Source organism: Syzygium oleosum, unplaced genomic scaffold, assembly GCF_021117445.2.
Source record: "Syzygium oleosum isolate NSW1041296 unplaced genomic scaffold, Sole_v2.1 Sole_v2.13, whole genome shotgun sequence".
Classification (NCBI taxonomy): domain Eukaryota; kingdom Viridiplantae; phylum Streptophyta; class Magnoliopsida; order Myrtales; family Myrtaceae; genus Syzygium; species Syzygium oleosum.
In genome coordinates this window covers 8,716,978-8,781,631 of record NW_026607497.1, presented here as the reverse complement: position 1 = coordinate 8,781,631, position 64,654 = coordinate 8,716,978, and the positions used below count along the sequence as shown (strand labels likewise).

The 64,654-nt window shown below is 41.1% G+C and overlaps 2 protein-coding genes and 2 pseudogenes across 2 annotated transcripts; 1 reads left to right on the top strand and 3 right to left on the bottom strand.

The window, feature by feature from the left end:
• Positions 1-23,314: 23,314 nt before the first annotated feature.
• Positions 23,315-24,741, top strand: LOC130139787 (cytochrome P450 81Q32-like; annotated as a pseudogene).
• Positions 24,742-32,910: 8,169 nt separating this feature from the next.
• On the bottom strand, positions 32,911-35,946 carry LOC130139595 (putative receptor protein kinase ZmPK1). Its single transcript, XM_056316863.1, has one exon. The coding sequence runs from the start codon at positions 35,761-35,763 to the stop codon at positions 33,226-33,228; it is 2,538 nt and encodes an 845-aa protein (XP_056172838.1). The 5' UTR covers positions 35,764-35,946; the 3' UTR covers positions 32,911-33,225.
• A 7,708-nt stretch (positions 35,947-43,654) lies between these two features.
• On the bottom strand, positions 43,655-46,410 carry LOC130139613 (putative receptor protein kinase ZmPK1). The gene has a single exon (XM_056316936.1). It carries the CDS (start codon positions 46,401-46,403, stop codon positions 43,992-43,994), a length of 2,412 nt encoding a protein of 803 aa, XP_056172911.1. The 5' UTR covers positions 46,404-46,410; the 3' UTR covers positions 43,655-43,991.
• Positions 46,411-56,117: 9,707 nt separating this feature from the next.
• Positions 56,118-58,821, bottom strand: LOC130139625 (putative receptor protein kinase ZmPK1; annotated as a pseudogene).
• Positions 58,822-64,654: the final 5,833 nt, after the last annotated feature.

The window sequence follows — 64,654 nt, the reverse complement described above, 5'->3', positions numbered from 1 at the left end:
GGAGTTGCTGAGGTAGGACATAGGTGGAAGGCTATTAAAACGATCGATGGTTATAGGAAAGACTAGGGTTTGAGGAGGGGGGCTTGAGAATTTTCCAAAGAGATGGTAATTTGGCATATTCCTTGTGTGGTTGTCTCCAGGCTTGAAAGATATACTTCAAAAAATAGAGGTATACTTTTTCGTTATGGAATGAAAACTCAATTATGTTTTTGAATGAAAATTTGAGTTTGTTTTTTTTTTTTGTATTCTCTCTTAATGAAATTTTACGGGTCTCAATACATGGATTGTTTTCATGTTACGTATACTCATGGTTTTAGACAACACACTATTCCAAACTAATTATGCTTAACATGTATGCCTAGATCACCTATTGACATTTTCCCGAGAAATGTTGAGATCAATCACTAAGATTGCCACATCAAGTTTGAAATGGGTTTTCCATCTTTCTCATAATCAGATTTATTTGATCGAAAGAAGAGCTAAAGTTCTGAGAGATTTATAAGTTAAAAGGTTGACTGATATGCTTCTTGTTCAGGCAGCAAGTTGGGTAACAAAACAACCGCAATGTCTTATAGAAGGTCTGGGCATATGGGCCGAGGTAGATAAAGACCAGGGCAGCGTCAAGCAATGTGGCAGTCATCTGACATTGACGCTCTGCATACGATAAATCTTCATTTTGACAAGTGGCTACTTGTCCTAACGCGACTATTTGAGATTGGCCTGGTCTGGTTGGTTGCACTATGCATGCAATATCTAGGGCGCGTTTGGCAACCGGCCAAATAGTAACTTTTTGTTTCCAGAATCAGTTTTGAAACAGAAATTCGTTTGGTAAATTTTTTGTTTTCGAGCATAAATTTGCAAAAATTTGTTCCAAGAATCAATTTTGGAATAGAATCAAGAAGTAAAAAAAAAGTTACTTCTAGATTCTGGGAACAAGAATCAGAAATGGAAAAGAAATTTTCTTTTTCTTTTTCTTCTTCTTCTTCTTCCTTGGCTGTCGCTGGCCGCCGGCCACCGGCGACCGGCCACAGGCCAGGGCCGGTGAGGGCGTTGCGGCCCTCGCCGGATCTAGTGTGGGCGACCCTCGCCGGCCTTGGCCTATGGCTAGTCGCCAGCGCCAACGACCTAGCCATGGCCAAGGAAGGGGAAGGGGAAGGAAAAAAAAAGAAAGAAATATTAAAAATTTCAAAATATTATTAATAAAAATAAATTTTGTGCAGTTACCAAACATATTTTTGTTCTTTTTCTATTCCAAGAATAGAAATTTTGGGCAGTTACCAAATGCTTTCAAATGTATAGAAATTTTTTCCGAGCACGAAATAAAAAAGAATCATTTCTAAGTAGAATAAGTTTTCGGGAACAGAATGATTGCTAAACGCACCCCTAAAGTACCATTAGAGAAATGTCAAATTAGAGCCTATTCAGACATTTTCTTAAACTCGTCAAAGAGTGGACGGCCAAAAAGAGAAAAAAAAAAGTCTCATTAAACGGTGCCGTTAACTATTCAGGAAAAATATACTCGTTGAATATGATTTCGATATATAAATTTGCCCATTTGATGTAGACGGCATTCTCGAGTTGCGGGCATTTTGGAATTTTCTTATAGTTATAATCTAGCTAATTTGAAGTAACTTTTACTTTTTTTTACGTTTTAGGTTATAGTTTATTTAGGGCCTGTTTGTTGATACTGAGTTTTGAGCACCAAAAAATTCAAGTATGTGAAGGTTTAAGTGTCGAAACATACCACTGCCGAAACATATAAGTCAAATCTATTTGATATAATTCGATATTCGGATTTTAAAATTTTCATTCACTGCTTGATAACCAACGCAAGTAATCATTATGATAACAATGAACTTTTAACAACTGACATGGAATAGTAAAATGAATATGGAATTTTATGGTCGTACGCATATTTTATTAGGAAAATTGCGAGGCGTCAGCTATTTAAATTGAAGATCCAAAATCACAACCCAATTATTTCATAAAAAAATCAATCAAACTCAACATTATCAACCGATACGAGATGTCTTGGTCAACAACGTATAAAATTACAAGATAAATCATAGCATAAAGATATGAACAAAAAGCCTTTAGGAGAAGATAGTAGCTTAGATAGGGCTTCACTTGTACGATTTTGAAATATTGAATAAAGGTTAGGGACATGATGATCTCTGTGAATTCTAGTCGTTGTCACTAAGTAGGTTCGGCCCAATTAAAGTTTCGAATGATTATTAACCTAAACTGTTAAATTTTAGTCATGCTTTACTCTATGATTTACTTGAAATCTCAAAAGCAAATAGACTAAATAGTAGGTGTAAACTAAAATTTCTTGTCTAGCTCCCCAACAAGCTTCGTGGATTGCGGGTCAATTTAATTCGTCACATCACCAATATCTTCTATCATTTGTATCAAGTATAGTATGGAAAAAGAAATGAAAAGGACATGTACTTCAATCTGTACATATTATTCTGATCATTCAACTTTAAAAGACATATAGAATCTATTTTATTTTCATAAACAACTATATGAAAATAAAGTAATCCACAAATTAATATAAATCAGGACAAGAATTTCTGGAGACCAAAACGATGTCCAGGACTAGGCCCCATGCGCCCCACGTGGTTGACCACACGCGCGCACGTGCGAGCAAGCCATTTAGCCACTGGAGCAGCATTTGTGGCCACACACGTGATTTGATCATGCGATTAGCCCATGTCACACTTACATGGTGATCCTATCCCATGTCTCACGATGTCATTACCCGTGGTGACACACGTATTGCCACATACGCTGAGGCTGCCTATGCCAGCATCTTATTCTTCACTTACAGATTTGACCCAAACTTAGAGAATTTACAAAATATTCTGCGGACCTTCAAAAAAGATAATAATATGTCATCGGAAAGCTCGTTTTTAAAACATTTTAATGGTCCATAAGATTATAATATAAGTCTCGGCAATTCTGGCTTTTTTTTTAAGTTCGGGTAGAAATTTCTCATAAAAACAGCCAAAACTTTTCGAACACAATGAATGATTTATCGGCTACTATTGATACGAATATCGTGCAAACAGAAGATCGTTTTCGAAAAAGCATCGTATTTGCATCCGTAAGGTTTAACTCGTGGTACTTCACTCGAAACTTATTACACCATGCAAATTGTTGAATACGTGTGCACGAGAAACAATCATTGCTCGCACTAATATCAATGATGGATGTTGATGTTAACGGAGCCGCGCCTCTTGCTCCCACGATCAATCAAAGGCCAATTATGCCAACTTGATTAATCGGTGGAGATCTCAATTTGATGTATTTGTCCCTTTTGCTCATACCTGACTCCTTTTTTTCTTTTTCGTTATTTTATTCTATTAGCAAGCATTTTCTATTTATGACGGAATAACTTGATCGAAGTCTGCTCCGACTTTCATTTTCTATTTCTTTATGGAATAAGTCACGACACTCGGCCGAACGAAAGTTGTGGCACATGCAATCATCTTTATCTTAAAAAAAAAAAGTTGTCAATCTTTGATTGTATAATAAATATGATAAAAGTGCAAATTAGGTGTATCCAATTGTGAATAGAGAATCTATGTGACTCTGCGCTTTTTTTTTTGCCGTGTGAGGACGCTCTCTCCGGGTCGGTGCATTTGACCTTCAGGCCTCGTTAGACAGAAGGGGATCCTCGATCTGATCCGGTTGGCTTCTGTGTGATCGCAGTCTTCTTTCCACAATCGATGGCCACAAGGTGATAGGACATAATTGTAAGAATAATGTAGCCCACATGATGTTATGAATTAATGGTTTAACAAATATTTAAGTGCTAAAATATATTGGTTATGAAAAATAGATAAAAATGTGTAATTCTATTGAGAAGTTAAAGTTCCTCCGAAGAGGTGCAACTCTTGTGAAGTGAGATATGTTTTGATGGAAGGCACCACTTGAAGGGGTATATATAAATAGAGGCTGGTCATCTCTCCACCCACGATAACGTAAGAAAAGAACGTTGTATTTTTATCCTCCATCAATAAGATACATTAAGCGAAAAGTGGGTTAAGGGAGAGAAATCAGATTTCTTCATTTCTTTTGTTTTCTGAAATAATTATCTTCAAGGGAAACGCTATAGATAAAAGTATGTCTTCATCCCTCTTATTATGAAAATCATGAAGATCTAAAATCTTAGACTTCATAAATTTTTCGCATAAAAAAATTACGTTATTACTTACAGTTAGTATCAGAGTGTGGTGTGATGAAGAAGGCGCGTAGCACCCGCGCGCGCGCTGTGGTTGCAGGCGCATGATTATGCAACCACGTGATTCCACGCGCTGACGCGTGCGGCGAAGGAAAGGCGAGTGCATCACACGCGCCTTAGCGCGTGTGCATCGCACGCGCCCGCGCCCGCGCCCGCGTTGCGGATGGCACGTGCCTTCTCTCCCCTCCGCTAATTACATTTCTGCCTCTTATGTGTTTATTTACGATTCTGCCCTTGGCTGATTATTTATCATTCTGCCCTTGACCGAGTAATTTACCATTTTGCCCTGGCTGCTAAATTTCCGATTCTACCCCTTCGGAAATCTGACTTTATAGTTTTGCCCTTACGCCTTAATTTACAGTTTTGCCTGTACGTGCAATTTGGTGAATGTTTATGCATGAAACAATCATGGTATTTTACAATTTCAAGAATTCAATTATGAGTGGTTTGTTAGGGTGCGCATGGAATGCATTCCGGAATAAAAATTCTGTTCCGAAATGCATTCTGGAACAGAATGGCATTTGTTAAAAAATTTCCGGAATGCATTCTGGAGCGATTTTTGCATTCTGGAATAAAAATGCGTTTGTTAAAAATACTTGATTCCAGAATGCATTCTTGATTTCACAATGCATTTTTGATTTCGGAATGAGTTTTTGGCAAGAAAAAGAGAAGCTACGTTTTGTAGCTTTTTGATTCCGGAATGCATTCTCCCTATTTTTTCACAAATTTTTTTTTTCAGAAAATGCATAAAAATTGAAAAATTCTAGAAAAATTCATAAAAATTTCCAGAAAATAAAAAAAAGTCAGATTTCGGGAAAATATGAAATTTGGTGAATTTTTTTTAAAAAAATAAAAAAAATCAAAAATTTCAAAACTTCACAGAATAGCTTAAAACACATGTGGCCACCCACTTTGAGTGAAATTTAAATTTTTTGAGGTGCCCAAAAAAAATTAAAAATTTCAAAACTTCACAAAATGGCTTAAAATACCCGTGGTCGCCTACTTTTAGTGAAATTTAAATTTTTTGAGGTGCCCAAAAAAAAGAAAAATAATAAAAAAATAAAAATTTTCAAAACTTCACAAAATGGCTTAAAATACCTGTGGCCACCCACTTTGAGTGAAATTTAAATTTTTTGAGGTGCCCAAAAAAATAAAAAATTTCAAAACTTCACAGAATGGCTTAGAATATCTGTAGCCACCCACTTTGAGTAAAATTTAAATTTTTTGAGGTGCACAAAAAAATAAAAAAATAAAAAAATTCAAAACTGGACAAAATGGCTTAGAATACCTGTGGCCACCCACTTTGAGTGAAATTTAAAATTTTTTAGGTGCCCAAAAAAAATTAAAAAAAAAATCAAAAATTTCAAAACTTTACAGAATGGCTTATAATACATGTGGCCACCCACTTTGAGTAAAATTTAAATTTTTTTAGGTGAAAAAAAAATCAACAAATCAAAACAGATTGCTTCCGAGAAATCAATTTACGGAGCGAGAATTAGTCATGTTTTACCAAACAGATTTCTCCTCCAGAAATCAATTTCTGGCAAGAATTCCAGAAATCAATTTCTGGCAAAAATTTGATTTATGGAGCAGAATGGTTACCATTCTCACCCTTAGGGTGCGCATGGAATGCATTCCGGAATAAAAATTCTGTTCCGGAATGCATTCCGGAACAGAATGACGTTTGTTAAAAAATTTCCGAAATGCATTCTGGAGCGATTTTTGCATTCTGGAATAAAAATGCGTTTGTTAAAAATACTTGATTCCAGAATGCATTCTTGATTCCAGAATGCATTCTTGGCAAGAAAAAGAGAAGCTACTTTTTGTAGCTTCTTGATTCCGGAATGCATTCTCCCTATTTTCTCACAATTTTTTTTTTCAGAAAATGCATAAAAATTAAAAAATTCTAGAAAAATTCATAAAAATTTCCAAAAAATAAAAAAAGTTAGATTTCGGGAAAATATGAAATTTGGTGAATTTTTTTATAAAAAATATAAATAAAAAATAAAAAATTTCAAAACTTCACATAATAGCTTAAAACACATGTGGGCACCCACTTTGAGTGAAATTTAAATTTTTTGAGGTGCCAAAAAAAAATCAAAAATTTCAAAACTTCACAAAATGGCTTAAAATACCTGTGGCCACCTACTTTGAGTGAAATTTAAATTTTTTGAGGTGCCCAAAAAAAGAAAATAATAAAAAAATAAAAATTTTCAAAATTTTACAAAATGGCTTAAAATGCCTGTGGCCACCCACTTTGAGTGAAATTTAAATATTTTGAGGTGTCCAAAAAAAATAAAAAATAAATAAAAAAATTCAAAACTTCACAGAATGGCTTAGAATACCTGTAGCCACCCACTTTCAGTAAAATTTAAATTTTTTGAGGTGCCCAAAAAAATAAAATAAAATTCAAAACTTCACAAAATGGCTTAGAATACCTGTGGCCACCCACTTTGTGTGAAATTTAAATTTTTTTAGGTGCCCAAAAAAAAATTAAAAAAATAAAAAATTTCAAAACTTTACAGAATGGCTTATAATACCTGTGGCCATCCACTTTGAGTAAAATTTAAATTTTTTTAGGTGCAAAAAAATCAACAAATCAAAACAGATTTGCCCGAAAATCAATTTACGGAGCGAAATTAGTCATGTTTACCAAACGGATTTCTCCTCCAGAAATCAATTTCTGGCAAGAATTTAATTTCTGGAGCAGAATGGTTACCATTCGCACCGCTAGTCACCAAAGTGGCCTAACCATAATGTCTTGAATTTTTTAAATTGTATAATGTATCATTCAATTACCCATGACTAATTGATGCTATGACAGAAATTGATATATTACATATCCTTATTGGTGTCATGGGTATATTGAAGTTCATTTATTATAAGAACTTAGGGATTGACCCAAAGGTTAATCAATTTCTTATAATCCATGAACATAATAGTTGGTAATTAATATATCTTGTTAAATTTGTTTGTATATCCAAAGATATCAAATAAATTTTAATGAGGTGTATTTATAATTACCAAATTAAAGTTATTAACATCATTATGGTTTATTGTATGTTTGTATATCATAGGATCACCCAAAGGAGAACTATGATGTACATGTATAGTTTGATTTGAATCTGATTATGTGATATTCTCAAAGCATTAATGTATGAGTATATCATTGCATTTTTGTAGTATCTGTACCTGTTTCTCTTCATTCGCATGTTTCGTCTGTTCCTTTGTTCAACGAAATGAACTTCCCCGATTGGAATGAACACGTCCAGTTTCACTTAGGTGTCTTGGATCTTGATTTAACACTTCAAGTTGAGAAACCGGCTGCTATTACTAATAAGAGTAGCGACAATGAAAAGTCTTTCCATAAAGCTTGGGAAAGATTGAACATATTAAGCTTGATGTTTATGCGAATGACAGTTGCGAACAACTTGAAGACCACTCTTCCCAAAACTGACAGTGCTAAGGAATTTATGAAATTTGTGGAAGAGTGTTCTCAAACTATTGATAAGTCACTTGCTGGTACATTGATGAGCACGTTGACCACCATGAAATACGATGGTTCATGTACCATGCATGAACATGTACTAGAGATGACAAACTTAGCGGCAAAATTAAGGACTTTGGGAATGAACGTGGATGAGTATTTTTTAGTACAGTTCATACTTAATTCCTTGCCTCATGAATAATATGGGCCATTTCAAATGAATTACAATACTATAAAGGACAAGTCGAATGTAAATGAATTGGCCAGTATGCTTGTTCAAGAGGAAACAAGGATAAAGAATCAAAAGGCTCATTCTGTTCATCTCTTAAATCATCAAGAAGCTGAGAAGAATTCCAAGAGGAAAGGTGGAAGAAGCAAGAAGAAAGGTTTACACAACCTGGATGACTCTTCTAAGGCTTCTCAAATCCACAAGAATGAACACAATCTTATTAAGTATCACTTTTGTAAAAAAATTGGACACTTGAAGAAAGATTGTTTGAAGCGTAAAGCTTGGTTCGAAAAGAAAGGTAAGCCTTGTGCTTTAGTATGTTTTGAATCAAACTTTACTGAAGTTCTTCATAATACTTGGTGGATTGATTCTGATGCCACCACTCATGTTTCAAATACGATTAAAGGATTTCTTTCGATCCAAACCATAAAGCCAAATGAGAATTATGTGCTCACGGGGAACAGAAACAAAGCTCCAGTTGAAGGCATTGGCACTAATCGTTTGATCTTAGATACTGGGCATTATTTGGATTTGTTTCGAACCCTTTATGTACTTACTTTTTCCCGCAATTTAGTATCTTTGCCAAAACTTGATGTAGTGGGATTCTCTTTTAAGTTTGGTTGTGGATCTTTCAGTTTATATAAGAATAATAATCTTATTGGAACTGAAATTTTATGTGATGGTCTCTACAAGTTTAAACTTGATAATGCTTTTGCTGAGACCTTAATGACCTTGCATTATAATGTTGGCACTAAACACAGTTTAGTTGATGAGAATTCTGCTTACTTGTGGCATAAACGTTTGGGTCACATATCCAAAGAAAGAATGCAAAAATTAGTTAAGAATGAAATTCTTCCAAATTTGAATTTTATTGATCTTGGAGTGTGTATTGATTGTATTAAGGGTAAACAAACAAAGCACACTAAGAAAGGTGCCACAAGAAGCACAGAGCTTCTTGAAATTATACACACTGACATATGTGGTCCTTTTGATGTTTCATCTTTTGGTAGAGAAAGTTATTTTATCACCTTTATTGATGATTTTTCACGTTATGGTTATATTTATCTATTGTATGATAAATCTCAATCAGTGAAAGCACTTGAGGTGTATATTAAAGAGGTTGAAAGGCAATTAGATAAAAAAAAGTGAAAATAGTAAGGTCGGATAGAGGTGGTGAATATTATGGAAAGTATGATGAATCGGGACAATGTCCGGGTCCATTTGCTAAATTCTTTGAAAGACATGGTATTTGTGCTCAATACACAATGCCAGGTACACCACAACAAAATGGTGTAGCAAAAAGGCGTAATCGTACTTTAATGGAAATGGTTAGGAGTATGATGAGTTATTCATCTCTGCCCTTATCATTGTGGATGTATGCTTTTAAGACTTCTATGTATTTATTAAACAGTGTTCCTAGTAAGGCAGTTCCAAAGACTCCCTTTGAACTGTGGATGGGAATGAAACCTAGTTTACGACACCTGCATGTTTGGGGTTATCCAACAGAAGTAAGAATTTACAATCCACATTAAAAGAAATTTGATTTAAGAACAACTAGTGATTACTTCATTGGTTATGCAGAGAAATCCAAAGGGTATAGATCTTACTGTCCTAATCATAGTACAAGAATTGTTGAATCTGAAAATGCTAGGTTCATTGAAAATGATGACATTAGTAGGAGTGAAAGAATGCATGATGTTTGCATTCAAGAAGTTAGGGTGGAAGTTCCTCTACCCAAAAATTCCAAGGTTGTTGCTCCTGATATTATAGTTCAACCCAACAATAATCAAGAACAACAAATTAATGATCAAACACTCCATAATGAAAATGTTAATAATGAACCTACAGTAGTTGAGCCATAAGAAATAGCATTAAGAAGATCTCAAAAAGAAAGAAGGTCGGCTATTTCTAATGACTCCGTGGTTTATCTACAAGAGTCAGAAATTGACTTAGGAATTGGTAATGATCTAGGTTCATTTTCAAAAGCCATGGAATGTGATGATTCTACTGAATGGTTCAATGCCATGGAAGAAGAGTTAAAATCTATGGATCAAAATCAAGTCTGGAATCTCGTTGAATTACCTGAAAGATGCAAAAAGGTCGGGTGTAATGCGTCTTTAAGACCAAGCGCGACTCAAAAGGTAATATCGAACGATATAAGACCAGACTTGTAGCCAAAGGTTTTACTTAGAAAAAAGGCATTAACTATAAGGAGACCTTTTCACCAATCTCCAAGAAAGATTCACTTAGAATCACTATGGCTTTGGTGGCTCATTATGATTTAGAGTTACACCAAATGGATGTCAAAACTGCATTTCTTAATGGGAATTTAGATGAAAAGGTTTATATGGACCAACCCGAGAGCTTTTCAGTTAAAGAAAAGGAATACATGGTATGTAAGTTAAAGAAATCAATATATGGACTTAAACAAGCTTCCCGATAATGGTATCTTAAGTTTAATGATACCATAACTTCCTTTGGATTTAAGGAAAATACTGTTGATCGGTGTATATTTATGAAGTTCAGTGAGAGCAAGTTTATTTTTCTAGTTCCGTATGTTGATGACATTTTGCTTGCCACTAATGATCTTGGTTTGTTACATGAAACCAAGAAATTTCTTTCTAAGAATTTTGAAATGAAAGATATGAGAGAGGCAACCTATGTGATAGGAATAAAAGTATTCCGTGATAGATCACAAGGATTATAGGGTTGTCTCAGAAATCCTATATTGATAAAATTTTAGAGAGATTCAATATGGATAAATGTTCAATAGGAGCAGTTCCAATTCAGAAATGTGACAAATTTAGCCTTATGCAATGTCCGAAAAGTGAATTGAAACAAGAATGAATGAAAAGTATTCCTTATGCATCTGTTATTGAGAGCTTAATGTATGCTCAAACTTGCATCAGAACAGACATCAATTTTGCTGTCGAAATGCTAAGCTAGTGTCAAAGTAATCCAAGATTAGATCACTGGAAAGCTGCAAAGAAAGTTCTCAAATGCTTGCAAGGAATTAAGAATTATATACTCACTTATAAAAGATTTGGTCATCTTGAGATGATTGAATATTTAGATTCAAATTTAACTGGATGTGCAATCAATGATTGCTACATCAATTATGGAGGTTGAGTTTGTGGCATGCTTTGAGGCCACTATTCATGGATTATAGCTACAGAACTTTATTTAAGAGCTTGTGATTGTTGACAATATTGCCAAGCCGCTGAAAATTTATTGTGATAACTCTGCAGTAGTTTTCTTCTCTAAGAACAACAAGTACTCTAAGGGTGCTAAACATATGGAGATTAAATACTTGTCCGTTAAATAAGAAGTTCATAAACAAAGAGTGTCAATTGAGCACGTTAGCACCAACTTTATGATTGTAGATCTCTTAACAAAAGGACTGCCACCCAAAACATTTAATGAACATGTTGAAAGGATGGGCAATGTTGGACGTCATTAATGATTGTATTATGAGTGCATTAAGTTTTATTTGACACTCCGAGCTCAATTATGTGTTTCTGATATATCCTGTCATTTATTTAGTATACATGATGGAAATAGATAAATGTGTAACAGAATAGTCTCTAAACGAGACATTATAGTTGGACCATTATTGTACTTCTCATTTATGGATCATGTTAAGTAGAGAGCTATAGTTGTAGTACATAGAAGGGACTATGTCGATTAATGACATACAATCGCTCTGATTCGCATTAGTTTCTTTATTTAACTATGATCATTATGTGATAGCCAATTTAAGAAAGGTTTTAGCATAATGTTATTGTGCACATTATGGTCTTTATTAAACCATGAAACGAAGATCATATGGGCCAAGTGGGAGAATGTAAGAATAATGCGGCCCACATGATATTATGAATTAATGGTTTAATAAATATTTAAGTGCTAAAACGCATTGGCTATAAAAAATAAATGAAAATGTATAATTCTATTGAGAAGTTAAAGTTCCTCCGAAAAGGTGTAACTCTTATGAAGTGGGATATGTTTTGATGGAAGGCATCACTTGAAGGGGTATATATAAATAGAGTCTGATTCTCTCTCCACCCACGATAACGTCAGAAAAGAACATTGTATTTTTATCCTCCATCGATAAGATACATTAAGAGAAAAGTGGGTTAACGAAGAGAAATCAGATTTCTTCGTTTCTTCCGTTTTCTGAAACAATTATCTTCAAGGGAAATGCTATGGATAAATGTATATCTTCATCCTTCTTATTGTGAAAATCATGAAGATCTAAGATCCTAGATTTCATAAATTTTCCGCATAAAAGAATTACGTTATCACTTACAATAATCTTTGACCGTACCCTTCAATTTCACTTTTTTTTTTTATTATGAATGGCCTGGGAAACAACACAAATGATTCGCATATTTTCAGTTTTTTTGCGCAGTTCCGACCAAAGAAAAATTAAGTCGCGTGCACACATCTAGCGCAGGTCGAATTGCCACGGACTAGACGGCATGTGCATCCACAGATCTTATTTATAAAAAAAAAATCACATATTGATATGTTCGCTTTAACATGGAAAATTGGATCGACGGTTTGATCTAGCAGATCACATTTAATATCCAATAAAATGGTATCGTATTATTCAATATACGAATTTCCTAAAGGGGTCCAATTAAAAATTCCAGAAAGTGGCATCTACTTTTGCTTGTCCAAAAAGAAAGCAATCGACGATATACAAGAAAAAGAATCAACAATGAGAAAGAAGAAACAAACTCAAATCGCGTATAAAGTCGGAGTTGGGATTGTTGGGAAAATATCAACGTGAATCGGGAAGAACAATGAAGTCAGACTTTGAGGCGTGATATCACTTTCTTTAAGGAATTATTTGCCCCACGAAGTTGCTAATGGTCACTGGCAAATTTCCTCCAGGATACAACAAAGTCTCGATTGAGAATACCGAATAGCAATTTCGGTATATCTCCAGGGTCTATCTAGGAAACAATTAGAAAAGATGGCTGCAGTTTTCTGAATGAAAAAGTATCTCTGAATTCCGAATGAAGAGACTTGATATTCAACTATGCAAAAAACCGACTCACTAATCACACCATTTCGAACAAAAGCGTCCCTTCATTGAAAAGATGTATGGTGAATTGGTACGAAATCAAAAGTCACGTTAAAAAAGATATATGAAATTCGGAATTAAATTATTAAAAAATAACCGCCACTCTATTGTGAACAATCATATTGTTTCAATAGGACAAAACAGTTATTTTATAATAATAAATTCGAAATTTAATAAATAAATAAAAAATGATCGTTGATTAGTGCCAAATCTTGTCCACGTGCACACTCACATCCTTTCAATGTGGGACAAGGCACCTCATTGTTTGTTTTACAAACAAACTACCAACAATCCCCCACTTTGTTTGTAAAACAAAATTGGAATAAAACGTTAAAAATATACAGCCAAAATTTCCGTGAGATTAATATACATACATAAAGGTCTCTTTCGAGTTAAACCTTTACTTAGTGCAAGTATCTCAAAACTCTATCAAAGTGACAAGTAGCTCGGCTTTAAACTTGTACTTTTAAATAATAGAATCGGACATACCACACATATACTAACCTCTTGTTTCAGCGAGAAGTTCTATATTACTCAGCACTATTATGGCCTTGTGCTTGATTCTGTTTCATGAGCTCTCTAGAAAGCAACCCTAACTTTCGTAAGAAGCGGCACCACTTCTAAGCTCATATAGGTGAAGTATCTACCATGTGTTTCTGTTACTATTAACACATTACATATTTGTACAATACTTCATTAAGAATTCAATTCACCCTTCAAACCGTAACAGACGATACCGACTTCTCATATCAGGGCTAGCGTCGGTGTCAAACAATCACTTTTCAGTAACTTGTTTTTACCCATTAAACCTTATAACTAGTGATGTTCTAGAAAAAGGTCGGATTACCATTACTGGTGATTTTAATTAAAGGGTTTCAGCCCCATTTCTTGTGAGGTCATTTTTACCATATCTCTTGGTAATGCCTTTGTCAAAGGATCAGCCAAATTATTACTTGACCTCACGTAGACAATTGTTATGGTACCATCTTTAATCAATTGTCTCACAAACTCATGCCTTAGGCTAATATGTCTAGACTTCCCATTATAGGTGCTACTATAAGCTCTTACCAAAGTAGCCTGACTATCACAATGGATAGAAATAGGAGGCATAGGACTAGGCCATAATTTGATATCCAACAATAAATTGCTAATCCACTCAGCCTCTTTCCTAGTTGCTGCTAAAGTAATGATTCAAATTTCATAGTTGAGTGAGTTATACACATTTGTTTCTTGCTCGTCCAAGAAACAACGTAGCCATCAAATGTGAAAATCCATCTAATAGTGGATTGTTTATCACCCATGCTTGTAATCCAATTAGTATCGGTGTATCCTCCTAATACAACCAAATAATTATTATAGAACAATCCCAAATTTTTTTTTAGTTCTCTATAATAACAAAAAATTCATGTAATAGTTTTCCAATGTTCTATACTTGGATTACACATATATTTACTCAACTTACACACGGAATAAGCAATATCAGGTCCAATACAATGCATCGCATACATTAAAGACCTTATAGCACTTGCATATTCAAGTTGTGCCACTGCTCTACTGGTATTATAATTTAATTTAATACTGGAATCAAATGGAGTATTCATCTCTTTGTAACCAAGATGTTGAATTTTATTCAACATTTTTCAATGTAATCACATTGGCTCAAAGAATAACCCCCACTATGTTTTTAACTTTAATATCCAAGATAGTATCCACTTCACCCAAATCTTTCGCTTTAAAAATGAAAGTCAGATACTTATTAATCTCAATGACTCCAGTCATATTGGTTCCAAAGATAAGCATATCACCAAGATATAAGCACACTAAGACACCATAATCGTTAGTGAATTTAGAATACATACACTTATCAACACTATTGTGTTTGAAACCATTAGACAATATGACTAAATCAATTTTTTTTTATGTCACTGCTTAGCTGCTTGCTTAAGCCCATAAAGAGATTTAATCGATTTACATACTTTCCTTTCATTTCCAGGAAGAACAAAGCACTATGATTGTTCCATATAAATTTTCTCATTTAAATCTCCATTCAATAAAACAGTTTTGACTTCCATTTGATAAATGCAAAGATCATAAATGGAATCAACTAATAAGTTCAAACAGCTCCACAATTGCCCAAGAGCAATTGCATCATATCCGCTCGTTTCTATCTCATAGCAGAAAAATGCACTAAAAATCTAATCCAAAATCATAATTCCAGAATTTACACATGCCACAAGCATATTTATAAATGTGACTTAATATGGTTCAAAACCACAGTACTGCATTCTCTGCATATATCATATGGCCTTCTAGTAGCATATTTTGCAATTGTGGTCACCTTTGATAGTTTAGTTCTAGCAATTTATACACCACTAACAATCAAAAAGTCTATGCGAACAGAAGCTTATCGCAAATAATTTTCCAATAGCTTCACCAAGACAAACCAACGCTTGAACGAAAAATTGTCCCATGATTAGGACGACTCATAAGCGCTTTCGATTGTGTGCATCCGAATTCGTCAGCAACAAAACTATAATATATATCAAATCACTGAGAGGAGAGTCAATGGAATTCTCAAATTTTCTCATTCTCAGAAAGATCAAACAATAGTAAAAAACTATCTTAACGGGTCAACCACACCGATAGACAGAATGCAATGATCCATTTCTCAATCAAACAATTACCTCGCACAAATCAGGAACCCAGAGAGAGAATCACCAACTAACCTGCAACACGACGACGGAGACGAACAACATGACTGACCAGACATGCGTTGGGTCCTTGTCCTCGGGCAAGTACTCGTTCAGATGCTCCAATCTCGCGAATGCCCTCGCGCATGGTCCCCGGAGCCTGCCCACGACGTACGAGTCCCTCCCGAAGTACTTGGCGAGGAAGGAGTTCTTGTTGCCGACGGTCAGCCTCATTGTTCCCTACAAACCCCTGGCCAACTCCACGCTCATCTCCGCCGCTCCTTCATGTGGTCCACCTAGTTTACCCGAACTCGCCCATCTCATGCCATGTTTCATATGCTCCTTCAGGATCACCCATCCGAAAGAACATTGAGATCAACATATTGTAGGTTTGCACGCTGGTCATGCACTGGACCTCGATCATTTTCATATAAAGCCTAATTGCTTCATCCACCTTTTGTTGTCACAAAGAACCCTTAAGAAGCGGTTATAGGTGACAATGTCGGGGATAACCATTGTTTCCCATCTCTTCCAGAACCTTCATTCCTCTAGTCGGATTTCTTACTCTACACCACCCAAAGAACAATATATTGTAGGTATAGGCGCTCCACTGAGCCTTATTCAATTCTGTCTCCTCACATATCTTGTTGCCAAATTGGATCTTATTGTTAATGGTGACGCATTTTTTCCCTCATCTACTCTTGGCCTCTCCAAGAGATTGTTCGCGGGAGATGAGCGAGATCCAGTCTAAGATGGTGCATAAAGTAAATAGAGAATCTTATTTGACAGAATGGAAAGTCGTTCATATCTCTCATTTCCATTGAATTCCTTTCACTTCTCTCTGCTTCATTGAATCCAAACGCAACCCCCATTCTTTCCGTGCCACGGTTTGGACTGCCTCACAATAACCGCCAGCGTCATCTTCTACTCCGGGAGATTAGCCTTGCAATTCGAGATTCCACCGTCCTCATCTTCTTCTCCATCGCAAAATATGCTGTCAAGATTATCTCGAGCAGCAAATTGTTTGGGAGCCATCGACATGCACAGAGTGTGTAATTGACTTTGACTCCATTGTTGCAAAATAATTCCTTAAAATTGTTGGGAAAATATCAACGTGAATCGGGAAGAACAATGAAGTCAGACTTTGAGGCGTGATATCACTTTCTTTAAGGAATTATTTGCCCCACGAAGTTGCTAATGGTCACTGGCAAATTTCCTCCAGGATACAATAAAGTCTCGATTGAGAATACCGAATAGCAATTTCGGTATATCTCCAGGGTCTATCTAGGAAACAATTAGAAAAGATGGCTGCAGTTTTCTGAATGAAAAAGTATCTCTGAATTCCGAATGAAGAGACTTGATATTCAACTATGCAAAAAACCGACTCACTAATCACACCATTTCGAACAAAAGCGTCCCTTCATTGAAAAGATGTATGGTGAATTGGTACGAAATCAAAAGTCACGTTAAAAAAGATATATGAAATTCGGAATTAAATTATTAAAAAATAACCGCCACTCTATTGTGAACAATCATATTGTTTCAATAGGACAAAACAGTTATTTTATAATAATAAATTCGAAATTTAATAAATAAATAAAAAATGATCGTTGATTAGTGCCAAATCTCGTCCACGTGCACACTCACATCCTTTCGATATGGGACAAGGCACCTCATTGTTTGTTTTACAAACAAACTACCAACAGGGATTAGAATTCTTTCTTCTTCTTTTTTGGTACATGTTGACACCTAAATTTTGACTAACCATTTAATAATAATTTGCATAGAAAATTAGGGATTAAATTTTAACCCCTAAACAAAAATATTAAAATTGCATAGCATATAGTTTAAGTTCATATAGGTTAGTTGCATTCCGCATCGGACCGGCGGTGGCGAAAAAGCTAAAAATTCATCGCGTAAATCGAGCTTGAGCGCTCGGCTCACTCAAGGGATTGGGGACCAAAATTCACAAGTCTAAAAGGCTTTGGTTGTTTTAATTTGAGCTTAAATCAGCTCGAATTAATTTAGCCCATTTGGAATTAAAATAAAATTAAATGATAAAGCCTAAGTCTAAGCCCATTAGGACTAGGAAGCCTGGTTAATTAACCTAGGGTTGCGATATAAATATGTCATTATGCGTCATAATCAGGGGACTCTCATAATTTTCCAGAACGCAACTCCTGAGAGCGCGAGGCCACACAATTGAATACTCGGCCACACTAAAAAACGGAGGGCGTCTTTCCTGAGTAAAGCACGGCCACACGTTCTCGAGCTTCCACTCTCCGTTTAGCTCTCCCCATCCAGTGCCATCATGTCTGCGAGAAACAACATTGGCAAACTCTCTCTCCGTAGCGCCACCGTCTCACAACATTTATCGTTCCCCGACTCAGGTTGGAAAGAATTCTAAAAAAAAAAGTTCCATTCTTTATCGTTGAATTGCCAAGGGAAGTGCAGGAGGAGACCAACGCCCACACAAAAGGTGAGGACGTCATATTGGAAAGAAAGAGACAAAAGCAGAGGTTTTGTGCAAGAAAAGACAACTCCACATCTCTGTGACTTGGCGGCTTGATATTTGGTCTTCACGCCATCGTCAATCTAGTCCAAGTCCCGTTGTTGACAGCATCCCGTGAGATCCCTCAGCAAAGACCAGCGCCTTACGTACACCGGCAGAGCCACCAGCAAGCCTTTGTTGCTTCTTGCAGGTTCGTGGAGTTCACCTCGCCGATCTGATCATCGTCGTGGCTACGTGGAGTACACATCAAACCGAATACCATTACCACGGTGAGTAGCTCTCACCGTCGAGCACACCGTGAGCCCACCGAGAACCCATCATCGAGCCGCCGTCCTCGCCGTCAAGCACCACTGACCGCCGATCCCGTGACCCGCAACCCCGATCGGTGGAAGTTATCCGCAAATTAGGTAAGAACATTATCCAATATCATTTCAAATAATTGATTGCCTAATTTGATTGGTTTAGATATCTTCGGTGGATTATTAGATGTATTTGAATGATGCATGGCATATTCGCAAGATTCCAAAAAATACACTAAGTTAGGAAATTCCTAACTTAACAACGTGTCAGGACGACTATCCGATCTCAACCATGAGATACGATATTCGGTGGCACGGAAAATCTTTATCTTGTCCATAACTATTTGGATACGATAGTAGATTTTATTTTGTTCCCAAATTCAAGCGAATAGCCTTCCATCAATATCCATAACCACATGGATATGATCGTCGGTTTATATCGTTTCCTTAATTCAAAGATAATAAAACAAATCTTGCGGATCGCGTGGACTGGTTTTGATCGTGGTGATTATCTATCTATTTGATTTATTTCCTTTAAAAAGAAAATTCCAAAAAAAAAAGATTAGTTAGGATTTGAATTGATCTTCTTAGAAGAGAATGATGCATGTTTAGGATAGGTTTAGGATAACTTTCTTTGGATAAGTCGATAGGATGACCTTTTTATTTAAATTAGGAATTAGAGTAATTTATTTCCTAGTTTAATTTAGATATTATCCTGATCTCGATGGTTCGTTTTGGGGTGATTTTAATTTCGAATTTTCATAAAAATACCAAAAAGAAGTCACTTTAGGATAGATTAAATTATCTTTTTTTTTAGAATAGATTGCATGTTAATTTAGGCATTTTTTTTAATTCCGAATTTCATTTGAAAATACCAAAAATAAATCATTTGTCCGTCATTAGAATTAGGTCACGTCGTCACATGTCATATAGTTCGCATGCTAGGTTGTATTAATCGCATGTCATTTTTTGCACGTCATTGCATATAGGTTAGTTTGCATTTTAATAAAACGCAAACCCTAAAGAACACCTCGAGTGCCTTGCTTTGTTAATTAGAAATCATATTAGGATTGTCTGTATGATTTTTTACTAACAATGCAGATGCTTACGTTGCATTAAGGTACGTCATTCTCCTAATCTTGCAATTTATTTATTGTTTTCTTGGGTGTTAAATTGATGGTTTGCGCACCCGCATGAATACCTCACATGTTAGAGATTAGGTAATAAAATGGATCCAGACTGCCTGCATAAACATTTTTGAAAAGAAAAGGTACCGAAAGGGCGTTAGACTAGATCTAGCGTAACCAAGTCCCCGAGCTTAGAATCTCTGGTTCGTAGGAATAAAATATATCTCCATATGTTTTATTTAGGTGTCTAATCGACCTACCACAAATAGATTAGTGGCGACTCCAAGCATGAAAACTTTTGCATGTTAAAAACTTAAACCCTAAGTTGCGAATTGGTAGGGCTTGGGAGGGCCCGAGTTAAGCTTAGTCTTAACAATCCATTAGCCAGAGAGAAATTTTAGGTCGCGACAGTACAAAATGTTTCTGATCCACGTTGTTGAAGTTTGGATCTCGGCCAACCCCGAAACCTCCCTCGGCCAAGCAATGGGTTAATCGGATTTCTAGGGCCGCCATATCAATAGGTTTTAAACTTTTAAATGGATTATGCATTTTGAGTCGCAAAATGGTTTTACGTGCTTATAAAGAGCCGTGTTTTTCTCTATTTTCGATTGCAGAATATCTTATTGATGGGTTACAAACATGAGCACTAATAATAATTGTTTTGGTAAATTTTGAACTTTAAAACGTATTATCAGTTTACAAAATACTGTCGTATCCTTATTTACTAAAGAGGTGTGTTTCCCTTCATATTTGATCGGGAAAGCTTCCCCCAACCAGATAAGAGTATAAATGAAGACATAGCCGAGCCTCCAACCAGGAATAGAGTTAAAATATGACTCTTTGCGAGCTCTATTTTTATTTATAGATGATTTTTAAAATTTACTAAATAGATAATATTATCCGAAACCGAATTCAATAACTCATTCACAAAACTACCCTTTGCTCCATTGACAAAAATTTGTTTACTTGTAAAGTTGTGTAAACGATAAAATAAAAAATCAATTACAATCTTAGCATATCTTTCTTTTAACTTTCCTCCATTTAAGCCGAACTTCTCAATGAACAATTAAATTTCTGCTCGTATGATTTTAATTTTGTGCTATCTTATGTTTCAATTTCTCAATTTTTTGCTTTTATTTGGGCCAGATACCGCACACACATTTTTGAATAAATGGTTGTTGCTGCACATAGAAGTGATTTTTGTATAAGTTTGAAATAATTTATTTACCAAAAGAATACTAGGGTGAGTCTCTGGTACCATATTAGTATCGCACTATTCTGGCAAGCAAAATTTGAAATTTTATGTGAAAATGTTATTAAGATAGATATGAGACGAGATCAACTGACCCAAATTCATGATATATATCCATCCATGTTTGTCAATGCACTTGTCCGTGTGACCTCAGTACATGACAAGCTTTAGGTGTCGTCAAAGAAACTTGTCGAGAAAAAAAGTTTATATAGTTAATAAATTGAATGGTTATTAATTTACAAATGTCTAAAGATAGACTAACATGAATATATTGGTACGTGATTCATTTAATATATAGATTCTTATATACCTGTTGGCACCCTTAAGAAGTCAACTTTGATGTCAAAAAGTTAGGAAGAGTCGATGCAATTCACCGTACATCGACTGTGACTTTGAATATGATATTAACTCGGACCACTGTTGATGAGAAAGTGTTAAAAGACTATCAAGACAGAGAAATTTCTTAAGTTGGACCATAGTGATAAAACAGAGTTATCGACTAAATAAAATCAAGTTTGATCATGAGTATTGACCGATTAATAGAACATGATCGGTGTCAACAAAGAGTAAGCAATATATTGAACAGCACATGTGATTTAACATAGACGGTAAAAAACAACCAACAGTCAAACACTGACATCGACCGTAAGAAGCCAACAGAAGTAGGTTGACAAGGGAGGAAAAGTTTTCATTCATTAACTGAGCCGAGTCAATATTGTTCTAGTCAATGACGCAACGAGAAGCATGGACATCGACTCGCGAAATGCGATTGAAATCAAATTGGCTGCAAGGTTAAAAATATCAGGAATAGCAATTTACTCGAAATCTATTTCCGATTGTTTATTTAATTTTATCAATCAAACACTTGCTCTTATTTGTTTGGAAAGATTTGTGTTGTCATTAAGGGTATAATTTCATAAGTTTTAAAACTTAATCATCGAGTTTTTGTTCCTTTTTCGGTACACGATCATCCATCAATTCGGAATTCAAGGACTACGATGTTTGACCAGGATTCCCGTCATTCGAAACAGAATAATTACTACTGCTGAGTCGAAGATTAGATGACAGTTATTTCGGAGTGAACAATTAGAAGTATTTGCAATGTCTGATGTAAAAAAATCCTGTGTCAAATACTAACTTTTTGCCCAAGTGGCCACCCTTCCTACTTGAGAAAGGGGAGATGAGAAGCTTGATTTCCCACATTCTCAAGGGGCCTAGGGGTGGGGACGTTTAATTTCAAATGTGAGTTTCGACTCCTACACTCTGCAAAGAGACAAGGCAAAAGTTTGAGAGTGAGTTGAAAGTTAAAATAGGATAAAAAAAAATACTAACTTACTGCAGTTGTAAGTGATGAATGTAAGAGTAGAGATAAGAAATAAATATAGGCACCATAGAGTTTTGTACACCAGCTTCTGGAAATAATTTTGATACACGTAGCATTACTCAACAATATTTAGAAGGGATATGTTCACTAGAAGTCCTAAAACTTATCACGAAAGTGTAATTGAATCCTAAAACTTACAAAAAGTATAACCAAGTCCTAAAACTTGTCAAATTAGTTCAAATGAGTCCTAAAGTTAACACTGTCAAATTTACGAATGGAAAATGCTGACATGGCTCTGACGTGACTTATTTTAATATTTTCTCTCTCCTACGTGGCAATGACGTGGTTAAAACAACGTCGTTAAAACGACGTCGTTTTTTGCCCAAATTTGATTTTTAATGCTTATTTTATTTAAATTAAATTTTAAAAAAAATAAGACCTCCCTCTCTGCTTGCCCTCCCTTGCCGCCCCATCGCCGGGAGGGGCCGACGAGGGTGAGGAGACGGCAGATAGGGGTTGCGGCCCTCCCCTAGATTGGGCGAGGGGTCGCGGCCCTCCGCTACTGGCGGCCCTCGACTAGGTCTGGGCGAGGGTTGGGGCTCGGCGACACCCGCCTGCCGTCCCCCCACCCTCACCGGCCCTTCCGGCGAGCCTTCCCTCTCTACCTATCCTCCTCCTCCCCATTTTTTTCATAATTAATTTTAACTTATTTTTTAAATTTAATTTAAATAAATTAGTATTAAAATAAAAATAAAAAGTCATGTCATCGTCACGTTGGATAGAAAAATAATAAAAAATTCACGTCAGCATTTTCCGTTCGTCATATTAGACGGTATTAATTTTAGAACTCGATTGAATCAATTTGATAAGTTTTAGGACTTGATTACATTTTTTGCAAGTTTTAGGACTCAATTACATATTTATAATAAATTTTAGGACTTCTAGTGAACATATCCCTATTTAGAAATGGTCCAAAGTGTGAAAATCTATACCCCGACGTACTCTATAAAACCTCTTCCCTGTTACATCTCTCTCCCCATCCTCTCTCTCTCTCTCTCGATGGAAGACGCGTGGGTGTACATCCTCTCTGCAGAATCCTCCTTCCTTCTCTTCCTGTTCAAATAGCAGAGAAGCAACAAGCGAAATCTCCCGCAGGCCCGCCTTCGCTCCCCGTCATCGGCCACCTCCTCCTCGTGAAAGAGCCTGTCCACCGGACCCTCCAGTCCCTCTCTAACCGCTATGGCCCAGTCCTTTTCCCTCTCCTTCGACTCTTGTCCTGTGGTCGTCGTGTCCTCCCCGTCCGCGGCCGAGGAGTGCTTCACCAGGAACGACGTCGTCCTCGCCAACCGCCCCCTGCATGCTTGCGAGCAAGATCATGGCCTACGGCAACACCACCATCAGCACCGCCCCCTACAGCCCCCACTAGCGCAACCTCCGCTGTCTCACTGCCCTCGAGCTCCTCTCGCCGCATCGCCTCGGCGGCTCCCTTGCCGTCCGATGGGAGGAAGTCGGGCTCCTCGTAAGGAGCCTCCACGAGGCGGCCACGGCCTGGGGCAGCGGTTTCGTGAGGGTGCAGATGACATCGAGGCTGCAGGAGCTGTCCTTCAACATCATCATGAGGATGGTCTCTGGGAAGCGCTACTTCGGGGCTTCTTTACGAGCGAACCTGATTGTTCTTCAATTTCCAAAACAAGTTTCATCTATTTTTGAAACAACTGAGCATATACTTAGTTAATTTCTTATACCCAATTCGCGGCAGACAATGTTAAGTGCGGGCACAGACACATCCGTGGTGACAATAGAATGGGCCATGTCCCTCCTACTCAACCATTCGGACGTCATGAAAAAAGCTCAAGCAGAACTAGACAATGTCGTTGGCCGAGACCGTCTAGCTGACGAAGCAGACCTCCAGAAGCTGCCTTGCCTTCAAAACATCGTCAACGAGGTGCTCCAATTGTTTCCGCTGGTGCCCGTCGTAGTGCCTCACGAGTCTGCTGAGAATTGCACGGTCGGCAGGTTCGACGTGCCCCAAGGCACCATGGTCCTCGTAAATGCGTGGGTGATTCAGAGAGACCCAAAAGTGTGGGACGATCCCACAAGTTTTAAACAAGAGAGGTGTCAGGGATTGGAATGTGATCATTCGTACCGGTTTCTGCCGTTTGGAATGGGGAGGAGGAGTTGTCCCGGTGCTGGCCTAGCCAACAGAGTGGTGAGCTCAGCTCTATCCGCGCTCATTCAGTGCTTCGAGTGGGCACGAGTCGGCTAGGAGCCGGTGGACTTGTCGGAGTGGACAGGACTCACAATGCCCAAGTGAGAGCCATTGGAGGCTATGTGCAAAGCGCGTGAGTGCATGATTGCAAATGATCCTGCACAGCTTTGAGAAGGAAGGTTGTTTCTCTAGTGAATTTATCTCGGTCGTGTATCTCCAACGTTTTTGAATGATCAAATAAACGGAAAATAGGAATGACCGCTTCATGGAGGAATGATCGTGAGCATCAGTAGCACACTTATGAGCCTCATGCCGCTTTAGGCCTCTCTCTTAGGAGAAAAATCCTGGTTTATATATTGTTCACGCCTCTGTCTATTGCGGGCATTTGTTGGTGCACCGGTGACTTTGATATGGTTGACCTGGCATATTGAGTTCGCGTGGCTTGTTGAAATCCGTTCCAAAATGAGAATTGATCGAATTCGCAGATAGACAATGGATGCCCAAAACATTGCAAAATGAAGGGTATAAATATGGCATGAAAATTTGAGAAGTGTACAACTTTAACATCCCTAAATAATTAATGGACTAATTAAGTTTAATCTCCCGAAAGATTATAGTATGTAGATCCCTCTAATCTGATAACTCGAATGAATTTAAGTCATGTAATAAGTATTGTCTCACTCGTGTACTTTGGTTTAAAAATTTGGGTGTTCAGTGATTTGTACCATAGATCAATCTCAAAATCCTTTTAACACTGTATTTGAATTTTAGTTAAATTTACATGTGAGTAATATCTATAAATTGTGACGGTTGACACCTAAATTTTGGCTAGTCATTTAGGAATTTATTGCATAAGAAAATTAGAGATTGACCCGACCCCTAGACAAAACTATTGCATGCATAGTTCACATTTATTTTGGACCTATACTTGCCACAATCACATGCGGCGCACATGTTCTGGTCACGTGATAAGGATTAATATCATATTTTGTGGATCAAGGTTTCAAATTAAGATGAAATCGTCCATGCTGGTGCAATCTTGATTGTTTCGGATTAAAAATTTAAATCGAGTTCAAGATAAGTTCGAGGATCAATTCTAATTTGGATATTGGCTCACGACAGTTAACTTTTGAATACTTGATGATATTATCTCTATCGTGATATCTCGTCTTCAAAAGAGATTGAATTGTTCGTAATTTTAAACAAAAGAAAATTTGAAGGCATGAACATGATTTCGGAGATATCAATATGGAGTTGTTTTAAGGTAGAGAAATTCGATGAGGAAATAGTGGACTCTTGACAGATTGAAGTGAATAACGAAATTTTCACTTCAGTGGATTAGGACAAGAAAACAACCAAGAGAGAGTATGGACTAAGGGTGTGAATGACAACATTTCTCTTCCCCAGCCCTATTTCTGGCTAGAAATGAAAAAATCTATTTTTTTTCCCGGATGAGTTTCTGAGCAAAAAGTAGTGTTTGATAACGACATAAAATTTCTGTTTTCGGAATAGAAATTCATTTGATAACGACGCAAAATTTCTATTCCTACCGACCAATGAGCGATAGCAACGACGGTGGCAACGGGCGACAACGGACGACCCGTGAGCATCGGCAGGTGGTAGTGGCGAGCGGCGGCAAGCGGCGGCTGATGGCCTGCCAGCAAGCGGCGGCAGTGGCGGACAGCCGGCCAGCAAGCGGTGACGGCAGACAGCCGATCGGCAAATGGCGGCTAGTGGCAGCAGATGGCCGACGGCCAGCAGCAAGTGGGCAACGGTGGACGGCAAGAGTAAACAATAAAAGAGAGTTGTTATTTCTGTTTCTTTTCCAAAAATATAAAAGTAAAAAATTTTAACTTCTCATTTCTGTTCCAAATCTATTTCTGGGCCAAAATTTGTTCCAGAAATAAAAAATTAAATTATTTTGCCAAACAGATTTTTGTTTTAAACCTATTCCCGGGAACAAAAAAATAAAAAAAAAATAAGAAAATAGAATAGTTATCATTTGTGCCCTAAGAGTCTGATCCACGTGAGTGAGATGCGTGAGAAGAAAAGGACAAACAAACAGAATTGGAGTCAAATTCAATCAGCAAGGAAATTTGAAGCAGCGAGAATCAATGAAAGATAATGGATAATAGCCAGAGTGATGGTTTGAAGAAAGGGTGACACGTCAATCTCTCGGAGGATATCACATATACACGATCTCTTCAGTTACAGGGGAATTCTTTGTCTCGTCAACAAGGACGAGCTCTCTCCCTATAAAGAGAGACGCTCGGGAAAGAAGTAAAAGGAGGGCTCTCTTTCGACACATACGAAAAAACACAGAGAGAAAATTGAGAGAAAAGAGAGTGAGCTCGGCCAAGTCCTTTGTGGCCGAGCTCCCTTCCCTCGCGGCAAGAACTGTGGCCACGCCTCCGACGACTCGCTGCTGCCCCTGTCTGTGACGACGAATCCAACCACCTTGAGTCGCTGTGTCTGCGGCCTCAACGAGCCAACTAATCTGAGCTTGCCTGACGTGTTGCCACTCCTCCACGAGACATCCCCGCTGCAATCACCGGCATCGTCCACTGCTCCAGACCAGCAGGCCCTGTCTTGCCGTTTTCCTTTGTCGGAGCTGCACCTTATCTCCCGCCGCTGCACGACCTGTGGCCGCACTTCTAGCAACGGTGTCTAGCCCAAAGCTTCCTTGGCTAATCCTTTGCACGCCAAAACAGCCCCGTGGTGCTCTTGATTAATTCTTTGCAGGTTCTCGGTGGAGTTCCAAGCTGTTCAGAACAAACCAACGCTCCTGCATCAATCCAAGCGAACCTTGTGACATCAGCACAGCAATCTCAGAGAAGCTTTGCAGATCCTTAGCCGTGTTCGGTCAAAGCCCAACCGTGAGTCATTCCCCGTAGTGAATCGTCGAGCACACCGTCAGGAGCCCCTCCTTGGCCGAGCACCACTTCACCGGCCACACGAGCCATCCGTTACGAGTTCGAACTTGGAAAGTCGATCTCTAAATTAGGTAAAAAATCTTATCCAATTTTAATTCGAATATTTGACTATCTATTTCGATTGATTTCGTTATCTAATTAGGATATTTTGAGTGAATATGCATATCCGAAATACCGAGTAGCCTTTAAATTAGGGATTTTTCTCTAATTTCACAACGTGCTATGATCATCAATCCGATCTCCCGCCTAAGAAGATATAATTCGTGATCGCACGGAAAATCATCAATATGATCTCCTACCCGAGATATGATTCGCAATTGCGTGGAAAATTGGCCAATCCGATCCTCATGCCCGGGATATGATTCGTCAATCTATTGTTTCTAAATTTAAATGGATATGGATAATATTTCCTGTGATTCAATGCCGTGTCGTGTGGATTTGATTTCTTTCTATCTTCGTTGTTTTTAATTGATTTTTTTTCCTAAAAAGAATCCAAAAAGATTAGATACAATTGAAGAGATTATTTTTTAGGATAGATTGCATGTTTAAATTAGGGAATTTAATTAATTTCGAATTTCAAAAAAAATAAGAATAAACATGTGCATGTCATATAGATTAATTGCATCATGCTTGCATGTCACCTTGCCATGTGTCATTGCTCGCGTATCGTTTAGCAATTATATGTTAGGTTCATGTAATTGTGTGACATAATAGAATAGTTACATAATGATTTTTGTTCGTCATTAGAATTCGGACATTTAAATAAATCGTATTTAGACTAGTAGCATGCATTCCATATAGTTTAGTTTTCACTAAATAAGAGAAAATTATGAAAAAATATTTGAGTGAAATTGCCTGTTAATTAGAAACTATATTTAGGGTGATGATGTGATTTTCTAACTAACATTATAGATATTTTCGTTGTTTCGAGATAAGTTTTCCTCCTTATCTTTGCAATTTGTTTACTGCTTTGCTTTATTGAGTGTTAAATAATGGTTGCGCACCTGCATGATCACCTCACATGTTAGTGAATAAGATAAATTAATCTAAGTTGCCTATCAAAATATTTTTGAAAATAAAAGAAAAAAGGTACCGAAATGGCATTAGAGTATTTTAGTGTAACAAAGTCCCCGAATCTATGATCTTTGGTTCATATAAGTAAAGTAGAACTCTCGATACTTTACTTGGGTTTCTAATCGACCCATCAAAAATAGATTAATGGTGACTCCAAAATGAAAATAATTTGCATGTTAAGAATTTTAACCTTAAGTTGCGAATTGATATAGGCTTGGGAGAGCCGAGCTAGATTTAGCCATAGTAATCCATTAGCTGAACCCCTAGGTAGTGCACAACTTAATAAATTCTTAAGTATGGAGAATGCCCACAGACAAAAGTGATGTTGAACTATAAAAAAAAAAAATGAATTTTAGTCGTAAAGAAATTTGTATCCCCAGTGAAGTCGCCAAGTTGTCACGACCTCACCTCCCGCGGGTAGCACCACCTAGGGGTTTGGCTAATGAATTATTAAGTCTAAGTCTAACGGGCCCTCCCAAGCCCTACCAATTTGCGATTTATGGTTCAAGTTGTTAACATGCAAATAATTTTCATTTTGGAGTCGTCACCAATCTATTTACGGTGGGTCGATTAGAAACCCAAATAAAGTATAGGGAGATATACTTTATTCCTACGAACCAGAGATTATGAGTACGCTAGATTTACTCTAACGCTCTCTCGGTACCTTTTCTTTTCATGAAAATGTTTGAGCATGCAATCTAGATTGATTTTATTTCTTTCTAACATGGGAGGTGTTCATGCGGGTGCGCAAACCACCAAATTAACACCCAATAATCAAAGTATTAAATAAATTGCAAGATAGGGAGAATCACTTACCTCGAAGCAACATAAACATCTACATTGTTAGCTAGAAAATCACATTAACAATCCTAATATGATTTCTAATTAACAAGCAATTCCACTCAATGTATTTTTTTGGGTTTTCTCTTGATTAAATGAGAACTAATTTATATGCAATGACGTGTAAAGTATGACATGCGATTAAATAATCCTAACATGCACACTATATGACATGCAATTAAATGACCTAATTCTAATGATATGCAAATGATGTATTTTTTTTAAAAATTCGGAATAATAAAATTGCCAAAATTAACATGCAATCTATTTTAGAAAAGACAATTTAATTTACTCTAAAGTGACTTCTTTTTGGTATTTTTTAATGAAAATTCGGAATTAAAATTTCCCTAAATAAACTATCAAGATTAGGATAATATCTAAACTAAACTAGGAAGTAAATTACTTTAAATCCTAATTTAAATTGAAAAATTATCCTATCTTTCTAGCAAATCTAAGTTATTTAATTCTATTCTAAGAAAATTATCTAGCTATACCCTAAAAATTGTCTAAGAAAACAATTCAAACTTTAACTAATCTTTTTGGATTTTCTTTTAAAGGGAATAAAATCAAGCAAAAGATAACCGCCACCATCGAATCAATCCACGCAATCCGCAAGATTTAGTTTATCATCTTTAAATATGGAAAACGATATAAATCGGCATATTGATGGAAGGTTACTCGTTTAAATTTGGAAACGGGATGAAATCAACCATAGTTATGGATAGAATGGAAGATTCTTCGTGCTGCCGAGTATCATATCTTCGGGATCGAATTGTCGTCGTCCAAGCACATTGTCAAGTTAGGAAAATAACTTGGGCTATTTTTTAATTTCTTGCAGATATGCTTGCATTTACCCGAATATATCGAAAAATCCACAAAAGATAACATATTATCCACATTAGGCATTTAAATATTTAAAACGAAATGAGATAATATTCTTACCTAATTTGCAGATAAATTCTAAATTCAAACTTGATCCGGATCGGGACTGCGGGTCATGGGATGACCGATGGTGGTGGTGCTTGACGGTGATGGCGGTGGCGCGGACAAAGCTGGCCGTGGGGAGCTCGTGGTGACTCACAGGGATTGGCAAGAGGGCGGCAAGCACAGTAGAGTGAGGAGAACCTGTGGCGAGAGCACGGGGACGAAGCTTGACTTCACACGTTTGTTCTTCCTTTATGTTATTTGTTTGTGGAGAATGCGGGATCCCAAGAGCATGATGTTGTCTCCTTCGGCAGCGAACTCATTCTCCACCAATTGCACTCGGTTTTGTCCTCCTGTGAACCTGCAAACAAAAATCGTCCCCGACAGGGAGAGGAAAAGATGAATTCTTTTGCTTCTTTCTCCACTGAAGCACTTCTCTATTTAATTATTGCTCTTTTGGCGATCGCTCGACTCCTCACAAACGAAGGATGGAAGACTGGCCGCGTCAATATGATGTGAACAGACCGCAGAGAACGAGCGAAGACACCAGCGAGCAGCAGATGGATCTGGGAAAACTGTAGGTGCGGTACCGAGGCCTCGCCTTTGTGCGTTGGCTCGCTGGAAGAATCGTCGTGGGCTGGGGCTCGTCGGTATAGTGGATGGAAGCTAGCAGGGCAGCGGCGAACAGGACAGCGAACTCGATATTGGAGCAGCTCGTCACAGGAGCTTCTTGGCTCACGGTGGAAGTAGCAGGTGTCGCGGCAGCTGAGTAGCAAGCGTGGAGCAGCCGAGAGGCTGGACGTCACGGAGGAGGGCAGCACGGCGTCGAGCGACTGGCCGTGTGGGGATCTCGGTCAAGGTTCGGCCGAGAGACTCCTTTTCTCTCATTCTCACGCCTTCTCTTATTGGGGCCGGGAATTGTGAATTGTGTGGCCCCTCCTTGTGACGACCTAAGAGACCTATTTATAGTGGAAAATTAGGTCTATCCCTCTCTTATAAGGCCGAAATTTCGGCCTCTTAGGCTTAATTAAGCTCCAAGCCACTTTAATTAAATCTCAGATTAATCACATGGGCTCAATTAAACAAATTCCAGCCCCAATTATAAATCCAACCAAGTCCACAAGCTCTCCTTATCATGTGATTTTCGGCCATTTAACTCCATGCATTGGCCAAACTTCCCTGATGTGCGAGCTCAGTCCACCTGACTGTTTCATGCTCATTTACTGCCGATACAATTAAATGCAATTAATTAAAATATGTTCCTAAAACTATATGATAAATGCTATAATACAATTATTTGATTTTTGCTAGGGGCCGGGGTTGGTCCCTAATTTTCTATGCACTTAATTCTAAATGAGTTGGCTAAAATTTAAGTGTCAACAGTGACTCACCAATCAATGCCCCTGATAGAGCGATCTTGGTTGCCATCGGGGCCATATGGTGTAACATGAACAACGAAGCATCCAACGATGGGACTGTGAAAAGCACTCCCACTTCCACTAACGTTGTAGCTTCTCCAAGCGGGACCGCTCGCCCTCGCATCCCTCAACACGAAGCAGGCTAGCTCCTCCTCCATCGATATCAATAGGTCAAACCGCCTCTTCGGGTGGTTCAAGCTACAATACTGAAGGATCAGGCGATGGCGATCTGGGACGGGCAGGTGCAGACGGAGTGATCGGAGGCTCTTGCGGTAGACGGATCTCTGCGTTTAGCAAATGACAGGGACGACAATGGTGTTTTGGCATTTCAGGCACTTCCCAACGGTCTATTATGAGCTAAGGCATTGAATTATATATCTAAGCTCATCATTGCATCTCAGTTAACACCCCAATCGAGCCTCTTTTGCACCTTAGTGGTATGTCCTCTAGCTGTTTTCATCTTGTTTCTTGCATGATTTGTCGACCAACTCTGTACTGCCCTATGTACCGATCACTGCTCGATCTTTGTTTATACAACTTGCTTCCTTCCGTAGAAAAGAGCAAGCGATGGAGGAAAATGTTGCCCGCGAGAAATAATGTCATGTCTTTTATACTAGTTGGTGCTGACTGGACCAAAAGAAAATTTGGCAAACGGGTGATTAGAAAATAAACAAAGGTTTGGTTTATGGTTCTAGCTCGACCACAAAGTCATCGGCTCTCCATAAAGCAAGTTTTTCGAATGTTGATCAAGTTGTAAGTGCGTGGATAACGAGTGCCAGCTCCCTAGAGCAAAGTTTGAAAAAGATTTTTCTAAGTGGATCTAAACGGCAGAAAATATAAATTGCTTGAGAAATGAAGTGCGAGGACTGGAAATTAAAGGAACAACGGAGGACTCAAAGGAATTTCGGAGGAGGAATACAAAATTAAAGGGATGACAATGTTATAGCTATAGCGTCCTCTTGTAGTTACCTGTCTTAGCTGATTGTCAACTTGTGCGGAGTCCAACGATACTTTTGAAAACAAAACTCGTAGGTTAAGAAAGCGTGAGCTTTGAGCAAATTGATCATAGTGATGCCATTTGGACTCTTCTCAACCAAATCCAAATTAATTTAATCCCACCGTGGTATGTTCATGCATGTACTCTTGAACATATAGACATAATTGACCACAGCCCTGAAACCCAGTGATAGACATTATTGAGCGAGTTCACATATAGTATATACACATTGCACCGCCGACAAAGACTTGCCGACATTCGACTCAACTAGGTTGGATTTCTCTCGATCGTTGATCAATTATAAAACTCATGTCACGGTTACGATGGACCGGATCGATATGAACTCAAATCTAGGAAATAAATACAAATTGCGAGGGATGAATCGCTTTTGGAGGACAAGTAGAAGAGCATTGAACCCGCACTCGCTTGGACATCTCTGTGACCAGCCAACCAACGGGGACAGAATCTGTGTTATTCTCAAGAATGCAAGCTAAGACCGAACCTTGTTCAAAATGTAATCTATGACCAGGGTAACAGCACCGGAGTCCATCCCGCATCACTCTGCACCGTAATCAATCATTATTCTCATGCCTCAGGAGCATTTCCACCACTTGGCTCATGGTGGGTCTGGCGTCCTTATCCTCCTCCACGCACTTGAGCGCGACCTCGATCAGGATCTCCATTTTCTTCAGGTCGTAATCGCGCTTGAGCACCGGATCCACCATCTCTTGCAGACGGGAACCCGTCCTCCCCGGTTCCATCATCTTACTCCTTGCCCACGGGATGAGCCGGATTTGCTTGGCATCCCCTCCGCTCTCCAATGAGTGGACGCTCGTCGTCGGGCTAATCCCCGTCACCATCTCTAACATGACAATCCCGTAGCTATAGACGTCCACCTTGGATGTGATGGACAGATTAGAGACCCATTCGGGAGCCATGTAGCCTCGGGTTCCTCTGATTCTCGAGAAATCGGAATTCGTCACCTTCCCTCGGTCCATTAGCTTGGAAAGCCCAAAATCCGCGACTTTGGGTTGGTAATCGGAGTCTAAGAGTATGTTCTGAGGCTTCACGTCGCAATGCAGAACCCACTCCAAGCACTCCTCGTGGAGATAAGCTAGACCCTTTGCGGTACCTACCGCGATGTCGAATCGCCTTTTCCAATGGAGCTCAGGTGACGACAAGTTCTGTGCCAGCGACCCGTGTTCCATAAACTCGTACACCAATAGCCTGTGCTTTCCCTCGGCACAGTAACCCCACATCTCGATCAAATTCATGTGGTTCACCCTCCCGATCGTGCTGGCCTCGGCCAGAAAATCGGCCTCTCCAGTTGTTGCATTGCTGAGCACCTTCACTGCCGCGACCCGATCATCCGCCAATAGGGCCTTGTACACGATCCCGCCTGCGCCTCTCCCGATCTCCTGGCTGAAATTCCTCGTTGCCTTCTTGAGCTCGTCATAGGTGAACCGCTTGAACCCGGTGGCCGCAAGGAGGTAGCTCTGGTGCACAGAAGTGACGTCCTGCTGGTTCCTAATCAGGAAGAACCACACCAAGAATACCACCACAATCTCGATCCCTCCGACCACGCAGGCGAACCAGAGCATGAAGCTCACCGCCCCGTTTTTGCCTTTCTTGGCATAAGTCCTGTCCAAGATCACCTCCGTGGCGGGAGAGCAAGTGTACTGAGTTCTCTTCACCAGCTGGTCCTCGGTGAAGGTCTTGTTCTTGGGGACCTTGATGAAGAACTCACCGGTGAAGCTGGGCAGGTTGTGGCCATTCAGGAGCTCGATCTTCGGGAAGCAATTGAACGTGGTGCTGCCGGAGTCCGACAGCGACCCGCTGTACTGGAATCCTCGGCAGTTGCACAGGCTCAGGCAAGTCTGCCGGCACTTCTCGAGGGTGGTGTTGTAGATGGTGTTGTAGTCGTAGCCATAGAAATCGATGTACAGGAGCTTCACGAACCTGATCTCATCGGCGACGCACCCGTCGGAGAACGTGAAATTGGGCACGCAACCGGCCGACCAGTCACCTAGAACCTTGGGGACGTACCCAGGCACGCAGGAGCAGCGCCGGCCCTTGGCCGGGTCGTAGCTGCAGAGGCTGTTGTTGCCGCACACGCCGTGGATGAAGCAGGGGATGCCGCTGATCGCCTCCCACGTCACGGTCCAGCTGGTCGAGCCCAGCTCGCGGCTGTAGACCCGCAAGTTGCCATCAAAGTCGAGGGTCATCCTTCTCTGTATAGCTGCGATGCCGTAGTCAGACGTGGAGAATGAGTAGTTGTCGGAGGACTGGAAGCGGCCGAGCGGGTCGAGCACGGCTATGCGGCTGCTGTTGTAGAGGAATCGGCCGAGCTGAGAGCTCTGGGCCCACGGGAAGGGCCAGTACACGCTCGAAATCGACGGGCCGTCGAAGACGAGGCGGAGGACATTGTCGTTGTCGAAGTAGAGCTTGTAGAACCCGGTCGAGCAGTTGTACCGGCTCCGAGCGGAGATCAGGAAAGTGTTTCTGGTGAGTGGCTGCTGAGGTAGGAGTGTGTCGGTCGGCGAGTCGAAGCTCTGCCACAGGACGACGCCGCTGTCGTCAGCGAGGACGAGGTTCCCGGTGTCGTTGAGGCGGAGCTGGGCGGCGGAGGGGGAGCTCGTGCCGGAAGACCAGACTTCGCCGCCGGCGTGGCCGGCGTCGGTGAGGACGAGGTTGCCCGAGTCGAGGAGGGAGAAGGTGGAGCGTCGGCCGTTGACGGGGGCCTGGCGGTTGGCCATCCATACGGGGGTGCAGTCGGTGCCGGAGCACGGGGGCTGGCTGAACCAGACGGCGAAGCCATAGGCGTTGTTGCCGACGAGGAAGAAGCCAGCGGAGAAGGCGCCAGAGGGGGAGACAAGGACGTCGGCGGGGTTCTCGACGGAGAGGGACGCGCTTTTGGCGAGGCTGGGCAGCGCCGAGGTGGAGAGCCGACAAGATTGGAGGAAGAGGAAGACGAAGAGGGGGAGAAGGAGCGAGAACGGTGGAGGAGCCATAGGACTCGGCAGCAAAAGATGAGTGCAGTGAATCTCGCCAAGGACGAGATATATACAGTTGGTCGACGGTACCGCATCTAGAATAGAAAGGTTTGTCATCGCCTTTACGGTAAACGTTGAGCACGGCGTCCACCGTCAATCCATAGCACGATATCTCACCTACCGATTTATTGATTGTATTGTCCACATGGTGAATGTTCAATGTCCGAAGAGAAGACCATTCTTCCGACAAAAAAAAAAATGTCCGAAGAGAAGACCCTTACGACCCCAAAAAAAAATGTCCGAAGACCCATGCTCGTTATTAAATTGGCAATTAAACTTACTGATAAATAGTTAGGTTTTGATTTTGTTTTCAATCAACTCGCTTTGATAGAGTGTCACAAAATTTTTGACGCGGCGACTTGCATGACAATGACAATGACAATAACTAGTGAACTCACATAGTAGCTTAACAAATTACTTGGCTTTACAACTTCCATAACGGGTAACCAACTTTATTTTATAATTAGTAGTTCAACATTAAGTTCAAAAGTACCATTGCACTTCAGTTGACCCGTATAAGTAAATAGGATTTTGCCAAGGATGCATATTCATTATTTTCTACCATACATCCATTTACTATCTTCATAAAGATCGTGACACGTGTCTACATAATTCTAGCCTCGTTATGCTCAATCCAAATCCTACCGAATCCTAACGAGCATATATATCTCTCTCTCTACTCACAACTACCTTTGAGCCCGACCTCCATGCCTCCACTTGCCGTCGCCACCGATGGATCACTACTATGGTGACAGTGACGACCTGTTGCTTTTTTTCTTTTCCTTTGAAATTTCTCTTCTGGTATCAAAACTAGAGTAAGCTACGATTGGCAAGATCTCACTTAGCGGGCTTTTCTTTCTATGAATTTTTGTTTCCTGTTGCTATCCAAGCCGTGCCACCGTCTGCCGTCATCTCTGTATTTGCTTTATCTCCCCGTGCATCCATGGCGTTGAGGTGGGACACGGCAAACAATGGCGGACGGAGATGGAGAAGGAGTTGCTGAGGTGGGACATCGATGGAAGGCTATTAGGCGCGGCAGATGCCAACAATTGATGGTTATCAATTGTGGAAAAGACTAGGGCTTGAGGAGGATTTGGGGGCTTGAGGATTTTCCAAACGGATGGTAATTTGGCATATTCCTCGTAGGGTTTTGTCTCCGAGTTTGAAAGACGTACTACAAAAAATAGAGGCGTACTTTTTCGTTATGAAATGAAAACCCGAGTATGTAATAGAATGAAAATTTGAGCCTTTTTTTTTGTATTCTCTCTTAAAGAAATTCTACAGTTCTCAATACATGTATCGTTTTCGTGTTAAGTATAATCATGGCTTTAGAAAATACACTACTCCAAACTAAATATACTTAACAAGTATCTCGACAACACCCTTTTAACATTTTCCAAAGAAATGTTAAAATCAATCTCTTAGATTTGCCACATCAAGTTCAAAAATGGGTTTTCCATCTTTCTCGTCGTTAGATTTATTTGATCGAAAGCAGAACTAAAAAGTTCAAGATATTTATAAGTTATAAAGTTGGACTGATATGCTTGTTGCAAAGAAACAAAACAACCGCAATGTTTTATAGAAAGGTCCAAGCATATGGGCCGAGGTGGACAAAGACCAGGTCAGCGTCAAACAATGCGACAGTTATTTGACGTGGACACTCTGCGTACCATAAATTTTCGTTTTGACAAGTAGCCGCTTGTCCTAAGGCAACTACCTGAGATTGGCCTGGTCTGGTTGGTTGCACTTTACATGCAATATTTAAGTATCAATCAGAGAAATGCCAAATTAGAGCCTATTCAAACATTTTTTTTTTAAACTCGGCAAAGAGTGGACGACCAAAAGAAAAAAGAAAGTCACATTTAAACGGTACTGTTAACTATTCAGGAAAAATATACTCATTGAATATGATTTCAATATATAAATTTGCCCATTTGATGTAGACATTCTCAAACTGCGGGCATTTTTGGAATTTTCTTATAGTTATGATCTAGCTAATCTGAAGTGATTTTTACCTTTTTACGTTTTAGGTTATAGTTTATTTTGGGCCTGTTTGTTGATACTGAGTTTTAAGCACTAAAAAATTTAAGTATGTGAAAGTTAAGTGTCGGAACAATACAAATGACGAAATATATAAGTCAAATCTATTTGATAGAATGCGATATTCAGATCTTGATTTTGCGTTCACCGCTTGATAAATAATGTAAGTAATCGTTATGATGGTAATGGACTTTTAACGAATGACATGGAATAGTGAAACTGATATGGAATTTTATGGTGTTTTGCATATTTTATTAGCAAAATTGAGGGGCATTGGTTATTTAAATTGAAGATCCAAAATCATAGCCCAATTGTTTCATAAAAAAATGAATCGAACTCAACATTATCAACTGATACAAGATGTCTTGATCAGCAACGTATAAAAATACAAAATAAATATTTTAAAATAGCATGAAGATATGAACAAAAAGCCTTTAGGAGAATACTAAACATTCTGATAGTCTATGTGAATTCTAGTCGTTGTCAATAAGTAGGTCCGGCCGAATTAAGGTTTCGAGTGATTTTTAACCTAAACTGTTAATTTTAGTCGTGCCTTACTCTATGTTAGCAAATCCAATTGATAATTCCATTAGAAAGTTTTAGATTTTCAGCATTTAACGGGGGGTTATCAAACAAGCCCCTAACTATTGAACATTTCATGATCGTAGGAACCAATTATACGACATGGGCATTGTTATTGACTTTTCAATTGTGGCGTTTGGCCTTTGGATTATTATTTATTAAATGCTTCAAAAATTCGAAGGACATACCAAAATAAAAGGTATTGACCCTTCTTCTCGTGAACTTTTCAAAGTTCGAATGCAATTTATATTGATAGCAATTGCCAAATGACACCAGAAAAGGACTGCGTACTACAAGTCACTCTCTAAACATTGCTCGCGACAATTCTTTTTTTCTCGTCCATGCACATCGAATGGAAATATATTACAATTATTGTTGGTAGACCTCGTCAACGAGCGGGCAACTTGTGGTCGCGCTTGCAAAACGGAAGGGCTACGCTGAATTTTTGGGACTACGAGGTTGGCCTGGATAAAAATTCGATGCCAAATCAGTGGGCAGGCTAGGCCTGGGCAAGGGCCTTGAGACACGGCCCAACCATGTATTAATTAAAAGAGATTATGAATAATTATTGTTAATGATTTTACTTTGATACGTGATATTTGTAAATGATGATAGGATAAAATAAACTCGAATTTCTAATACTCACGGGTAAAGCAACAATGTAAAATAACGCAAATTCCAAATCTAATTTTCCTTTGATGTCCATTTCTATTTTTTTACCCGAATAGTCGTGAAAAAATAATAAGTCAGTTTAAGTGTCAAATTTTGTAAATTGCAAAAATTCCGGTATCTTGATTAAAAAAAAATCAGATTGTATATTCCATAATATTTTCAGTGAGCGTAAAGTATGAGTCAATTAAGATACAAGTCTTTGTATCATTTATGAGATGGCACTTCAGAAAAGATAAATGTAACAACTAATAAGCCAACGCCAATGAGGCAATGACCCTAGGTCCTCTCTCTTCCAATTGTACGTAGCGCCTTAAATTGTGCAAACCATGAGTCACCAGTTGGGGCGCCCCGAACCCTAAGATCTTCCAAAACCCATAGTTCAGGTAATTTACAAAATCCAGTATGGCTTCAAACCTTAATACTATACTAGAGTCACCACCGATCAGTAGAGATAGACTTAGATCGATTGGATCTCAAGCAGCGTAGGGGAAATCAAACTAACTAATTGTACGCGAAAAGGAATCTATCAAAGGCAATCTAGAGATCTTAGGTCCAAGCGTTAGTTATGCGGGGGGATGGTTTAACATCCCACGACACCTTTTCGGTACTACAGCCTACTTTTGGTTAAGTCATAAATCATTTGTAAGTTAATTTTCCAAGTACACATGATGTTTTCCAGAGTGTCACCAAAACATTCAATTGGGCCGACTTGACTTGGAACCACCAACTCATGGATCGGATTTTGTTAGCCCGTTTGATTTGATTTTGACCCACGAGACAGTTTTCCAAGCCCAACTCCATCTCTCGTTACTTCATTGATCCCATCTACTAATGTTCAGTATTCCCATTAAAAGTATTTGTATTACATCATCATTAGATAATTTATGGTTTATTGATAAACTCAACTCAAGGGCTCAATTTGTCATTAAAGTTAAAATAGAGTTTTTTTTTTTTGGTAAAGGTAAGTGTAAGTTAAAATAGAGTTAATCTCATCAATTTTCAATAAACATTTATCTCTATCCATCTAGATAATATACAAGCCATGTAATCTTTTCTCTCAACGAGCCACCTTTATCATTATTAATTTTGATATTCGCTTAATTTCTAAAGCTATAAGTATACAACATATCGACAAAGCTGGCAATGGCTAGTGTAAAATCGAATTACAGAATTTCCGTTAAATAAAACTAATGCTCCTCGAATTTTAAATGAACATAGTTTATTACATGGTCATCAATTCATCTGATTTTTTTTTCCAGTCCTCGTCACGCGATTGGCAGTTGGCACTAAATCTTAACCATTAAGTGAGATTTGGAACTTTGCGACTTCTCCTGATGTGACCCGAGTCTAAACATGTCATAAACCCAATTATTTTTATTAAAAAAAAGAAGATTTCTAGAATAATAAATATAAGATGAGATGTAGACCGTAGTTCGCTTCAAGCAAATTATTCACTCCCTAAACTAATTTATTTAATGCGACGAGTTAAATTGGGGAGCTTTTGTTAGTTGTAATCCACTTAGAGAATAATAAAAGCACAAATGTGGAGTTAGGTTATTGGTGTTAATTTCGGAGTAAAGTAATAAAAAGTGGAGACAAGAGACATCAACGAGTTGGGGATGGGGCTGACTTTTTTTTTTTAATCTAATTAGTCAATTCGGGAGTGGGGATCCCCCTTCTTCCTTTTTAGCTAGCGAATGAGATTGAACACGAGGTTCAATTTTTTTACATGTTTTAATTTTTTGTAATTTGCTACGCGCATCGAATTAGGTAATTGGGCTTATTGGTAAGGTTCTGATTGCATTTGACAAGCTGGTTAGTGATGATGATGCTTCTTTGTTGCGAGTTCCTCCATGCATGAATATCTATACAATCGTGAGCCACAACTTGGATGTTTGATACATTTTTTCCATAGTAATTATAGTCGTCAAAATGAGTGTTTCTTTTAAAAAAGATGTTTGACCAATATTTCATAGTTATATGGTCTCCATTGGGCGTGGAAAGTTGGTCCATTCACTTGCACATCCAGCCTCAAATTAGGGCATAGCGTGGGCGGCGGCGCGGAGAGAGAGAGAGAGAGAGAGAGAGAGAGAGAGAGAGAGAGAGAGAGAGCAATTAGAGGATGGGTGCACCGGCAACTTTGATATGGTTGGTCTCGCATTATGAGTTCCCATGGCATGTTGAAATCCGTTCCACAATGAGAGTTGACGGAACAAATGAGTTTTGACACTCATTTCCTCGCTCTGAGTCAAAGCCGACCATCTGCGAGTTTCAAGTCAACGCTGAATGTTACTCGACTTTTCCTTACTTCAATCTACTTACTTGGCTCATGCTTACGCTTCTACTCAACTTAGTACCTATGCCGTGATTTCGTACTATTAACAATACTGTGCTCTACATATGGTTATAAAAAGTCCAGTTAAAATTGACAAATAGATAACTCATATAGTTAGCATTCGTTCTAACTATGAAACTGGCATGGCATGTGTAAAGAATGAGGAAGGGCGAACGGTGTTGCTGAAATAGACCCGAAGAGCACAAGCAATTAATTGCAAGAAAGGGGACCCGAAGTTCGGGTCGGAAGCATACTTACTCTTCACTCAAGACCATTTTAAATGATGAAATCCTGCATTTTCGCGAGATCACTTTGGATTCACGTAAAAGCTGTAGCATCCTCTTGTGATTACCCCATCTTAGCTTTTGTCAACTTGTGCGGACGACTCCAATGGTACCTTTGAACATAAATTTTGTAGGAAAGAAAGTGTGAGCATGGAGCAATTGACGATAAAGGTGCCATTTGGACGACTCTACGTCAACTTGTCTTAGACAAAAAAAAAAGGGAAAAAACCACCAAAAACCTCAAACTTTGCCATCTGTGACATATTTACCCCGAACTTTTTTTTGTGACATCAAAAACCCAACTTTGCTTTTTGTGACACATTTACCCCAATGTATTTAGTCCATGGGCATTTTCGTCTTTTCTCACTTTTCTTTTTTTTTTTTTTTTTTTACTTTCCGGGGGGGCCTCTGGCCGGCGTCGGCCTCCGCCGCTGCCGAGCGAGGCGGCCCTCGCGATCCGGCGAGGCGGCCCTCGCGGCGTCGGCGAGGTTCGCCCTCGCCCGGGCGAGCGAGGCGGCCCTCGCCCTCACTCAGGCGAGGTCGACCCTCGCCGGCGTGGCGAGGGTCGACCTCGCCGACCTCGGCGAGGGTCGCCTCGCTCGGGCGGCGAGGCGGCCCTCGCCCGGCTCGGCGAGGTCGACCCTCGCTACGACGCCGGCGAGGGTCGACCTCGCCCGGGAGTCGGGCGAGTGGCCGCCTCGCTCGCCCGCCGGAGGGCGAACCTCGCGACGCCGCCGCGAGGGCCGCCCTCGCACGGCGAGCGAGGGCCGCCTCGCCCCGATCCGGCGAGGTCGACCCTCAGGCAGCCGGCGAGGGGGCGGCCTCGCTCGCCCAGCGAGGGCGACCCTCGCCGGCGTCGGGCAGGTCCGCCTCGCCCAACTCAAGCGAGGTCGACCCTCGCCCGACAGCCGGCGGGGTCGACCTCGCCCGAGTCCCGGGCGAGGCGGCCCTTGCTCGCCCGGGCGAGGCGACCCTCGCCGGCGTCGGGCGAGGTTCGCCTCTCGCTGGGCGAGCGAGGGCCGCCTCGCCCCGACTCGGGCGAGGCCGACCCTCGTCGGGCGTCGGGCGAGGTCGACCTCGCTGAGCCTCGGGCGAGGCCTCCCGCGCAGGATCTGGCAGGGCCGCCTCGCTCGACGCCGGCGAGGGCTCGACCTCGCCGAGCCGGGCGAGGCGGCCTCGCTCGCCCGAGCGAGGGCGGACCTCGCCGCGGCGCCGGCGAGGGTCGCCTCGCTGGGCGAGCGAGGGCCGCCCTCGCCCGACGCCGGCGAGGGTCGACCTCGCCAGACGGGCGAGGGCGGCCTCGCTCGCCCAGTGGCGGCGGCCCTCGCCGGCGTCGGGCGAGTCCGCCTTCGCTGGGCGAGCGGGCGTCCTCGCAGGCTCGGGGCGAGGTCGACCTCTGCGCCGCGTCGGGCGAGGGTCGACCTCGCCCGAGTCGGGCGGCGCCTCGCCGGACTGGGCGAGGGCCGCCCTCGCTCGACGCCAGCGAGGGCCCCCTCGCCGGATCCGGCTGAGGCGGCGCAGGCGAGGCCCCCTCACGGAAAGTAAAAAAGAAAAAAAAAAGAAAAAGGTAAAAGACGAAAATGCCCATGGACTAAATACATTGGGGTAAAATGTGTCACAAAAAGAAAGTTCGAGGTTTTGGTGTCACAAAAAAAGTTCGAAATGTGTCAGATGGAAAGTTACATTGAGGTTTTTGGTAGTTTTTTTCCAAAAAAAAATGCCGCTCTCAATCAATTCTTAGTTGCCCCGCTCTATGGCCTAATTTATCTTGGCGGGAAACCCAAGACACTCCTGTCACTTTCTCCAAGATCGACCCATTGCCATCTCTTTTATCACGTAAAAATAACAACGTCAACTTGAGAGAGAGAGACAGCTGCCAGCATCGACTAGATCTACAACTTTTCTATGTAAAATCCAAATTTATTCAAGCGAGTTCCAGCCTATCATTGAGCGAGTTCACATATTGTACGAAAACAATCACCACTGACAAAAACTTGTCACCATTCGACTTAACTAGGTCAGATTCCTCTCAATATTAAACTCATGTTAACGGCTACGATGGACCGGATCATGTGAACTCAAATCCAGAAAATAAGTACAAATTGCTAGGGATGAGTTGCTTTCGGAGGACAAATAGAAGAGTATTGAGCCCGCTTTCGCTTGGAGATCTGTGTGACCAAGCCAACAAACGGGGACAGAATCTGTGTTATTCTCAAGAATGCAGACTTTTGGCTAACTTAACATTGGACTCCATATCTTCAAGCAACGAGATGATGCCAAACCATTGCAGATTTAAATATTTTAAGAAGCAATCATCCTGTGTGACCAGAGAAATAGCACCTGAATCAATACCACTTCACTCGCACCCTAATCTAACCATCATTCTCATGCCACAGAAGCATTTCCACCACTTGGCTCATGGTGGGTCTAGCGTTTTTATCTTCCTCCACGCACTTGAGCGCGACCTCGATCAAGATCTCCATTTTCTTCGGGTCGTAATTGCCCTTGAACGCGGGATCCACCATCTCTTCCAGAAGGGACCCCGTCCTCCCCTTTTCCTTCATCTTATTCCTCGCCCATGGGATGAGCCGGACTTGCTTGGCGTCCCCTCCGCTCTCCAATGAGTGGATACTTGTCGTCGGGCTAATTCCCGTCACCATCTCTAACATGACAATACCGTAGCTATAGACGTCCACCTTGGATGTGATGGGCAGATTTGAGACCCAGTCGGGAGCCATGTAGCCTCGGGTTCCTCTTATTCTCGAGAAATCGGAATTCTTCACCTTCCCTCGGTCCATTAGCTTGGAAAGCCCAAAATCCGCAACTTTGGGTTGGTAATTGGAGTCTAAGAGTATGTTCTGAGGCTTCACGTCGCAATGCAGAACCCACTCCAAGCACTCCTCGTGGAGATAAGCTAGACCCTTTGCAGTACCTACCGCGATGTCGAATCGCCTCTTCCAATGGAGCTCAGGTGACGACAAGTTCTGTGCCAGCGACCCGTGTTCCATGAACTCGTACACCAAGAGCCTGTGCTTTCCCTCGGCGCAGTAACCCCACATCTCGATCAAATTCATGTGGTTCACCCTCCCTATCGTGTTGGCCTCGGCCAGAAAATCGGCCTCTCCAGTTGTGGCATTGCTGAGCACCTTCACTGCAGCGACCCGATCATCCGGCAATATGGCCTTGTACACGATCCCGCCTGCGCCACTCCCAATCTCCTTGCTGAAATTCCTCGTTGCCTTCTTGAGCTCGCCATAGGTGAACCGCTTGAACCCGGTCGCGGCGTGGAGGTAGGTCTGGTGCGCAGAAGTGACTTCCTGCTGGTTCCTAATCAGGACGAACCATACCAAGAACACCACCACGATCTCGATCCCTCCGACCACACAAGCGAACCAGAGCATGAAGTTCATCCCCCCGTTTTTGTTCCTGTCCAAGACCTTCACCTCCGGGGATGGAGAGCAAGTGTACTGAGTTCTCTTCACCAGCTGGTCCTCCGTGAAGGTCTTGTTCTTGGGGACCTTCAGGAAGAACTCGCCGGTGAAGCTGGGCAGGTTGTGGCCATTCAGGAGCTCGATCTTCGGGTAGCAATCGAACGTGCCGGAGTACGACCCGCTGTACTGGAATCCTCGGCAATTGCACAGGTTCAGGCAAGTCTGCCGGCACTTCTCGAGGGTGGTATTGAAGATGGTGTTGTAGTCGTAACCATAAAAATCGACGTACAGGAGCTTCACGAACCTGATCTCGTCGGCGACGCACGCGTTGGAGAATGTGAAATCGGGCACGCAACCGGCCGACCAGTCGCCTGGGACCTTGGGGACGTACCCAGGCACGCAGGAGCAGCTCTGGCCCTTGGCCGGGTCGTAGCTGCAGAGGCTGTTGTTGCCGCACACGCCGTGGATGAAGCAGGGGATGCTGCTGATCGCCTCCCACGTCACGGCCCAGCTGGTCGAGCCCGGCTCGCGGCTGTAGACCCGCAAGTTGCCATCGAAGTCGAGGGTCATCCTTCTCTGCATAGCCGCGACGCCGTAGTCGGAGGTGTAGAGCGAGTAGTTGTCGGAGGACTGGAAGCGGCCGAGCGGGTCGAGCACAGCGATGCGGCTGCTGCTGTAGAGTAATCGGCCGAACTGAGAGCTCTGGGCCCACGGGAAGGGCCAGTACACGCTCGAGATTGAAGGGCCGTCGAAGACGAGGCGGAGGACATTGTCGTTGTCGAAGTAGAGCTTGTAGAACCCGGTCGAGCAGTTGTACCGGCTCCGAGCGGAGATCAGGAAAGTGTTTCTGGTGAGTGGCTGCTGAGGGAGGAGGGTGTCGGTCGGCGAGTCGAAGCTCTGCCACAGGACGACGCCGCTGTCGTCGGTGAGGACGAGGTTCCCGGTGTCGTTGAGGCGGAGCTCGGCGGCGGAGGGGGAGCTGGTGCCGGAAGACCAGACTACGGGGGCAGCGTCGCCGGCGTCGGTGAGGACGAGGTTGCCCGAGAGGAGGAGGGAGAAGGTGGAGCGTCGGCCGTTGACGGGGGCCTGACGGTTGGCCATCCAGACGGGGGTGCATTTGGCGCCGGAGCAGGGGGGGTCGCTGAACCAGACGGCGAAGCTGTAGGCGTTGACACCGACGGGGAAGAAGCCAGCGGAGAAGGCGCCAGAGGGGGAAACGAGGACGTCGTCGGGGTTCTCGACGGAGAGGGACGCGCGTTTGGCGAGACTGGGCAGCGCTGAGGTGGAGAGTCGACATGATTGGAGGAAGAGGAAGAGGAAGAGGGGGAGGAGGAGCGAGAATGGCGCAGCCATTGGACTCGGCGGCGAAAGACGAGTGCAGTGAATCTCGCCAAGGACGAGATATATATACAGTTGAATGAATAGCATGGGATAATTCCCCAAAAAAAACCCCAAACTTTAGGTATAATCTTAACTCTGCCTCGAACATTTTTTTTATCTCGAAAAAAAATCTCAAACTTTAGATCTAGCTTCAAATTTGCCCCAAACCTTTTTTTTTTATCTCAGAAAAATCTCAAATTTTAGATCCAATCCCAAATCGGCCCTGAATATTGTTTTGTTTAAAATAAATCACCAACTTTCAATCTATTCTCAAATTTACCCCCGTGGTCCAGTCTCAACTTTACGTAGCATTTCCACATCAACAAGGTAATAATGAAACCGATTTAGGATATGAAAATTAAGGACGACTAATATCAATTTTGGACTGATGGGGGCGGATTTGGGACTAGAGTAAAAGTGGGTAATTTTTTTCTAAGATAAAAAGAAAGTTTGGACTGGAACTTTAGATAAAGAAAAGTTATGGATATATTTGGGATTGACCTAAAGTTTGAGATTTTTTCTGAGATAAAAAAAATTCGGAATGGAATAGAATTCGGATTAAACCTAAAGTTGGGGTTTTTTTAAAGGGAATTAAGACGAATAGTTGGTGAAAAATGAATAGACAGTTCCGCATCTAGAAAGGTTTGTCGTCACCTTTATGGTAAACGCTGACCATGGTACGTGACCGAATTAACGACATGCGCGTGATTGAATTGTCCACATGGTGAATGTTCAATGTTCGAAGGGAAGACCCTGACGACCAAAAAAACAGAAAAATGGCCGAAGACCCATGCGTGTTATAAGTTGGTCACGACTCGATAACACAAGCCCTATTAGGAATCAATCAAAATATGCTCCATCCGTCCGTCCTACCCCTGAAAGAGAGAGAAAATTCGAGACCATCTTCAAAAGGATATTTTTTTTATTTATCTCTGGATGGTCGATTATCGTGAAACATGGATCACCATGCCCAAAAAAGGGAAGAACTATGAGGCACGTCACTCTCAGTTTTAACTCACTTTTAGTTTGCATTGCTCGTTATTAAATGGCGATTAAACTTATTGATAGATAGTTCGGTTTTGATTTTATTTTCAACCAACTCGCTTTAATAGAGTGTCACAAAAAATTTGACCTGGTGACTTGCATGGCAATGAAGATAATTAGTGAACTCGCATAGTAGCCTAACAAATTACTTGGCTTTACAACTTTCTTTTATAAGAGGTAATTTAACATTAAGTTTCAAGAACACCATTGCACTTCAGTTGACCCACATAAGTAAATGGGATTTTGCCAATGATGCATATTCATCGTTTTTTACCATGCATCCATTTGTTATCTCCATCTTAAGATCGCAATACGTGTCTACGTAATTATGGACCTCGTCATACTCAACCCAAATCTCACCAAATCCTAACTAGCATCTCTCTCTCTCTCCTCCAGCCACTTTTGAGCCCGACCTCCATGCCACCACTTGTCGTCACCACGGATGGATCACTACTGTGGTAACGAGGACGACCCGTCGCTTTTGTTCTTTTCCTTTGAAATTCTCTTTGGGTGTTAAAATAAGAGTAAACTATGCTTGGCGAGATCTCAAGCTTTTCTTTCTATGGATTCCGTCTCCCTTTGCTGCGCGTCCAAGATGTGGCACTGCTCGCCATCATCTCTGACTTTGCTTAATCTCCCGCGCAGCGATGGCGCTGAGGTGGGACACGACAATCGATGGCGGATGGGGATAGAGACTGAGGTGTTGAGGTAGGACATCGGTGGAAGGCTATTAGGCGCGACGGATGCCAACGATTGATGGTTATCGACTGTGGAAGAGACTAGGGTTTGTGAAGGATTTGGGGGCTTGAGGATTTTCCAAAGAGATGGTAATTTGGCATTTTTCTTGAGGGGTTTTATGTCCAGGTTCGAAAGATGTACTTCAAAAGTAGAGATATACTTTTTTGTTATGGAATGAAAACTCAAGTATGTCATAGAATGAAAATTTGAGTATGTTTTTTTTTTTTTTTTGGTTATTCTCTCTTAAAGAAATTTTGTAGTTTTCGTGAATCGTTTTCATGTTATGTGTAATCACGATTTTAGAAAATACACCATTCCAAACAAATATGCTTAATAAAACACCCGTTGACATTTTCCCAAGAAATGTTGAAATCAATCACTTAGATCGCCACATCAAATTTGAAATGGGTTTGACATCTTTCTCATCATTAGATTTATTTGATCGAAAGCAGAACTAAAGTTCGAGAGATTTATAAGTTAAAAAGTTAGACCGATATGCTTGTTGTAAAGGCAGCAAGTTGGGTAACAGCCGCAATGTTTTTTTAAGGAAGATCCAGGCATATGGGCCGAGGTGGACAAAGACCAGGTCAGCGTCAAACAAGGCGGCAATTATCTGACGTGGACACTCTACGTACGATAAATCTTCATTTTGACTAGTAGCCGCTTGTCCTAACGCAACTACTTGAGATTGGCCTGGTCTGGTTGGTTGCACTTTACCCGCAATATTTAAGTATCAATAAGAGAAACGTCAAATTAGAGCCTATTCAAACATTTTTTTTTTAAACTCGGCAAAGAATGGACGACCAAAAGAAAAAAGAAAGTCTCATTTAAACGATGCTGTTAGCAATTCAGGAAAAATATACTCATTGAATATGATTTCAATATATTAATTTGCCCATTTGATGTAGACATTCTCAAGCTGCGGACATTTTTGGAATTTTCTTATAGTTATGATCTAGCTAATCTGAAGTAATTTTTACCTTTTTACGTTTTAGGTTATAGTTTATTGGGTTAATACCACGAAAAACCCTAAACTGGTCCACTTGTGACAATTTTACCCCAAACTATTTTTTGACCATAAAAAACCCCAAACTGATACACTTGTGACAAATCTACCGCGAACTATTTTTTTGACCACCAAAAACCCCAAACTGGTATACATGTGACAATTTTACCCCGAACTAATTTTTTAATATTATTTTTTATTTTTCGAATTTTTTTTATTTTCTTTTTCTTTTTCTTCAACCTAACACAGGTCGTCGGACCGGCTGACCGATAAGGTCAAGGCCGATGAGTCGGCCTCGGCCTCAGCGGCGAGGCTCCACCTCACCCTGCAACGGCGGGGCCGGGGCCAAGCCCTTGCCGGATACGGCGAGGCTCGACCTCACTTGCGGGCAAGGCCGACCTCGCCCAGCCGGCGAGGGCCGGCCTCGCGCCACAGCGGCGGCCGAGCCCTCGCCAAATCTGGCGAGGCTCGACCTCGCCCAACGCCGGCGAGGCTCGACCTCGCCCAACGCCGGCGAGGCGGCCTCGTCACACAGCGGCGAGGTCGAGCCTCGCCCGGATCCGCGAGGTCCGGCCCGCCGGCCGTGGCGAGGCTCGACCTCGTCGGCGTTGGGCGAGGCTCGACCTCGCCGGCGTTAGGCGAGGCCGACCTCGTCGTTGCAAGGCGAGGCCGACCTCGCCCAACGCCGGCCGAGGTCGTGCCTCGCCCGGCCGGCCCAGATCCGGCGAGGCTCGACCTCGTTGGTGCGAGGCCGGCCTCGCCAACGCCGGCGAGTCGAGCCTCGCCGGCGGCGGCGAGCCGACCTCGCCGGCTTCCGCCTCCGGCCGGTCGCGAGGTTGAAGAAAAAGGAAAAAAAAATTCGAAAAAATAAAAAATTAATAAAAAAAATCGAAAAATAAAAAATAATATTAAAAAATTAGTTTGGGGTAAAATTGTCACATGTATACCAGTTTGGGATTTTGGTGGTCAAAAAAATAGTTCTGGGTAGATTTGTCACAAGTGTACCAGTTTGTGGTTTTTTATGGTCAAAAAAATAGTTTTGGATAAAATTGTCACAAATGTACCAGTTTAGGGTTTTTCGTGGTATTAACCCTAGTTTATTTAGGGCCTGTTTGTTCATACTGAGTTTTAAGCGCTAAAAAATTTAAGTACGTGAAGGTTAAGTGTTGGAACAATACAAATGATGAAATATATAAGTCAAATCTATTTGATAGAATTAGATATTCAGATCTTGATTTTTCGTTCATCGCTTGATAAATAACTTGAGTAATCGTTATGGTAGTAATGTACTTTTAACGAATGACATGGAATAGTGAAACTGATATGGAATTTTATGGTGTCTTGCATATTTTATTAGCAAAATTGAGGGGCATTGGTTATTTAAATTGAAGATCCAAAATCATAGCCCAATTGTTTCATAAAAAAATGAATCAAACTCAATATTATCAACCGATACAAGATGTCTCGATCAGTAACGTATAAAAATACAAAATAAATATTTTAAAATAGCATGAAGATATGAACAAAAAGCCTTTAGGAGATTACTAAACTTTCTTATGGTCTATGTGAATTCTAGTCGCTGTCAATAAGTAGGTTCGGCCGAATTAAGGTTTTTGAGTGATTTTTAACCTAAACTGTTTATTTTAGTCGTGCCTTACTCTATGTTAGCAAATCCAATTGATAATTCCATTAGTAAGTTTTGAGACTTTCAGCATTTAAGGGGGGTTATTAAACAAGCCCCTAACTATTGAACATTTCATGATCGTAGGAACCGATTATACAACATGAGCATTGTTCTTGACTTTTTAATTGGGGCATTTGGTCTTTGGATTTTATTATTAAATGCTTCAAAAATTCGAAGGACATACCAATGTAAAAGGTATTGACCCTTCTTCTCGTGAACTTTTCAAAGTGAGAATGCTATTTATATTGATAACAATTGCCAAAAGACACCTGAAAAGGACTGTGTTACTAGTCACTCTTTGCTCACTGCTCGCGACAATTCTTTTTTTCTTGTCCATGCAATGCACATCAAATGAAAATATATTACAATTATTGTTGGTAGACCTCGTCAAACCAGCGGGCAGTTTGCGGGCGCGCTTGCAAAATGGAAGGGCTAGGTTGAATTTTTAGGACCATGAGGTGGGCCTGGACGAAAATTCGATGCCGAATTAGTGGGCAGGCTGGGCCTGGGCATGGGCCTCGAGACGCGGCCCAACCATGCATTAATCAAGAGAGATTATGAATAATTAGTGTTAATGATATTACTTTGATATATGATAGTAGATGACACCGATTGTTGAAAATGATGTCTCGAGTTTGAGCTCGAAACGAAAGCCTGAATTTTGGAAATTAATAAAACTAAAAATAAAAAAGAAAGAAGGAAATCTACTGCACGGAAGAAATACACGGACATCAATTTTATCAACATGTGTTGGAGTCTTGGGCGTGAAATAGGAAAGTCCAACTTGGACTCTGTTGGGAATACACGGAAATCAATTTCCGCGTGGGACTCTGGCTTCTTATTTCCATGAATAAGTCCAATAGTATTTGTTGGACTTTGACCGTGGAAAGTGGGCTTCTGTGGATTTGCTGATTGGTCAGAAAAAGAAAGAAATAAAAAAGATGAGGATTATCTTTCCTTGATGAAGTCGGTAAAGAAGAAGGGGCTTCCCTTTATAGGCGTACAAATAATAGGATAGAGGAGTCCTGATACGCCGTTGTTGATAAAAGGCAGCGCGGTCTTCGTGCAGTCTATGAAACCTTGAAGCAACGCCTCTGTACGTGAGGTCTTTGAAGTGCCGTTTTTCTTGCAAGCGTTTGGCATTGGTTTCATTCGTGCAATTACATAAATAATTTAGTGATAAGATTTGTGTACAATTTCTTCGAGAGATTGAGAGATTATTTCGTGAGGAATTGCAGGGATAAACACTGAGTGCGTTATTGGGTGTAATTGGGGTTTGGAAAATACTTAGACTGTTTGAGTGACTCGAGTGTGGTTGTAATCTCCGTTATATCGCTTGATCTATAGTAGAATTCTATGCTGCTCTCCCGTGGACGTAGGTCACTACGACTAAACCACGTAAATCTGATGTCCGATTTATTTTCTTATTCTATCAAATTTATTGTTCAATCGCTTGACTTTTGCAACAATTGATATCAAAGCTTCTGATGCTCATTCGCAACACTGATAATATCAAAAAGCCCAAATCTCTTATTTAATAGAGAAATACTATATAACTCACGGGTAAAGCAACAACATAAAAGAACACAAATTCCAAAAATTAATTTTCATTTGATTTCCATTTCTACTTTCTTTAGATGAAAAATCATGAAAAAATATATGTGAGTCTACGTGTCAATTTTTGTATAATGCGAAAGTTTCAGGTGTCTCGAATTTAAAAAAACAATCAAATTTCATATTCCATAATATTTTCACTGAGAAAAAATGAAAGTCAAATTAGATATGAGTCTTTGTATCATGTATAAGATGGCACTTCAGTAAAGATAAATTTAACAGGTAACAAGCCATCACCAAAGACCCTAGCTCCACTCTCTTCCAATATGGCTACAAACTTTAATGTCATGCTAGAGTCACAATTGATCAGTAGAGGTAAACTTAGATCGATTGGATCTCAAGCAGCATAGGGTAAATCAAACTAACTAATTGCACGACGCCTTTTTGGTACTACAACCCTACTTTTGGTTAAAGTCAAAAGTCATTTGTAAGTTAATCTTCTGGGTACACATGATGTTTTAGAATGTCGCCAAAACACTTATTGGGTGACGCTATCGATCAATACAACTGTTTTTCCATGTGTAGTGCGTGACTCCATTTATGAGTGCAAGCGTGAATCTGGACCTACAATGGTTCGAAAGTGTATACCAATACTTAGCCCCTTCCTATTATAATTCTATCTATAGTTGGCATTGGCAGAAAACATTCTGAATTGACTTGGACCCCTCAACTCATGGATCGGATTTTGTTAGCCCGCTTGATTTGGTTTTGACCCACGAGACAGTTTTCCAAGTCCAACTCCATCTCTCGTTTCTTCATTGATCCATCTAGTACTGTTTAGTATTCCCATGATAAGTAATAATTCTGTTAAATCATCAGGAGATAATTTATGATTTATAGAAAAACTCAACTCATTGGCTCGATCTGAGATTAAATTTAAACTGGAGTTAATCTCTTTAGTTATCAATATACATTTATCTCTATCCAATACAAGTAACATGTACATCATCTAGATAATATACAAGCCATGTAATCTTTTCTTAGCTAGCCACCTTTATCATTATTGATTTTGATATTCCCTTAACTTCAAAAGCTATAAGTATACGACATATCGACATAGTTGGCAATGGCTAGTGTAAAATCGAAGTACAGAATTTCCGTTAAATAATACTAATGCTCTTCGAATTTTAAATGAACATTGTTTATTACATGGTCATCAATTCATTTGATTTTTTTTTCTAGTCATCGTCACACGATTGGCAGTTGGCACTAACTCTCAACCGTTAAGTGAGATTTGGAACTTTGCGACTTCTCCTTATGTGACCCGAGTCTAAACATGGCCAAACCCAATTTTTTTTTTAAAAAAAAAGAAGATTTCTAGAATAATAAATATAAGATGAGATGTAGACTATAGTTTTTTTTTTGTCCCACTCCAACTCTCAACTCACTATCAGACTTTTGTCATACCTTTTTGCAAAGTGTAGTAGTTGAAATCCATATCTAAAATCAAACGTCACCACCCTGGCCATTCTTGAGAAATGGGGCCCCCCTTTCTCAAGTAGGAAGGGTGGCCATAGGGGCAAACCCCAGTAGTTATGTAGACCATAGTTCTCTTCAAGCAAATTATTCACTCCCTAAACTAATTTATTTAATGCGCCGAGTTATATCGGGGAGCTTTTGTTAGTTGTAATCCACTTCGAGAATAATAAAAGGACAAATGTGGAGTTAGGTTATTGGTGTTAATTTCGGAGCAAAAGTAATAAAAAGTGGAGACAAGAGACATCAACGAGTTGGGAATGGGGCTGACTTTTTCTTTTTATTTAATTAGTCAATTCGGGAGTGGGGATCCCCCTTCTTCCTTTTTAGCTAGCGAATGAGATTGAACACGAGGTTCAATTTTTTTACATGTTTTAATTTTTTGTAATTTACTACGCGCATCGAATTAGGTAATTGGGCTTATTGGTAAGGATCTGATTACATTTGACAAGCTGGTTAGTGATGATGATGCTTCTTTGTTGCGAGTTCCTCCATGCATGAATATCTATACAATCGTGAGCCACAACTTAGATGTTTGATACATTTTTTTCATAGTAATTACAGTCGTCAAAATGAGTGTTACTTCTAAAAAAGATGGTTGACCATTATTTCATATTTATACCGTCTCAATTGAGCGTAGGAAGTTGCTCCATCCACTTGCACATCCAGCCTCAAATTAGGATATAGCGCGTGCAGGGGTGGAGAGAGAGAGAGAGGATGGGTGCACCGGTAACTTTGATATGGTTGGTTTGTCATACTGAGTTCCCAAGTCTTGTTGAAATCCGTTTCAAAATGAGAGTTGAGGGAACAAATGAGTTTTGGCACTCACTTTCTCGCTCTAAGTCAAAGCCGTCCATTTCTGAGTTTCGGGTTGAGGTTGAATGTTACTCAACTTTTCTTTACTTCAATCTACTTATTTGGCTCATGCTTACGCTTCTACTCAACTCAGTACCTATGCCGTGATTTCGTACTATTAACAATACTATGCTCTACATATGGTTATAAAAGTCGAGTTCAAATTGACAAATAGATAGCTCATATAGTTAGCATTCGTTCTAACTATGAAGCTGACCTGTTTAAAGAATGAGGAAGGGCGAATGGTGTTGCTGAAATAGACCCAGAAGAGCATGAGCAGTTCATTGAAAGAAAGAGGACCTGAAGTTCAGGTCGGAAGCATACATATTCTTCACTCAAGACCGTTTTAAATGATGCAATCCTGCATTTTCTCGAGGTCACTTCGAATTCACGTAATAGCTATAGCATCCTCTTGTGATTACCCCATCTTAGCTGATTGTCAACTTGTGCGGACAACTCCAACTGTACCTTTGAACATAAAATTCGGTAGAAAAGAAAGCGTGAGCATTGGGCAATTGATGATAGAGGTGCCATTTGGACGATTCCACGTCAACTTGTCTCGACAAAAAAAAAATGCCGCTCTCAATCAATTGTTAGTTGCCCCACTCTATGTTCTACTTTATCTTGAAGGGAAACCCAAGACACTCCTGTCACTTTCTCCAAGATCGACCCATTGCCATCTCTTTTATACATAAACATAACAATGTCGACTTGAGAGAGAGAGAGAGAGAGAGCTGCCAGCATCGACCAGATCTACAACTTTTATAGGTAAAATCCAAATTTATTTAAGCGAGTTCTAGCCTATCATTGAGCGAGTTCACATATTGTATGTACACAATCACCGATGGCAAAAAGTTGTCACCATTCGACTCAACTAGGTTGGATTCCTCTCAATATTAAACTCATGTCAATGGCTAATGTGGGGAGTTCGATTCCCCACCTTCTCGAGGGTTAAGGGTGAGGACATCTAGTTTCAGATGTAGATTTCGACTCCTACGTCTTGTAAGAGGTGAGGAAAAAAGTCTAAGAGCGACTCAAGAGTTAGAATACGACAGACTAGACAAAAAAGGTTAACTCAAATCCATAAAATAAATACAAATTGCTAGGGATGAATCACTTTCAGAGGACAAATACAAAGAGAATGGAGCCCGCTTTCGCTTGGAGATCTCTGCGACCAAGCCAACAAAAGAGGACAGAATCTCTGTTATTCTCAAGAATGCAAACCTTGGCTAAGTGAACATTGGACTCCATGTATTCAAGCAACGAGATGATGCCAAGCCATTGCAGATTTAAAAAATTTAAGAAGCAATCATCCTGTGTGACCAGAGAAATAGCACCTGAATCAATCCCACTTCACTCGCACCCTAATCTAACCATCATTCTCATGCCTCAGAAGCATTTCCACCACTTGGCTCATGGTGTGTCTGGCGTTTTTATCTTCCTCCACGCACTTGAGCGCGACCTCGATCAAGATCTCCATTTTCTTCGGGTGGTAATGGCCCTTGAGCGTGGGATCCACCATCTCTTCCAGACGGGACCCCGTCCACCCCAGTTCCTTCATCTGATTCCTCGCCCATGGGACGAGCCGGATTTGCTTGGCGTCCCCTCCGCTCTCCAATGATTGGACGCTCGTCATCGGGCTAATTCCCATCACCATCTCTAACATGACGATACCATAGCTATAGACGTCCGCCTTGGATGTGATGGACAGATTAGAGACCCATTCGGGAGCCATGTACCCTCGGGTTCCTCTTATTCTTGAGAAATCGGAATTCGTCACCTTCACTCGGTCCATTAGCTTGGAAAGCCCAAAATCCGCGACTTTGGGTTGGTAATCGGAGTCTAGGAGTATGTTCTGAGGCTTCACGTCGCAATGCAGAGCCCATTCCAAGCACTCCTCGTGGAGAAAAGCTAGACCCTATGCAGTACCTACCGCGATGTCGAATCGCCTCTTCCAATGGAGCTCGGGTGACGACAAGTTCTGTGCCAGCGACCCGTGTTCCATAAACTCGTACACCAAGAGCCTGTGCTTTCCCTCGGCGCAGTAACCCCACATCTCGATCAAATTCACGTGGTTCACCCTCTCGATCGTGCTGGCCTCGGCCAGAAAATCGGCCTCTCCAGTTGTGGCATTGCTGAGCACCTTCACTGCCGCGACCCGATCATCCGCCAATAGGGCCTTGTACACGATCCCACCTGCGCCTCTCCCGATCTCCTTGCTGAAATTCCTTGTTGCCTTCTTGAGCTCGTCATAGGTGAACCGCTTGAATCCGGTCTCGGCGAGGAGGTAGCTCTGGTGCACAGAAGTGACGTCCTGCTGGTTCCTAATCAGGAAGAAACACACCAAGAATACCACCACGATCTCGATCCCTCCGACCACGCAGGCGAACCAGAGCATGAAGCTTACTGCCCCGTTTTTGCCTTTCTTGGCATAAGTCCCGTCCAAGACCACCTCCGCGGTGGGAGAGCAAGTGTACTGAGATCTCCTCACCAGCTGGTCCTCAGTGAAGGTCCTGTTCTTGGGGACCTTCATGAAGAACACGCCGGTGAAGCTGGGCAGGTTGTGGCCATTCAGGAGCTCGATCTTCGGGTAGCAATCGAACGTGCCGCTGGAGCTCGACCCGCTGTACTGGAATCCTCGGCAGTTGCACAGGCTCAGGCAAGTCTGCCGGCACTTCTCGAGGGTGGTATTGAAGATGGTGTTGTAGTCGTAGCCATAGAAATCGACGTACAGGAGCTTCACGAACCTGATCTCTTCGGCGACGCACGCATCGGAGAATGTGAAATCGGGCACGCAACCGGCCGACCAGTCGCCTGGGACCTTGGGGACGTACCCAGGCACGCAGGAGCAGCTCCGGCCCTTGGCCGGGTCATAGCTGCAGAGGCTGTTGTTGCCGCACACGCCGTGGATGAAGCAGGGCATGCTGCTGATCGCCTCCCACGTCACGGCCCAGCCGGTTCGGTTTGAGCCCGGCTCGCGGCTGTAGACCCGCAAGTTGCCATCGAAGTCGAGGGTCGTCCTTCTCTGCATAGCCGTGACGCCGTAGTCGGACGTGTAGAATGAGTAGTTGTCAGAGGACTGGAAGAGGCCGAGCGGGTCGAGCACAGCGATGCGGCTGCTGTTGTAGAGAAATCGGCCGAGCTGAGAGCTCTGGACCCACGGGAACGGCCAGTACACGCCCGAGATCGACGGGCTGTCGAAGAGGAGGCGGAGGACATTATCGTTGTCGAAGTAAAGCTTGTAGAACCCGGTCGAGTAGCTGTACCTGCTCCGAGCGGAGATCAGGAACATGTTTCTGGTGAGTGGCTGCTGAGGTAGGAGGGTATCGGTCAGCGAGTCGAAGCTCTGCCACAGGACGCCGCCGGTGTCGTTGGCGAGAACAAGGTTACCGGTGTCATTGAGGAGGAGCTGGGCGGCGGAGGGGAGCTGGTGCCAGAAGACCAGACTTCGGGGGCAGCGTCGCCGGCGTCGGTGAGGACGAGGTTGCCCGAGTCGAGGAGGGAGAAGGTGGAGCGTCGGCCGTTGACGGGGGCCTGACGGTTGGCCATCCAGACGGGGGTGCAGGCTGCGCCGGAGCAAGGTGAGTGGCTGAACCAGATGGCGAAGCTGTAGGCGTTGTCGCCGACGGGGAAGAAGCCAGCGGAGAAGGTGCCAGAGGGGGAGACGAGGACGCCGTCGGGGTTCTCGACCGAGAAGGACGCGCGTTTGGTGAGACTGGGCAGCACCGAGGTGGAGAGTTGACAAGATTGGAGGAAGAGGAAGAGGAAGAGGAAGAGCAAGACGGGAAGGAGGAGCGAGAATATTGGAGCCATAGGACTCGGCGGCGAAAGACAAGTGCAGTGAATCTCGCCAAGGACGATATGTATAGTCCAGTTAGCATAACAGTCCTTAGTTCGTAACTGCCTGTTTTGGCCCCCAACAGGGAGACCACCACAAGGTTTGTCGCCTTTATGGTAAACGTTGACCATGAAGTCCATCTTCCATCCATGCACGATATCTCACCGACCGAAGCAATTCGTGCGATTGTATTGTCCACATGGCGAATGTTCAATGTCCGAAGACCCGTAAGCGTTATAAGTTGGTTACGACTCAATAACACAGGCCGTGTCCAGAAGAACGAAGAACTACGAGGGAGGTCACTCAAGTTTTAACTTCACTTTTAGGTTGCGTTGCTCGTTATTAAGTCGACGCCTGAACTTATTGGCAGATAGTTCAGTTTTGATTTTATTTTCAACTAACTCACTTTAATAACTGGCAGGTCTGAATGTCACAAAAATATTTGACGTATCGACTCGCACGACATGATAATAAATAGTGAGCTCGCATAGTATAGCCTAGCAAATTACTCAGCTTTACAACTTCCGTAACTTGATAACCAACCTTCTTTTACGATAAATAGTTCAACATTAAGTTTCAAATACACCATCGCACTTCAGTTGACTCGTGCAAGTAAATAAAATTTTGCTAAGGATGCATATCGATTGTTTTCAACCAAGCATCCATTTGCCATCTCTATTTTAAGATCACGGCACATGTCCACTTAATTCCGGACCTCACCATCTCAACCTAAGTCCCACAAATACTATCTAGCACCTCTCTCTCTCTCTCTCTCTCTCTCTCTCTCTCTCTCTCTCTCTCTCTTAAGGGTGAGTTCCCAATTTTGGGAACCGGGGACTGGACTGGTTAGTCCTAGGACTGGGAACCGAACCGAACGATCGGCCCGGTCCAATGGAATTGGTCATTTAGAGTTTAGTTAACATTTTACTGATTTTTGTCAATAAATCTATGTCAATGAAGTTTACTTAGGATTTAGTTCACATTTTACTAATTTTTTTGAAGAAATAAAAAAAGCATATGTAATTGGTCCGATCGGTTTCCCCTTGGAATCGGGAACCGAACCGCCCGAACACCGGTTCAACTTTTAGGAACCGGGAATCGGATCAACACTCCCGGGAACCGGACCCAATTGACCGATTCGGTCCGGTCCAGGCAGTTCCCGATTCAGGTGGTCCGTTTTACACACCCTCTCTCTCTCTCTCTCTCTCTCTCTCTCTCTCTCTCTCTCTCTCTCTCTCTCTGTGCCACCTTTGAGCCCGACCTCCATGAGTCCCCTCGCCGTCGCCATCAATGGATTACTGCTGTGGTGTCGAGAAGGATGACTCGCGTTTTTTTTTTCTGCCACCTTTGAGCCCGACCTCCATGAGTCCCCTCGCCGTCGCCATCAATGGATTACTGCTGTGGTGTCGAGAAGGATGACTCGCGTTTTTTTTTTCTTTGAAAAATTCTCTTCTGATGTTAAGACTAGAGTAAGCTATGCTTGGTGAGATCTCATATTTCGGGTTTTTCTTTCTAGGGATTTCTGCTTCCTGTTGTTGCGTGTCCAAGAGTGAGTGTGTGTGTGTATGATCCTACATTTTAGTGAGAGAGAGTTGTGTGTGAAGTGAATGGCGCCTAATGTGAGGGTGAGAGAGTGTACCTTGCATTTTGGAGGGAAAAGATTGAACATATGATGCAATCTTAGCCCTTTGATTGATCTTATAACTCACATTGATCCCTTAATGACTAAGACTATTGGATGAAATTTTGACACATGGATAGATGACTTATCACTTTAGACGGCTAGGACTGAGAGGCTAAACAATGGCTATGGTAATTTTAGGATAATGGCAATTTTGTAATTATTGCAATGTGAGGAGAGAGGGGTTTGGCCATGCTTGATATTTTCGGCCGATTGGACCAAGCCCAATTGAGTCAATCCGAGTTGACCTGGGATTCTTCGATTGTTGAATTGGCTCCTAAGTTTTCTAATTGGGCTTGATGTCTCAGTTGAGGGGGTTGGATGAGCCCAATTGATGATCGACCCAACGGGCCAGGTCGATTTGGGTCCAATTGAGTTGATCTGGATTGATCGGGTCAACCTGAGGCCTTCTAATTGCCTTAAATTCTCTAAAATCAGGCACATAGGTTTGGCCATCGCACTTGATTGGGTTCAATTGGCCAAAACTGGGCTTCGACCCAAGTGGGCTGAACTGTTTAAGGTCAATCGGGTTGACTCGGACCGACCCTGACGGTCCCAATCATCGTTTTAGTCAAATTATACCAAATTGCCACGATTCTGCCAAAATTGACTTTGGAATTGAGTTGATTTGGCTTAATTGGATTTGAATAGGGTTAATTGGCATTATTTATAAAGAACGGACAGGGGCCCTAAATTTGCGCTCAAGAATTGGCCCACCTATCTCAAGCCCGATTTCTTAAAATTGGCTTTGCCGATCGAGGGTCAAAATTCTTGATTTGACCGAAAAGTCAATTCTCGATCATTTTTTGTGAAAACAATTCATTAAAAATCTAATTAAGCTTAAAAAGGGTTAAATTAGTAATATTTCAATTTTTTCAAATTTTCGAAAAAATGTTGACCAAGGATTAACTTTAGAAATTGACCAAAAATTTAACTCAAAAGGTCAACCTTAGATTATTGAAGGAATCAATGTCCAAGTTTAGACACGATGTGATGAAACTTGAAAAATGTTGAAAAACACCAAAATGACTCTTTTTGATCGAAAAACGGGCCATGTCGCGATCAGGGACCCTTAATTTCGTGTTTTTACCTTTATGCGACATGTCGGCTAAAATCGGTTATCGATGGACTCTATGGGTGCGTTTGGTTCAGTATTTTGAAAACCCCTTGAGGCTTCAAAGCCCCTTGAGAAAAATTTGAGGTGTTTGACAATCATTTTCAAGAGGCTTTCCAGTGAAATCTAGCATTTTCAAGGCTGAAAGCCCAAGGCAAGTCCCCACCTGCTTTGAACTTTCAGCATTTTCGGAATGCTGAAACCCTCAATTAATGAAATATGGTCAGTTTCCTTTTTTGCCCTTAAAAGCTTATTATAAGTCCAGTTTTGCCCATTTTAAAAAGCAAAACCCTACTCCCCACTAGGGGTGATCAGTTCCGGGATGGGTAGGGTCCGGACACAAACCCAGAACCTACCACATATCCTGGGGTTCCCGTTTTTGAAACCCGGAACCCACTCCTGCTTTCCCTAGACCTTTTTTTGGAACCTACCCTGTGTTTTCCGGTCCGGTTCCAGGGTCTACCCGATAACCTGTTTTTTTTTTCTTTTTCTGGTTTCAGAAATTTGGAGCAAAATAAACAATCCACAAGCACCATGTCTAGCAATTGACATGCTCCCCTTGACATGTTCACAAGTGCTCTGTGCTTCTTGAAGTAATAAAAATGAAAATGATGAAAAAATATCAGCTAATGCATAATCGTGTCAATTAGTTTCAAGCGAAGAAAGTTCACCAAATATTCACCCACAGCGGATGAATAACACACAAAAGAACTAACCATGCTAAAACCCTCCAATAATTCTTTACTTCTACAATTGAAAAGTTAGTGCTTTAGTAAAATAAAAATGATGAAAGCACCATTGTTCCTAGGAGAAGACAATAACAAGATCCATCCTAAGAGACCAATTCAGCCACAGCTCCATGAAATGATGAAACAGCAAGACCCAACAAAGTTCTTGCGTTGCAACCATCCAGAACCATCATGGGCATGGTAAAAAACCTAAAATTCATACATAAAGAAAAATCAACTAGAAATCATGCTCTAAAGACAAATGCAAATATACCGATTAATGAAGTATATTTACTCATCACAAAATCGAAGTTTCCACAAAAGAAAGTCTATTTACCAATGATAATATCATCGGTAGGACAATCTAAATCTAAAAACCAAAAAAAAAAAGATTAAATAAAGTATTCACTCAATAGATAAATATGTGAATGAATTACAAGATAAAAAGAAATAATGAAATATACACGACTTACCCGACTCAAACTTTTCCGTGTTCTCAATGCACTCTTCAACATTAATTGGCACGCGAACGGCTCTCAACCAATCTTGAGTGCAAATCAAACCTTTCACCACTCTAAGAGTCAAAGAACTTCGAAAGCCGTCAAACACATGTCCCGATGTACTAAAAACCGACTCCGAAGCAACGGTAGTCACGGGAATGGATAAAACATCCCGAGCCATCAAAGATAAGATTTTATACTTTGACCCACTACTCTTCCACCACATCAAAAGGTCCAGATTAATGACATCTTCACTTTCGGCTTCAAGATACCGATCAAGCTCAAATTTGTTTTCATTAAGCACTTTTTTCTTCGCGTGAAGAAAGCTTTTTCGCCAAGCTTGGATGTCATCCTCATTGTTACCTTCATTGTTATCAATATTGGCATTGGACCCACTACTACTAGTACTTACGCTTGAACTACCAAAATGTTGTTTACTAGAACGAACAAATGATTGCTCATAAAATTCATACAAATGCTCTAAGGCAAGCTTCACCTTATCATGCATCTCATCAATTTTCGCTTCATCATCATAAATTTGTCCATAACAGAACTTCACATAATTCAACTTTTTTGTAGAATCCAACGCAACCGCAATCAACACCATGATGTTTACTTTATCCAAACTCCCATAATATTTGTCAAACTTCTCCTTCATTTTTAAACCCATAGCTTGAAGCTTAGGATCTAAAGAATTCGCCGCATGATTCAAATATTTATACAAAAAAGCTATACCCTCAAAATAATCATTTGAAGTAACATATGAACTTCCTGACATCCATTTGGTGGCATCATAAAACTGTTTCAGAAACGTTGAAAGAATGATAGCATTTTCCCAATCTTTATTTCGAGGAGAATCATTGTCAATCTCCCTTAAGAAAGATGAATCATCGTCTTCCATCCTTTCAAAAGCTTTCCTATGCTTTATGGCTGTATCTAACATTAGGTAAGTGGAGTTCCATCTAGTGGCAACATCAAGACAAACTAAACCCTTGTATGTAATCCTCGCACTCTCAATACAAGATTAAAATGTTCGAGCTCTCATGGGAGAACTCCTCACATACCTAACTACATTTCGAATACGTGCAATAGAATCACGTACCTCATTCAATCCATATTTTACAATCAAGTTTAATATATGAGCAGTGCACCTCATATGTAAAACATCACCATTCAAGATCAAAAACCTTTCCTTTGAAAATTTTTCCTTCAAATAACCAATAGCCACATCACTAGAACTAGCATTATCAATGGTTATTGTGGACACCTTCTTTTCTGTTCCCCACTCGTAAATGCATTTCTCCACCATTTTCCCAATCTCTCTACCCTTATGACTATACATCACCACAAAATTGATGATTCTTTTATGCAACTTCCAGTTTTCATCAATAAAATGTGCAGTGAGACATAAATAGTTCAAGTTTTGAAAGGAACTCCACATATCAGTCGTGAGTGCAATCCTAGAATTAAGCTTACCAAAGTAAGCTTTCAAACAAGTTCTTTCACTCAAATACAACTTCATACAATCTCTAGCCACAGTAAATCGTGATAAATGTTGGAATAGAGGTTGTAATTCAGTGATAAAATCACGAAAACCGACACGCTCAACAGTGGAAAAAGGTTGTTCATCAATAATGATCATCCTAGCAAGCATGTGCCTACAACGTTCTTGATCAAACTTCCACGTTGTTAAGACACTACTATAACCAGTATTTTTCCCCACCTCGCCAACCACGTCTTTGTTTCGTGGTGCAAACAACATTTGCTTCTTATCTGTATGAGGATACTTTTTGCAGGTTCTCAAGTGCATCCACATACTAGATGTTCCATGATCAACAGAATATTTGTACTTTTTCCCATAGTGCATGCACTTTACCATGGTTACTTTCTTTGTGTTCTCATCTATGATTTTCGAAAAATTATCCCATGTCTCCGATTGATTAGCT

What these genes read in the sequence shown, in the direction of transcription:
- LOC130139595 (XM_056316863.1), bottom strand. Translation starts at nt 35,763, where the DNA reads ATGACAAACCTTTCTATTCTAGATGCGGTACCGTCGACCAACTGTATA.
- LOC130139613 (XM_056316936.1), bottom strand. Translation starts at nt 46,403, where the DNA reads ATGGCTGCGCCATTCTCGCTCCTCCTCCCCCTCTTCCTCTTCCTCTTC.